Source organism: Miscanthus floridulus, unplaced genomic scaffold, assembly GCF_019320115.1.
Source record: "Miscanthus floridulus cultivar M001 unplaced genomic scaffold, ASM1932011v1 os_1686_1_2, whole genome shotgun sequence".
In the NCBI taxonomy this organism is placed as follows: domain Eukaryota; kingdom Viridiplantae; phylum Streptophyta; class Magnoliopsida; order Poales; family Poaceae; genus Miscanthus; species Miscanthus floridulus.
The window spans coordinates 1-72,089 of NW_027097852.1; the positions used below are offsets into that span (position 1 = coordinate 1).

The 72,089-nt window shown below is 43.3% G+C and overlaps 1 protein-coding gene and 1 pseudogene across 1 annotated transcript; one reads left to right on the top strand and one right to left on the bottom strand.

Annotated features, from left to right (window-relative positions):
- Positions 1-5,460: 5,460 nt before the first annotated feature.
- On the top strand, positions 5,461-14,180 carry LOC136534211 (translation initiation factor eIF2B subunit delta-like). Its single transcript, XM_066526674.1, has 7 exons — positions 5,461-5,853; positions 6,714-6,854; positions 7,117-7,478; positions 11,112-11,856; positions 11,945-12,041; positions 12,128-12,182; positions 13,875-14,180. The coding sequence occupies exons 1-7, from the start codon at positions 5,523-5,525 to the stop codon at positions 13,935-13,937; spliced, it is 1,794 nt and encodes a 597-aa protein (XP_066382771.1). The 5' UTR covers positions 5,461-5,522; the 3' UTR covers positions 13,938-14,180.
- A 45,524-nt stretch (positions 14,181-59,704) lies between these two features.
- Positions 59,705-60,519, bottom strand: LOC136534212 (uncharacterized; annotated as a pseudogene).
- Positions 60,520-72,089: the final 11,570 nt, after the last annotated feature.

The following is a 72,089-nucleotide window of genomic DNA, read 5'->3' on the forward strand; positions in this document are numbered from 1 at the left end:
AATTGGAAGTCTGAGTCAGAGAGTAACATCATGAACTTCTTAGTGAACCAACGCCACAAGAAGGATATACTCTTTCCCTATAACTTCAAGTGAGTGTTAATCATGTCGATCATAGCCTTAATGGCTCATATGTTGATTCTAGTTAATTAATGAGTGTTATGCGTTATATCCTATAAACACATGCAGCAATCACTGGATATTGATGGACATCGATCTGGTGAAAAGTCACTTGATAATCTATGACTCGATGAGAAAACCACAACAAGACTACCAAGATATGATAGATATTATCCAGAGGTAATTTCGGGATCTCTAGCAACTATATATACACACAAACATGATGATTAACTATATCTGATGACGTGGCAAATTTTTTATTGGGCAGTGTTTGGAAAACCTTTATTGAGAAGCAACACATGGAAAAATGCAAAGCGCCACTGAATGTAATCCCATTGAAAGTAAGTCCCCTGAATCGCATCATCTTTATTAATTAAACATATAGCTTTCACCGGATCACCAGATTGGATGACAAATCTTTTTCTCGTAAAGTGGTGTCTGAGGCAGGAACAGGGGAACAACTACTGTGGTTACTATGTTTGCAAGTTTATCAAGGTGCTCTCCCAAAGAACTCCTACAGAGAGACTCAAAGTACGTTAAAAATACACTATATATTCATTTAATTATTATTATTGATTGTGTTACTATGTCTTTATATATATATATGTACATATATTAATTTATTTTCCTTTAATTCAAACCTGTAGACTCGATGGTTGGAGGAAAAGGTCATACGGCAAGACCAAATCAAAGCAATTCAAGAGTCTATAGCCGGATTTTTTAATGAGCAGGTCATCGATTCCAAGGGCGAGTTCTACTTCGACCCAACACTGCCATTGAAGCCAAGCTAGAGGATGAGAAGAAACTTGTTATGTCACAACAACTATAATGCAATCTTTTGTAATATATGCACATGAAATAATATAATGTAAAATACACATATGCATGCATGCATGTAAATATATATATGATGCATGCATATATATATATATATATATATATATATATATTTCTATGCTTGAATTGTGTGATTTAATACGTTCATTGTGCTTGAACCGAAACATACTATATGCGCATATAAATGTATAATTAGCAGCGTACAATACGACTTCGAAAACCTATTTTGAAAAGAAAACAAAAAAATGAAAAGAAAAGAAAAAAGAAAAAAACCTTTAGTCCCGGTTCGTATTACCAACCGGGACTAAAGGTGCCGGCCATCGTGGCATGTCAGGAGGCACCTTTAGTCCCGGTTGGTGTTACCCACCGGGACTAAAGGTCCTCCTTTAGTCCCGGTTCCTGACCCGGGACTAAAGGACCCCCCTTTAGTCCCGGATGCTTGCTCCCGGATGGGGAACCGGGACTAGAGGGGGTTCCCCACCGGGAGTAAAGCTCGGTTCTCTACCAGTGAAAGAGGCGTACGTAAAGTATGTATGCTTTGGTTGAAAAACGTACGGGCACAAGTTTTCAATATTAATTGCATGAACGAACGTACAAAACAAAGGATATGATACAGCCAGAGTCACTTTGCACAAGAAGGGCTATGTGAACGTTCGGATCTGTTGGCCGGATCGGACCTCACATTAGCTAGCTAGCGTCACATGAGCACTCACTGCAGGAGTCATTTTGTAACTGAAAGCAATTGGGGGGTAGTATATATACTCCGTAACTACTAATAAGATGGTTAGCTGATAAATCACCATGCACACGCGCGTGACTTTTACTGACAATAGTTACGCGTGAGGCGTCACCGTACCGTAGACGACGTACGACAAGCTTAGATGAATGGGCCCGGTGTGCCGGCTAAACTAGCCCTAGCTGGGATTGCAAAGGTGCCTGGCTGCCTGCACAACCACAAGAAGAGTTACTGTATTTCATTTTTGAGAGACATTTATATATCTAGCGGGACGTACGTAGCCAAGCATATGCACGGAGGCAGGTTTTTTTTTTTTTTTTTTTTTTTTTTTTTTTTTTTTTTTTTTTTTTTAGGAATGCATGTGCATATTATGGGTAGGGCGAGGTAGCTAGTGGGCCTGCTGCCGGGCCAACATTATCAGGGTGTGTGGCCCAACTTGTCCAGCAGATCAACCACGCACCCATCAGTGCATGCAGCATGCTTCTTACGCCCCCTGCAGGGCCTTGGGTTATTGGGTTATAGTAGTAGCTGTATTTGGATTTTATTATTGTATTGTATATATATAAGATGAAGCATATACTGTATCACTGTATGTGTGTGGCCCTACTAGCACGTGAAGCTACATATGTGTATATTTTCTCCTTGGCAGAGCTTGGACTTCTCCAAATTTAAGCGGTCAAACCATATAAAAAAAATCAGTTTTTGTAGCTTCAGCTTCTAGCTAGGCGAGAAATAGCTTCGGCTCCACCGTTTTTAGTTTCATATATAAGCCATTCTTGCGTGTACACATTTGGCACCGATTTTGATTAAACCTGTAGAGAAATCACAACCAACATCTTGCCAAAAAGAGAGCCATATAATAACCTCCCACTTTGTGTGCACTAGCTGATCTTGGCCCCATATATTATTGGTGACCCTGCGACATGCATATGGTGCAGTTTGCACATACCACGGCCACACGGAGCAGGCATGTAGAAGGAAGGAATAATTGGCCTGCATATGCATGAGTGCACCTATGTATTCGCGGCAAGCCGCCAAACAAAGCTCTCTCTGCATGCATGCAGGTATCATCATGCATGCATGCTACCTGCATGTGCTACTGCATGCAAACGATGCTGCTCAGCCTTGACGTACATGCATGCAACATGCTAGTAGTACACCGATCATTGACTGGCAAGTGCCACTGTTGCCAGTTAGGTTAGTCGGTGTACGTCCTAGTCCTATCTAGCTAGGTATACGTCGTTATTAACAAGCAGGCTAGATTATTGGTTATTATTGGATCTCACCTCGATCGCTGTTAGCGTGACATGCTGAGCACTATCTCTAGATCACTCCGTTAGTCGGTCATTGCATTGTATAACTAACTAAAAGCAAGTGTGGGTACTCCTAAAAACTGCTTTATTAGTTTGTGCTTAACTGCTAGTACGTGATCACCAAGCACGCGTGCTGCCTTTTGCCAACAGTCGCATCGTACGCGTGATGGCCATGATTAGCACACTTCTCCTATATTTTCATGTTGCTGATTTTTTTTCTGTTGTTGTCCAGACATTATGTAATTTTGTCATTGCCTGGAAATGGAAAAAAATAAGTTATCTCTTACGGGTGTTGTCCTTCTAATTATACTAGATGGCTTTGCCTAAAAACATGATTGTTGCTTAAAAATTCAGTCACCTGAAATATATATTGAGTGAAAAATATATACATTGCAGTCACATGATCATCGACATCACTATATATATATAAAGCAGTCACATGATGTCACCAATTCTCTCTCTTTTTTACAAAGCGCTTAGTAGGGATATATATTGAGTGAAAAATATATGCATTGCAATAGCTAGCTAGCTACAGAGTCTTACTATACTCTTATTAGTTGACAAACATCAGTACATCATATCGCGTGCGTGGCAGGTATACAGAGTATATATATGTACGTGCATATATGCATTACGCAGGCACATGTACACATATAACTTAGCTTGCTTCCGGCTGCTTACTCTATACTCCTATGTGTGCACTATTCGTGCCCCCCATTATTGGTCACGTATGTACGTGTGACCCGTCCTGCAGCATTCAGCATGCAGGTGCACCTACTAATAGCAGGCAGTGTGTAACATATGGGGCATATGCATATGGATAATGGATAGAATTGTCCTGCGTGCATCGTACAACACATATGCATTCGCGCCAGGTCGTCGTCGTCCTAAACTGCAGCTGATGATTGACACTACACCTGCAAGGCGCAGGCTATAGCTACGGCCTGAGGCTGTCCGCACAGACCTGCAAGCGCACCTTCAGCACAGCCTACAGCGCGCGCCTGTAAATCGCCCGGAAGCGTAGCGGCCGCACAGCGCTGCGCCAATTCCAGCGTACCGGAAGCACACACGTTATATACTGTAGCGCGCGAGAGAGAGAGAGAGTAGGTGAGAGAGAGAAAGGGGAGTGAGGGAAATAAAATATGGAATAGTGGGTATAGAGTATGGGATAGAGATAACACGAGTACGGGAGAAATGGATATAGAGTAGAGAATCTCGATGACTATGATAGAATATTCCTTTTTAGAGATGAAAATAGAGGTCGACGAGTGCGGATAGCCTGATGCTAGCTACTGTGTGCTCGTGTGTGCCACATCACATGGCTGCGTGCACGTAGGTACAGTGGCATACGCACCGTGAAAAGTACGTAGTACTCCTACGTAAGTGCAGTATGTATAGTGCATGTATTGATGCATGCATGGGCCATGCAGTAATGCACATCAGCAGCAGCATGAGTTTGCATGCTGGCGAAGCGCACACACACATATACATGCATGGGGCTAGCTATATTCGCGTTGCTACGTCTTATTGGCTCGTGCAGGCTGATCTGCAGGTCGATCGTACGAGCGAGCTAACCTCCGTCGTCCTTGCTAGTAGTACTAGTAGTAACTAGCCTTTAGCCCTGCTAGTGCTAGCTAGCCCTGCTAGTGTCGCATGCACCAATGATATGGTGCACGTAGAGCCAGCCAGCCACCCTGCAGTGTAACTGTTCATGCAACGGTGCGCCAAATTATACATGCCAAATGGCACTGTACATTCTTCGGGCAGCATTCACTTCCTGGCTCCATTCAGTTCATGTGCTAGCAGCTCTACAGCTGCTGCTCTCATAATTGGTGTGGAGCTGCTCCCTCCCTCCTAAAAAAAAAAAGAATCTTGTTTTCAGAGGAGTCGAATAATCTTAAGTTCGACCAAACATATATAAGCAAAGGGTGTAAAAGTGAATGATTTTTGAAAAGTTAAGAGGGAATTAAAAAACTAGTTTAGTAGATCAGGAAGAAAAATCGAACATCGCGATAATTGAGGAAGGTAAATTGAAATCCATTTTTTTTTTTTTGCAAAGTGTGCGTGCTGCACACAGATGAACCACAGCAACTTGGTCGGGTAGGCTGTCCTTACGAGAGGAGCACTGTTCCAAAATTTTATGCACGAGGTGTGATGCACATCATCAATCCCATGCCACTACAACTCCAAGTAATGGGCCGGAACTCCGACGCGTGGTTTGGCCCGTCCTCTGCGCTTGCACCAGGAGGTCCAAGGGAATTAATCATCTGAAGGCCTGAGCCCACCACTTGAAGAATCAAAGCAGAAAGCTTTAGGGCCTTCCTTCGGATTATCCGCATCGTCGCACTACTGGGCCTCTTCGAATAATCCAATCCCTCTACCGTGGGCTAACCTACGTCCGCACACGGCCCAGCCCGCGCACGATCCGTCGCCTCCGAGTTTGTCCCTCCGCGTCGCGCCTCTCAAGTCTTCGCGTGCGCGAACTCGCGAATCCCAGCCCTCGCCGCCGCCCCGAACCGATGGACATCCGCCGCGCGCCGCCGTCGGGCGGGGTGGAGCCGCGGTTCCGCCAGGTGGGCTTCGTCACGGCCGCCGAGCCCGCTCGGGGGCCCGTGGCGCCCGCGGCCGCGTCGCCGACCGCGTCCGACGGCCTCTTCCCCGTCATGATCCCGCCCCCGCTCATCCCCGTCCCCGCCCCCGCCCCCGCCCCCGCGTCTGAGTCCCTCATGCCTTCGTCCCCGCCCCCGGCCTCCTCGTATCTCCTCGAGGTGGTCTCCGACCTTGACGACTACGCCGACGACGACGACATCGACGTGTCCTGGGCGCGCCCACCCCCTCCCGCATTGCCAGGTACGTGCTTTCTCAGCTTTACAGTCTACAACTCTATGTGTCTTCTATCGCTCACAGCCATGCGCGACTGCTCCATGACTCTAGTAGCTGAATATACCTAGTAGTCAGAAAATTGGATTCTATCCTATCTAGAGATAGTTGTGAAATTTTGTAATTAGGCATAGCTGTATTGCTGGGAATACCGTCAAGGGTGCAGGCATATCACAAATAAGCACTGATCAAAATCCCCCGTGTAGATGGAGGAGTATAAGGTATATCTGTGCGAGCAGGTAGGTGGTGATGCATCAACCCATTCCACTCCCAAACCAAACAAAAGAGTTAGGAACTGTAAGATGATGGATCATCCCATTCTGCAAACCAAACACTCCAGTAATTTATTATCCAACTGAGAGATTGTTGCTTCATGCTGACCCATAGTTGTTGTTCGCTGTTGACCAGACCAGAAGTATATTAGGCAAACCAGGATCATGTTAAGAATGGACATTAAAGTGATGAAGTCACAAATGCATTCGTTGTTCAGTAGTGAAACTCAATTCCGCGTGACCGCGTGCATGATTCAGCAATGATTCATTTTCTTGAATCATGGTGACTGTATTAGGCTGTTACCAAAATCACTGCTGGTAGCTATAAAGACCATACTGTGAATCATTAGTTATGTTTTAGGTATCCGTATTGTGTCTGTTCATGTGCAATTCAGATTGTGCAAAATGGCTCACATTGTAGGATCACTCGCCTTGGTTTATAACATGTAGTATTTGTTCAGCATGGAAACAGCAACACTATGTCTATCAGCATTCATTTGAAGAATTGCTTTTCTATGGTTATTTATTGCAGAAATTTGCTTCTGTTATTTATTTCAGAGCCAAACAAGAGAGATCTTACTCAAACAAAGAATGAACATGGTCCAACTTCAGTTGCACAGAAACCAAAGCTTTCTAAAGCAGAGAGACGTGCCATTCAGGAGTCTCAGCGTGCTGCCAAAGCTGCTGCCAAGGAGGCAGGTAGTTGATCTGCTTTCATTCTTTACATTGTCTCGATGAATATAAGAACTCCACGTATTTTTAAAAGGGGAGTAAGAACACTCAATCCCCAGACCATCTTATCAAGGAAATCTAAAGTGAAACGAAGTCTTTTACTTGAAAGAAAAGAATGAGTAGTTTCGTTTTAGATGGAAGGGCAGTGTCTGTTTGCATTTGGTATCATTCACAGTGACTCACCTGACCTGTCTGCACACAAACTTTATGTCTTTGTGAAAAATTGCAGGTTTAAAACCAACAGCCATGGCTTCTGATGCTAGCACCAAAATATCAAAGCAACCCAAGACAGCAAAGACATCTCTGAAGAAAGATGCGAACCAAGTTAACCCTCCAGTTGCTTCTGATAAGAAGACTGGTGAACGGCCACCTGACAAAGATAGAAAAAAAGATATACCTCAACCCCGTATGCAATTTGATGATGCACATCGGGTGGTGAAAGCAAAGAAGCGTTCAGTTGTTAGCCAATCAGAAGCTCAAAACAGGGTCAAACTGTTCAGACATTTGCCTCAATATGCACATGGCACTCAACATCCTGACCTTGAGTCAAAATTTCTTCAACCTGATCTAATGCATCCTTCTGTGTACAAGGTAATTATTAGCTACCATGTTGCCAATGTACTGTAAAAGAAACCTACCATTATTCTTATTTTAGAGAGAGAGAGAGAAGGGTGGGGGGGGGGGGGGGGGGGGGGGTTAGCCAAGGTGCTTAGTTCTCTTGAAATAAAATTTAAAATAATGGTTATATCGATCAACCTAAAATCGTGATTTGTTTCATGTTATGTGTTACTGATTCTGTGGGCAGCACAATTCACATAAAATGGATAGGTGTAAATAGAATTTTCTTTTTCTTTTCATGTGTCTTTGTCTCAACATAGCAGGTCTTAAGCCCTGGTAAAGGAGGAGGGTTGTGATAGGCATGGCGAGCCAACATTAAACCTAGCCATTCTAATGGAGATGAAACCCGAAAGAAAACCGTTGGGGCATAACCCTCTTAGCGACGCACCATATCGGAACCCGGGTATTGTGTTAAATGAGCAAGGGCCGGGTCGTCACCCCCGTGACGGGCCGTGTCGCGATCTGGGCACGGTGTCAAGTGAGCAAGGATTGGGTAGTCGCATCCTTAGTGGCGCGCTACATCGGCGCCCGGGTGTAGTGAAAAATGAGTAAGGGTCTTCACATCTGAGTCGACGGGTGCGAAGGGTAAAGGAGCTAGTCGGACCAACTAGGGTCCGTTTAGGTAGTTGGAATGTAGAGTCGCTTACAGGTAAGTTAAGAGAATTAGTTGATACCGCGACTAGGAGGCGTGTAAATATATTATGCGTTCAAGAGACTAAATGGAAGGGTCAGAAGGCGAAGGAGGTGGACAATACAGGTTTCAAGCTTTGGTACACAGGGACAGTCGCGAATAGAAATGGAGTACGAGTTTTGATTGATAAGAGCCTCAAGAATAATGTGGTGGGAGTGAGAAGGCAAGGAGATAGGATTATCTTAGTCAAGCTTGTCATTGGTGATATGGTCTTGAACGTAATTAGTGCGTATGCCCCTAAGTAGGCCTCGACGAGAGTGCTAAGAGACAGTTCTGGGAAGACTTAGATGGCTTGATTAGAGCTGTACCTAGTAGTGAGAAGCTTTTTATAGGAGATCTTAATGGGCATGTAGGTACTACAAGCGCAAGTTTTGAGGCAGTTCATGAAGGTTTTGGGTATGGTAGTACGAAATAGGAGGGGGAGGAAGTTCTGGACTTTGCGGTAGCTTTTGACCTGATGATAGCCAACACTTTCTTTAGAAAGAGAGAATCTCATCTAGTGACCTTTAGTAGTGGACGACACTCTAGCCAGATTGACTTTGTCCTCGCAAGAAAAAAAGACAAACGAGCATGCTTGGATTGCAAGGTGATACCGGGGGAGTGTGTTGTTTCTCAACATAAGCTTTTGGTGGTAGATTTTCGTTTTTATGTACGTGCCCGTAGGGATAAACAAGCTAAGATTGAAAGAACAAAGTGGTGGAAACTGAAAGGGGAGACGTCAGAGGTATTTAGAGAAAGGGTTATCAAATAGGGCTCTTGGAAGGAAGAAGAGGACATAAACAACATGTGGGAGAAGATGGCAACCAACATTCGGAAGGTGGCCTCAGAGGTGTGTGGAGTAACCAAAGAAAGTGGAGGCGAGGCTAAAGATACTTCGTGGTGGAACGAGGAAGTCCAAAGGGCTATTAAGGAGAAGAAAGAATGCTATAGACGCTTGTACCATGACAGGAGTGTGGACAACATAGAGAAGTACAAGGTGGCAAAGAAGACTGCAAAGCGAGCTGTAAGTGTGGCAAAGGGTAGAGCGTACGAGGATCTTTACCAACATTTGGGTACGAAGGAAGTAGAGAAGGACATTTATAGGATGGCTAGGGTTCATGAGAGAAAGACAAGGGACTTTAACCAAGTTAAGTGCATTAAGGATGAAAGGGAGCATCTCTTGGTGAAGGAGGATGAGATCCGACATCGATGGCAAGAGTATTTTGACAAATTGTTCAATTGTGAGAATACAGACACAACCTTTTAGTTGGATGACTCTTTTGATGACACCAATAGGCGCTTTGTGCGGAGAATCCAAGAATCTGAAGTCAGAGAGGCGTTGAAAAGGATGAAAGGAGGTAAAGCGATGGGACCGGATCTAATCGAGGTTTGGAGATGCCTCAGGGACGTAGCTATAGTATGGCTAACCATGCTGTTCAACCATATTTTTCGATCGAACAAGATGCCTGACGAGTGGAGGAGAAGTATATTGGTACCGATCTACAAGAATAAAAGGGATATTCAAAGTTGTACTAACTACCGGGGAATTAAGTTGATGAGCCATACTATGAAGCTATGGGAGAGTTATCGAGTATCGCTTGAGAGCAATAACGCGGGTCTCTATGAACCAATTTGGTTTCATGCCCGGAAGGTCAACGATGGAAACCATTTTCTTAATAACACAAGTTATGGAGCGGTATAGGGAGAAGAAGAAGGACCTACACATGGTTTTTATTGATTTGAAAAAGGCTTATGATAAAATATCAAGGAACGTTATGTGGTGAGCTTTGGACAAACATAAAGTCCAAACGAAGTACGTCGGGCTCATTAAGGACATGTACAACAATGTGGTGACTAGTGTTCGAACAAGTGATGGAGACACAGATGACTTCCCGATTAGGATAGGACTACATCAAGGGTCAGCTTTGAGCCATTATCTGTTTGCCTTAGTGATGGATGAGGTCACAAGGGACATACAAGGGGACATCCCTTGGTGTATGCTTTTTGCGGACGATGTAGTGCTAGTTGATGAAAGTCGGACATGAGTGAATTAGAAACTGGAGTTATGGCGGGAGACTTTGGAGTCCAAAGGTTTTAGACTCAGTAGAACTAAAACTGAGTATATGAGATGTGACTTCGGCACTACTACTCGGGAGGAGGAAGATATTAGTTTGGAAGGTCAAGTAGTGCCTAGGAAGGATACCTTTCGATATTTAGGATCAATGCTACAGAGAGACGGAGATATTGATAAAGATGTTAGCCATAGAATCAAAGTAGGGTGGATGAAGTGGCGCCAAGCATCTGGTGTCCTATGTGACAAAAGCGTACCACAGAAGCTAAAAGGCAAGTTTTATAGGACGACGATTAGACTTGCTATGTTGTATGGTGTAGAATGTTGGCCTACGAAAAGACGACATGTTCAACAGATAAGTATCGCAGAAATGCATATGTTGCGTTGGATTTGCGGTCATACAAGAAGGGATCGAGTTCGGAACGATGATATATGTGATAGATTAGGGGTAGCACCAATTGACGAAAAACTTGTCCAACACCGGTTGAGATGGTTTGGACATATCCAACAGAGACCTCCAGAGACACCGGTGCGTAGTGGAATCCTAAGTCAGGATAGTAACGTGAAGAGAGGCAGAGGAAGACCGAAGTTGATTTGGGTAGAGGCAATAAAAGAAGACTTGAAAGGATGGAATATACCCAAAGACTTAGCCTTAGATAGGAGTGCTTGGAAAACAGCTATTCATGTGCCTGAATCTTGATTGCTTCTGCTGGGTTTCAACTTTAGCCTACCCCAACTTGCTTGGGACTTAACGTCTTTGTTGTTGTTGTTGTTGTGTCTTTGAGTAGAGGGTACTTATCTGGTAAACGGTTTATTGTCATATGGTGAACACCAAGTATCTTATGTCCCCTGTGTTACGTTTCAGGTTGGACTTCAGTATCTGTCTGGTGACATATCGGGTGGCAATGCTCGCTGTATAGCAATGCTTCTTGCATTCAGAGAGGCAATAAATGATTACTCCATGCCTGCTGAAAAAATTCTGAATAGGGATCTTACTGCTAAAATCAGTAGCTACGTGTCATTTCTCATTGAGTGCAGGCCTCTTTCAATCAGCATGGGCAACGCTATTAGATTTTTGAAGAACAGGATTACCAAGCTACCACTTGCATTGTCAGAGTCAGAAGCTAAAGTTAGTCTTCAATCTGACATTGATCGCTTTATAAATGAGAAGATAATAGTTGCAGATAAGGTCATTGTTAGTCATGCTGTCACAAAAATCAGAGATGACGATGTCCTATTGACATTTGGGTCAGCCTCTGTTGTTGAAATGATTTTTGACCATGCTCATGAACTTGGAAGGAAGTTTCGTGTTATGGTGGTAGATTCTCGTCCAAACCATGAGGGACAAAGATTGTTGCGCCGATTAGTTGCAAAGGGTATCAGTTGCACATATACACACATAAATGCTGTATCATACATCATGCATGAGGTTACAAGAGTGTTTTTGGGCGCCTCTTCAGTACTATCAAATGGTACTGTCTACTCCAGAGTTGGGACAGCTTCGGTTGCTATGGTTGCACATGCTTTTGGAGTTCCTGTTCTAGTGTGCTGTGAGGCATACAAGTTTCATGAGAGGGTTCAACTCGATTCTATATGCTTTAATGAACTTGGTATGTTATTGTTGCTCTTCTTACTGTAAGTTATTTGTTTAGTCTCCTGTTAAGGAACCACACAAGACATGATCTGATATCTACTCAGGTGACCCAGATGCTATTTCAAGAGTTCCTAGGGATGAAAGTATGAGCCATCTCAAAAACTGGGCTGAGAACGAAAATCTTCACCTTCTGAATCTTAAGTATGTGCATTGTTTCCTGCAGGTGTTATAGTTCATGATTCCTTTGTTAATTTGCATCTAATCAAATCATTTTCGTGCACCTGCAGGTATGATATCACCCCTTCCGATTATGTTTCAATGCTCATAACAGATTATGGAATGGTAAGACGTGCTTCATCTTCACACTTGACTCTTTGTGCTTATAATTACAAGCAAATCATATTACATTTATTCTAATTGCTTAATGCTTCTAACAGTTAAGTGCTGACATTCTTTTACCATATACTGAACATGTTGTCAACTACAAAGGGGATATTTCCACTTTGATTTTACAGCTTTGAGCTGCCAATTTGTCTATGCTTTTGCAATGAGGAACACAACCCCATAATATCAGTCAAATCACTAATGCCGCATACAATGCTGGGCGCTTACCTGTAGTTGCGTATCTGTTTGCCATGGTGGAGGGCAGGACATGTAAGTCTGGGTGCTTGCATGCAGCCTGAGACGCTCGGGCAGGCCCCGACACTTGCACCGGCTTAAAGCGCCGAGGCGCTTAAAATTAGTGTGAAAAATGTTTAAGGCATAGATGATCTATATTGCAGTTTCAATGCTTAACCTTGCTCTTAGCTATCTAGGCATTATTAAACAAATCTATCATTGTAAGCTAAGGCTGTTTCATAGAAGTTTATTTATTCTCTCACCTTAAGCATCTCTTTAAGTGCACTTGCATTGCACATACCCTAACAGATCTTGCTCGTTCCCGTTATATTGTCAAACTGTTTGTTTTTACTTGCAAATAATTAGTTGTTAGTTGATAGTATTATCTAGTGCTGTACGGTATGTGCATCATATAGATGAACTATGAACCCCACATTAAAAGTTATGACATTATGAAATATATAATCATATGTTTGAGTTTCAGTTAATCTGCTGCATACAAACACATATTCTGCTTGTTGCAACCCTTCTATAGTGTCAGTACGTTTACTTGCTGAGGAAATGTGTTTTCCCCTTACATTTTGAAAATATTGATATAATAAGGCCTGTTTGGATCCATAGAGCTAATAGTTAGTTGCTAATAATTAGCTCCTTTGAACGGGTCCAAGCTGAATACCAACTAACAACTATCTCACTAGTTGAGGCAAACCAGCTAATAGTTATTCCCTCCATCCTAAATTATAAGTCCAACTTTCTTGGAGAGTCAAAGCATCTCAAGTTGACTGAATTTATATAATAAAATAATAACATTTGTGATACCAAATAAGTATCATTAGATTCTTCAATTATATTTTCATAGTATACCTATTTGATGTCATAAATCTGTGTAATCTTCTCTATAATTTTGGTCAAACTTAAGATGCTTTGGCTCTCCAAGTAAGTTGGAATGACTTATAATTTGGAATGGAGGGAGTAGCTAGTTAATATTAGCTATGAGCTATTAGCTAGCTAACTATTAGTAGCTAATGGATCCAAACAGGACCATAGAAGGACTATTGTGCTCAGTGATGTATGGCTTCATACTGCATGAATGATGACAAGACTATATGATGTGGAGAACGATTTGTATCTAGTTACTTTCATTAGTCGGTGTTCCCCCATTATAAAAGCATTAGCAGTCTATTTAGCAAGCACAGGTTGTTTCTCTTTTTTCTGTTCCCTTGTAAAAGGCTGCCTATTTCTTGTGTCTTTGGATGCCTTTTCCCTCATAAGGCCATAACCTTTCTGACTCATTAATTAGGTTTGGATGTCTTATCACAGAGCCAGTTATAAAATATCTTTCATATTTTGCAATATTTCAATTGAACTCTGCCATTTGGTCCATTGAATTGATGACTTTTTTTTTTGCTCTCGCAGCTCCCACCTACTAGTGTACCAGTCATTGTAAGAGAGTACCGCAGGGAGCACGTTTGGATATAGAAGCCACTGTTTTCCTTTCTTGTTTAGTTTGAGGTATGATAATCTGAACAGCTTTTGCTGCCTTAGTGGAATGGTAGTGGGGTGGTGTGAGCATATCTCAGTTTTGCAACCATCAAATTGGTTGTTTTCTCCTGTAATTTCTTTGTAGAGTTGAAGCAATTGACATAAAATTTTGTATTTACCTATACCATTGCTAATGGGAGTATAACCTATGAATCTGCCCATCATAATCGACTTCTGATATCGCTCTTTTGTGTTAGTGATGTTCCTGTTTTGCATGAGAATATTTGACTATTTTCTCTATCATTTGCCCAAAATTTCTCACTGTCACACAAACTATGTTTTTTGTCAATTGATTGATATACAGCTCCAGAGGAATAGTTTTTGTCAGCGATTTACCTCATGTCATCCGGTGATGATTTTATTTCCTTGTAGTTGTAATTTTGTGTAATTCATCACCTTCACAGGTGATTGGTTCCACTGATATGGATCATTTAATCATTGTGGTCAGGTTTCAAGTTCCTGCCAGCAAGGATTGCTGTTTTGACTGTTCATAGGACAGGCCATGGAACACGAGCTCACATGTGCACATATGCTAAATCCAAGGCTGTATATCAACAATTGATGTTTTCAGTTTTTTACAGCCCAAGTGAAAATAGCATTTTTGGTATCCGAAGAATGGCTGATTGGTAGCCATATAATCAGTTATCCTACCTCGAACAAGGTGACCAAACATGAATGTCCATGAATAGTTGGCTTACGTTCATCAGTCCGGCCCTAGTTCCTGTGCATTTTGTCCCCCTGTAGAACCCAACCATTATCATTTTCTTGAAATGTCGTCGTTATGCGTCATCATTTGCAATCTCTGGTCACCTTTTGGTGTTATGGGTACACATGAACATCAATCTCCTGCCACCAGCAATAGATGCTCTGCAGTGCAGCCATGGGCCATTGCCCACCTCGACGTCGATCCATAGTAAGGGAAGGGCCTCCACACGTGATAATATCATGTCTCTGAGTCAGATCTATCTCCCTTAGTCACCTTGGAGCTCATCCTATCATCTGACCGGGTTTCCTTTTGGCTGTTGGTGCTGTGGATCACTGGCAATTGTGCAGTTGCCGTGTTGCTGAAAGTGATATGCATATATGTATACGGTCCTTGTTTAATGGCCAGCACTAATGAGCATCTTTGGTGGGGTTGATGCCATGGCACTCGGCTTTAACTCTGCCTGTTTGTCTTCAGCTTGGCCAGGCCATTGTTGTCGCCACGCTATGGCGATGGGGACCGTCGTCTCCGGCAGCTGGCCGGTGGTCCCTGGAGCCAGTCACTCAGTCAGTGAACTGTCTGTAAACGTGGTGCACAACTGAATCTCTGAGCCTGATATTGTGGCTGTAGCAAGCCACTGTTGGGCGTCCATGTCCTGGAGCGTGGCTTGGCGCGGCCTGGGCCTCTGGCCTTCTGCTCACTTGCTCAGGCAGGATCTTCAGCTGGATCAGCTGGAGTAGACGACGACATATGTAACACCCTAAAATTTGCATGGTGTTAAAATAGGAAAAAAAATGATTTAATTATGTATTTTGTGAGCATTGAAATTTAGAAAAATAATAACTTTGTTAAAATTAAAATCAAATATAGGTCTACATACATGTCTATGCATTCATGCCGCTGCATATTATTTTTGAATTGTATGGTTTGAAATCAAACTTTAAATTGTTTTGAATTTGTATTTCAAAATTGGTTTGGAAACTTAGAAAAGAAAAAGAGAGGATTTTCTCCCTCCCCTTCTCTTTTCGGCCTGTTGGCCTAGGCGTCGGCCCAGCTTCGCCCACGCGGCCTCCGCTTCTCTGCAGCGGCCCAGCAGGCGGCCCAGTAGCGCGCCCGTGCCGTTCCTCTCCCTGCGCCCTGAGTCGCTGACCAACCGTCTCCACTCGTCAGCGCCGTTCTTCAACCTCCCGCGCGTATCCCCGTCAGTCACGACCACCACTGCCCGACTCCACGTCACCCCGGAGTCTGCGACCGCCACGCCTCCTTCTTTGCCATGCGCGCCAAGGCTCCCTACCCCATCAATAGCACCCCTGCGTTGCGCCACCCTCATATAGCCTTAAAGCGTCAGCCGCCGCCCTCGCATTACGCTAGTCACCTCAACCCTAGCACCGCCGCCATCACCGCCCGCCACGCTGCTCTCGTTCGCTTCACGCCACGGTAAGCTACTTAGTCGTGTTCGCCTTGCTCTCCTCTCTCTCCCGGTGTCTTTGGCTCGTGAATCCGTGGTCCGTAGGCCATGTTTCATGTGCGTTGCCCGCCTCCAGCCATGGCGCCGCCGTTGGAGCTCGCCGGCGGCCTCGTTGTCCAGCTCTATCTAGTTTATTTCCAACCGTCCGATCCAAAATCAAGGGCCGAGATTAGAACTTACCCCTTCATCCGTCGTTTTGCAAAAAAGGCCCTTATAATTATTTGGATCTTAACCCGCCGTCCCTGCAATTTTGTTAAAGAACCCCTGTGTTTCTTCGTTTTCATGCCTGCAGTCCCTGTTTCGGTTTAAAACCCGATTTTATTAATTTAAATTCTAAAATCAAGTTTCATCTATTTACAGTTTTGCCACTAATCTTGTTTTAGCCATAAAATCTTTGTTTTAACTCTGATTTGGTTCGTTCAAGTTGCGTTAGGTTTGTAATTGTGTAATCTACATGTTCATACTACTGTTAAGTATATTTTTCAACTTTTAAAATTTGAGGTTAGATTTAATCTATTATTTTGTTAAAGAAAATCTTGTTTAATTCTTAACTTCTCTGTTTTAGCTCCGATTTTTATGATCTTCGTGTCTGTGTGTTCATAGCGAGACGTAGATTCATTTTACAAACTTTTCATCTTGACTTTATGCTGATTGGTGTATTGTTCTAATCTATCGCTTTTGTTTGCTATGCATGATTGCTTCTGGATGCTTGTATGTTGTTGTGATTATCGAGTATAGACGGTGAGCAATTCGTAGGCGAACAAGAGTACTACTTTCACGAGTAGGATCAGCAGGAGCAATTTGTTCAAGGCAAGTATAGCATGGGATTATCCTTGTTTCCTATCAACTTTAATACATTTAATTCATGTTGCATGTGTCACCTTGATAGGGATTCCCTAGAATTGAATTTATACCTTGTCTCCTATGGGATATGCATTGGGTAGCTTTGATAGTGCTCAATTAAACCATGATCTTGTAACTTGACTAATGATATATGCAATAAATATTAAAACATGACTTTTTAGCAACTTAGAAACAAGAGACTGGAGTATTTAGCTACTTTCTAAATGCTTCAGATTCCTCTCCCTAAGGACTTATCTATAAGCGAACATTCGGGACTTACAGTACCGCTGTGAGGGCTACATGGCTCTGGCTTTAGCTTAGTATGAGGACCTTTTCTAGCTCGTTAGAGGTTACCTTTGTTGGCGTAAGAATGGACTTGCCGAATTGGGTATAGGACAGCCTCTACTCTTATGTGTATAGCCGTGATGGAATTGTGCCATTCAACAGTGGGGGTTCATATATCTGTTTACCGAGTGAATCTAATGGGCCTAACTTATTAGACGAACCTTTCAAAGGCTTCATAGTGGCCCCTGCCTAGTTCACCTTGGAAGTGTTTTGGGAGTAATTAACCCGGGCATATGGGTATCCACGACTCACAGTGAAAGTGTACAATCTCTGCAGAGTGTAAAACTGGTACATCAGCCGTGCTCACGGTCACAAGCGACCTTAGACCCTTATAGAATAGATGATCACTAAGAATTATCCGTTTATGCTATTCATTATCCTTGTTTACATTGATCGTGTGTTTTACTTTGGGATTGAAATAACTTGTTGCTACTCTTATGCTAAAATGGTGACAACTAAAAGCTACATGCTGTTAAACCTGTGTCAAGCCTTTTGAGCCTCATGAACCCCATGTTACACTTGTTGAGTACAACACATACTTACGCTTGTTAATTTTCATTATTTGGATAAAAATCCAAGATGGGTAATAGATGGCTATGGTAATGATGACTTTCCTGAGGATTACTAGACTTGTGGTCAACTAGTTGATGTCCCTGTGATATGGAGCTTCCACAAGAGATTTTTCTTTATACTTCCGCTACATTTATGTGAAGATTATGTCTTATTATTCGTGATATAATAAACACTTGTGATGATACTATTTATAATTTATCGGCTTATGTGTGTGACTGATCTCTGGGCGCACATAAGATTTTGCATCCCATTTTATCCTTAAATCGGGTGTGACAGATTGATATTAGAGCTGTGTTGAGCGTAGGACGCAAGCCTAGTTAGCAGTGGTTGTTTTAGCTTCTTTTGCTTCACTCATTTCATGCTTCCCATCTAACCCTTGTTATTTGCTAAATTTTATGCTTCTTTTGGCTCACTCTGTTATGAAAATTATTGCTTCTAATCTGACTAAATCTAATTCTGTAGATGTCTCATGCCAATAAGACCGCTCGCATCAGCACCAGAGGCTACTACTTGCCTTGTGGCTTTTATGAGTCCATGGAGCCACATGAGGAGGAGGAACCCAGAAGCTGATTCACCCGCACCTGCACCTACGCCTGAGCCATTCTAGGAAGAGCCCACAAAAGAAGAATCTGAAGAAATGGAGGTTGTTGTATTGTCTGATAATGATGATGAGGAGGACTCCGTTCAAGAAAATTAGCCTACCCCTGCCATGGGATGGACTACAAAGATCTGATGCAAGCCGGGGTGTGAATCCTCCATCTCACACCATTGACTTATGGGGATTCTTCAGACCTACTACGCTGATTGGGACACAGCTGTGGAGTATGTCTACGAAGAACATACGCACCCTCTGGATAACACTTATTGGAAGACCAGGGTGTGCATCTCCATCCAGGATGGAGATAAGAAAGCATACCAGCTAGACTCGAACTATGCGCATCACGCTCACTGTGCCACCATGGAAGATAGCATAGAAGATGCAGCCACTGTAGCCTGCATGGGTCTTCGTGGTCGTCGCTTTGATGATATGAAGGAAGATCAATATTGCTTCCTCCCTCGCCAACACCCTTGGGATGGGCAATAATTGACCCTGAAGGCATGGATCCCACTACTCAAGTGATGGTGCACTATGCCTACGAATTAGTAGACAAGAATCGATGGCTGGAAGATCAGTTGAAGGCACAGGAGGCGACCCTTAAAAGATACCGACAAGTGATAGACGAGCAAAGAGTGTGCCTCAACCTACCAAAGATCTATGAGGAGCTTCCCCATGAATTTTGCCCATAGGTGTTGGAGTTTCTTTCTATGTAATAAGACGTTAGTAGTACGGGTCAAATTGAGTCAAGTCGAGTCTAGTAGTGTGGTGTGAACTTTGGTGTGCCTAGTTGGATTGTTATTATGTTGATGTGTGAGTTGGATTTTTGTAATGAGTACTGGAACTTTGTGGGCTTGTCTGCAAGTTCCATAGTTAAGAATATTAAGGTTTGAGTCAATAAATAAATAGTTGGGTTTCGTAAATCATGTTCTCTCGGATCTATTTTTCGGAGCAGTCTTCCCTTATCTCAATACCAATCTAAATTTACTTGACAAACAATTATGAAATTTTTATGGGAACAACTAGACTTAAGTATCTTTCTAATTCCTCTGGAATCACCCCTATGCCTGCTCTGGTTTCTGAGATATAGTTGTTTTAAGTTGAAGTTTCTGCGCAGTCTAAAATCTAGGACAGTTTCGGTTGTATCCTATTTTTTTGTAACCTAACGACAGAATCTAAGCATGTGGTCTAAATAAAAGTTGTAGATAATTTCTTAATATTTCCAACCATGTAAAGAACGTATCTTTTGGATATCTGGAACTTGATATAAGACTGTTTTACCGAGCTGCTGATGTTGGATTTCGTCCAGAAAATTTTTAGAATGTATTCTATAACTCTATAAGTGCATATAACTTAGAAATTTCTAAATTTTGAATATTTTATTGGATGTCAGATGCCTAGAAGAGGAATAGGCCGGGGTCATGGAGGTGTTCCCCCGCATCCACCTCCACCTACTATTGAGCAACTTCTAGCAGTGCAGACACAAGCTTATGCAAGCTCTGGTGCAGAATAAACATAATCAACCAATTGGTGGAGCACCGCATGACAAGCGTGGTGAATTCTTGAAGGGCCGCCCCTTGGTGTTTTCTCATGCCACTGATCCAATGGAAGCATATGATTCGCTTCATGCAGTGGAAAAGCAACTCTACATAGCGCAATGCAATGACCAACAGAAGGTGTTATACGCGTCAGGACAACTCTAGGGAGAAGCTCGAGACTGGTGGGAGTCAATCAAATTTGGACATCCCACTAATGCTCCTCCTGTCACCTGGTAGGAATTTAGAGAGAATTTTAGATCCTACCACATACCTGAAGGATTGATAGAGCTCAAGCAGGAGGAATTCAGGGCTCTAAAATATGGATCTATGTCTATGGCTGAGTATCATGACAAATTTACTCAGTTGTCATGTTATGCTCCAAATGATGTCGTTGATGATGCTAATAAGTAATGCCGCTTTCTCAAGGGTTTGTATGATGGTCTGCAACTCCAGCTTATGTCCAATACATACCCCAATTTATAGACACTAGTTAATCACACCATTGTTATTGACAATAAGCGCAAAGAGATGGAGGCTAAGAAGAGGAAGCTTTAGGGACAGGCCTTTAGAAGCAATACTCGTCCTTGCACCAATCCTCACTAAGGCTTCCCGTAGAGGTACCAGGGACCACCCAATTAGTGGAATCGTGGTCAATACCCTCAGCGCAACCCAAACCAGCAACGTCCACCGTATCAGTAGCAGAATGCCAATCAACACCCTCAGCAGTAGAATTGGCCAGTAGACACTATGACAGGGAATGCCTAACAACACTCGCATAAAGACCAGCGCACCTAGCACCCCCGACATATGCTATCATTGTGGAGAAGTTAGGCATTATGCTAATCATTGCCCTAGGAAGCAGAATCAGCTAACACCCTAGGGTCAGCACAGTAATCAGAAGGGAACGCCTCAGAAGCCAGCACCCAACACAGGAAAGGTGAATCATGTGTCTACAGAGATGGCGCTTGTGGAACTAGAAGTCATGCTTGGTACGTTTGATGTTAATTCCACTCCTGCCACTATTCTTTTTTATTCTAGAGCTTCGCATTCTTTCATATCATAAGCATTTGTTAGAACGCATAGCATACCCTTATGTGCCATGCAAAATCCCATATTAGTAAACTCACCAGGAGGTAGTATGCAAGCTTCTTATCATTGTCTTCTGATTAGTCTATCCTTAAGGGGGGTAGAATTTCAAAGTGAGCCCCATTGTGTTGAGAACATCTGGCATTGATGTGATTCTGGGTATGGACTAGATGAAGCAAAACCAGACAGTCATTCAGTGTCAAGAGAAGGTAATTGTTGTGACTGCACCGAATGGGGAAAGAATTAGTGTTGATGTTGTACTACAAACACAGCCGACAACCACATGTGAATTAACTTGATGATCACGTCAACAAAGAGGACCCAGTGGTGGATGAGTTTCAGATATGTTTCCCCGATGACTTGCTAGGTATGCCACCTAACCAGTGACATTGAGTTTATTATTGAATTATTACCTAGAACTGTACCTATAGCTAAGCGTCTATATAGAATGGGGGTTAATGAACTAGAGGAACTTAAGAAACAGATAAAGGAGTTATAGGAGAAAGGTTTCATTCGTCCTAGTTCATCTTGTGGAGCACCGGTTATATTTGTTGACAAGAAGGATGGTACTTAGAGAATATGTGTTGATTATCACTACACCACAACACTAATATAGCGTCATATGTGTGTCATTATAAGTTCACTAATACCATTGAATTGTTGGTCAGGTATAGCTAGCCCACAGATCAAGTGTCGGTAAATGTACCTTTTGCGTTGAACTATCTGTCGGTATAAATATTTGGCTGTATAGTTGAACCGTCGGTCAGAATAGATAAACAAAAAGGACGAACCTTCGGTCGGTATAGACTGGTGCACGCTCTGAAAAAGAAAAAAGGCCCATTCGTGGGAAGATAAAGATGGGCCTTCATGCCAGCAGCCCAACTCAACACCCAACTCCCTCAACCCTAACCCCCACGTCTAGACTCCCCCCTCTCTCTCCCAATCTTCCAAAGCCGCCGCCCTACACTTCTCCTCTTCGTCTCTTCTCTCGCCTCAACACCACCGCCGCTGCCGTCGCTTGTAGATCGAGATTCACCCGGCGCCACCACGAAGGATCAAGATCGATCCAGTGCTGCCGCATAGACCTTGAGATGTTGCCGGTGCCGTCTACCACTCCTCCCTTCCGAAGGCAATGGCTGCTGGATCCTATAGCCGGGCGGGATTCAAGGATGAACCGACAGATCTAGGATGGGCGTCTAGAACCGTGACTTGCCATCTGCTCCTACTGCTTTGGAGGTACGTGAATCATTCGCATTCTGCTCCATCATGGGCTCTTCCTGTAGGATTGGACCATGGAGACAACATTATTCTTTGGGGCTCAGGTGGGTCCACCGCCGTCATGATGGAAGCGCCTGTGGAGCAGTAGCAGCAAGCAGATCTTGGTGCCCTGGCGTTGCGGCTGCAGGCGCGAGTCTATAGGCACGGGTGGCCGGCATATGGAGCCTGGATCTAGCACGCATGGGACTCGCCTGGCTGTCTCCTCTTCGGCATGGTCGGCGCTCTCAAGCTTTGCCGGCTATGATGAATTGTTGGCGTGCTGCTCTGTGGTGAGGCTGAGCGGAAGCTCTATTTAATTCCTACAGTAGTTGTTTTGTATACATGTAATACAGTTAGTGCATGTGCATAGTTGTTTTTAATACATGTAATACAGTTAGCTCTGTTCCTTTAATTCCTACAGCCGAGCCAATGGAAACTATTTTGTTTTCCAATTCTAGGTCTCAACTTACTTGCACTACTTTACTGTGTTTCTGAGTTTTCATTACCTTTTGATAGAGTATTGCATATTTGCATCTGTGAGTTGGTGCTGAATTGTACAGAATTGTGATAGGTTCGGATTTGTGTGGGAACTTTTCTTCGAAGACTTTGAAAGGCCCAATTCCTGTAGAGATTGGTAAACTGACAGCTAAATAAAATGTATGTTTCACTATCTGCTTTCATGTGAATTCATTCTTTTCATTTGCCACTAGGTGTTGACATGATTTTCTTACTTCTGCGGGTGCAGTTATGATATATACTATTTATGGATTTCTTTACTAGATGTATTCATGCATCTTTTTCTACCCTCAGACACCTAGAAAAAAATTGCATACAAACTGTATGCACCGTGGAGCCATGCATACCAACCATCATTACTGCGACGCGTGTCTCTGCACAGCTAGCCCCACAAAACAAGAATAAACCTCCTCGTGTTTCACCTGCTGACCTTGTAATTTTCTTAATATAACCTTGCTTTCAGTTCTTGCAGTTCTATACATTTGTTCAATTTTTGCTGACAAGTGCATAAACCATTTCAGGTTGGAAAGGAGGTCACATTATATGCCTTGTTTTGGCTAGAAGTTGTGGCTAAGGCAACAGTCATTTCAACAAATCCAACCAATATACTAGGAGGCCAGCCTCTTGGAAAGCAGTATTGTGAAGTTGTTGTGAAGGTTGTGATTAAAAGGGATACAGTGCTACCTCGCCCTTATGGTGACATTGAGACTTTGGCTGATGCTAAGTCAATGCCAATTCATTGGCCATAGAACAGAGTAATAAACTAAACTTTCTTTTGTTTCTTTTATTCATATATGTGATAAGTGAACAAAGTTTCTAATTAATGATATTTGTAATAGTTGAACGTCAGCAAGGCATCACATTCATCAAAGTCTACTGCAGGTATGTATTTTTCCTGAATTTTACTTATACCAAGCTGCAATTTGTGATGCTGAACACACCCTGCTATGCATACAACACACTATCAAAAGAATTTGGTACTGCTTGTTCTTATTCATTGCCATCTAAATGTATTTGTTGGGCTGTTTTTTTTTCTTTTGAATTTTACATTCATCAAACTGCTATTTGTGATGCTTCAGTAACCATAAACGTTACCTGTGTCCCAGCCCTGTCTTGAAGGCTGACTCCCCCTTGCTATTCTCCTCTTTCACCCACTGAACTAAGTTAATAACCCTGAATCATCGGAATGAGGAAAAAGGGAACCCATGCCAGCAACTGTGAATCCCTGAAAAGTTTCTTGCTTGTTTTTGTACTGCGATATAAAGTCATGAAGAGTACAACTATTGCATATAAAAGCAATGTAATAAATTACATTATTTACATATATCGGTGATGCCTGCTTTTGTTAAGTTTTAGACGTGTCTCTGGCTTGCAAGGCTGTATGGTAGTTTTGCTTACTACAAAAAATAGCAGTTAGTGCAAGCCTATTTTAATCAGCATGAGAATGATATTATGTTTCTTTCTTTAATCTGAGATTAATTGTTTCATAAATGAGAAATAGTTCTTGCATATATTCTTCAAAACCATGACATGGTGGCATTGGTCCAATGAGTTCTCCCTATCCACATATTGAAAAAAACCCAGTGTTTTTCACTAACATTATGCTTCTTTTTAAGTGTCCTCGACATGTATTTGATTGATTAAAAATAGCAATTTGACCACATCACCATAGGCCTGTACTTGTTACAACTGTTAGATAATGAACAGTGGATTTGCCAAGTCCATCTTAGTGACAGGTAGAAAACTGCTCATGGCTACTCTTAGTAACTTTATCTTCCCTTTTATGATAGACAAAGCAATAGCTCAAAAAATGGTTTTGATTATGCAAAATTTATCTTTGGCTGAACTAACTATCAGCTTCAACTAACTACCATCAATGTCTTTGTTAGTTAGAAACGCCTTGGTGAGATTAACAGTTTACTAGAAGCACAATTGGAACGCTGCATCTGACAGAACAAAGTACTACAGTACAAGTTGGAACTGAAAAATATGATTTGATTTTTCAGGTGGAAGGCCCTAGATGTAACGTGATTATTTTGTGTCAGCAAGCAGATCAAACATTTTGTAAGATGGAGATGAAACATCGATGGATGCTAGTTGCTTTGGAGATATAGCATTTTGTAAAGAACTGCTTGGGGATGGATGCTAGTTGCTTTGGATGATGTAACATTTTGTAAAGAACTCCTTAGGCATGTTAGCTGTGAGGTGTGCAAGCCAGACTTGTGTGTTGTGAAGAATACTATAATTTGGTGTCTCATGTTACTGTTAGGTGTGCAACCCAGCATGACTATTACATGTACCAATTGGCATGAATGAAATCTAAGATATGTCATTGTGACTCGATTTTGTGTCTCATGTTGAATGTGACCTTGTATGTTTCATGAATAAAAGAATACTATAATTTGGTTAATGTGAGATTAATAATGTATTTTTGCGTCATGTGATCTATGCGTTGGATTGTTGGTTGGTATAAATCCCTTTAGCCTTGAACTGTTGGACGGTAAAACTACTATATGCCATCTGCCTGTTGGTTGGTATTGATTCAGCATTTCGTCAGACTATCTGTCGCTAAAAGTATGTCGATCGCTATAACCCTATCCCGACACCACTAGTAAGGAAAATGGACCCTAGGCCCATTTACTTTGGATTTTGGTGTTTGATGACTAATACAGCCAAATTGGACTAATGAATTTGCAAGTGTTTGTTTTGTAGTTCAATAGGGTGCAAGACGTGACTTGGACAAAGGCGACGTGATGATCCGATGATCAACACCATAAGCAAGACCTTAGGAGCACAAGAAAAGACACAAGATATCAAGCAAAGTCCAAGCACGAAGATAGGAACCCAGCCGGTCACAAGATCGTGAAGAAATGAGCACACAGAGAGCACAGGACGCTGCACAGGATGCTGCATAGGATGCTGCACAGGACACTCCGATACATAGGATGCTGCATCGGACACTGCATAGGACGCTGCACAGGACGCTCCGATGCATAGGACGCTGCACCAGGACGCTGCACAGGACGCTGCACTGGACGCTCCGATCAAGCAACAGCAGAGTCAACAGTAGCGACCAGATGTTGCATAGGACGCTGCATCGGACGCTCCGATGCACAGGATGCTGCACCGGACGCTGCATAGGACGCTGAGTGTCAGAGTCCGGTCAACATCAGTAAGGTTCCAGAGAGCCGTTTTTGTGACCGGACGCGTCCGGTTAGTGCTGATAGGACGCTGGTCAGAGTCCGGTGAGTAGCAGAAAAGCGTGATTTCGTCCCTAACGGCTACTTTCTTAGGGGGGCTTATAAATAGACCCCCCAACCGGCCATTTGAGGTGTGTGGAGCTGAGGAAATGTACCAAGGGTGTTGATACACCATTTTAGTGATCTCTACTTGCATAGTGCTTAGTGTTTCATCAGGTGATTAGCGTAGGTCCTTTGCGAAGTGCTTAGGTTGATTAGACCACCGCTTATGGCTTGCTATAGGTTTAGGCCTAGTGTTTAGTGAGGTTTGCATACCTCTTACCACCCAGTGCTTGCAAGCACCATTGTTGTACATTGGAGGGGCTTGAAGTCTTACGAGATCACACCAACCGCGTTTGTGGTGTGGCCGCCACCGTGTATTGGAGGAAACAAGGCCCACGGCGTTTCAGCCGGAAGCTTGATAGTGAAGACGGCGGGGAGCATCCGGGAGAGGCTTGCCGAAAGGCATGTCGGAGACCCACTTGCGTGTGGGGAAGGCCCGAGGCTATCCATAGAGTTACCCGACCGGGAGCTTGGCCCTTGCGAGGGATTCCTTGCAAGGGGCTCCAACGAGGACTAAGGGGAAGCTTGTGCGCTTCTCGATACCTCGGTAAAAATACCAGAGTCATCGACAGGAGTTTGCATATCTCTACCTTGCTCTTTAGCTTCCGCATTTACATTGATTACTTTACTACATTTGTGGTAGAGATAGCAACATACTAGCAAAACCGTAGTTGCACATTTAGATAGTTTATCTTTTGCATAGGTTTGCTAAGGTTAGAAAAAGAGGCCATAGTTTAAAGTTAGAATTTTTAAGTTGCCTAATTCACCCCCCCCCTCTTAGGCGTCACGGTCCCCTTCAATTGGTATCAGAGCCGGTTGGCTCAATTTGGACCTTTGGCTTAACCGCCGTTGAGCCGACGCTATTTAGAGTGGTTGGGATGGATACCGTTAGGCCTCCGCACTTTGACGGCACTAACTTCCCATACTATAAAGCTAGAATGGCTTGTCACCTTGAGGTGGTTGATTTGGGTGTATGGAGTCACTCATGACGGGATGAAACCCATCAAGAATCCCAAAAAACCCACAAAGAGTGATGAAAAAGAATTGCACTTCAATGCTAGAGCTAAAAATTGCTTGTTTGAATCACTTAGTATGGATGTTTTTAACCAAGTATTCACTTTAAATACGGCACACGAAATTTGGTTAAAACTCTAAGAGCTCCATGACGGCACAAGCAATGTCCGTGAGCAAAAACATTGTCTAGCAAAGCAAAACTATGATTCCTTTACTATGAATGATGATGAGCTTGTTCATGATATGTATTCCCGTTTGAATCTAATTATCAATGAGCTCCATTCTATAGGATTATTAAAGCTAGATGATGTGGACATCGTGAGGAAGATCATCTTCGTGCTACCACAAAAGAAATATGCAAGCATCATCACCATCCTTCACAACATGGAGGACTTGAGCAACATGACCCCGAGCATAGTCATTGGTAAGTTAGTGGCATTTGAAATGTCACGTAAGATGGGTCAAGAAGAAGCTTCTTCATCAAGCAAAGGCAAAGCTCTCGCTTGTAGCGAGAAAAAGAAGATGAAGGGCAAGCAAGTTGAGACAAGCTCAAGCTCAAGTTCCTCAAGTGAAGAAGAAGAAGAAGATGAGGACGATGACGATGATGATGAAGATTCAAATGATGATCAATCTTCCTCCTCCACCTCCGATCTTGATGAAGAATCAATCAAAGTAATCAACAAGGTGGAGAAGATGATCCAAAGGCTCAATGTCAAGGGTGTGCCCATCCAAATTCAAGATTTCATTTTCACAAATCAAAGAAATGAGCAAAGAAAGAGAGGATGCTATGGATACGGCGAGTTGGGGCACTTTGTGGAAATTTGTCCAAACAAGTCCACACCCAAGACAAAGAAGAAGGCATGCAAGAACCAAGCCCTCACATCAATAAGATCATGGGATGATTCTTCAAGTGAAGAAGAACCCCATCACAAGAGGCGAGGCCGCAAGCACTCATCATCAAGCTCCTCTTGTGTGTGCCTTATGGCACGAGGTAATGAAAGCTCTTCCTCTAGTGAGAGTGATAGTGATGATGATATGCCTTCTTATCATGAACTTGTGCAAGAAAATCTTAAATTTGCTAAAGCTTGCACTAGTCAACAAAAGAAGCTCAAAAGTTTAAAAGAAAAGCTAGATAGTTCACAAAAAGCATACAAAACCTTGCTTGAACAATATGAGAACTTTGCTAATCTCAATGTTGAACTATCTACTAAAATTGAGAAACTTGAGACTAGTGCAACAACAAATGCATGCACAATCAATGATGAGCAACTCTTAAAGAAAAAATGAAAAATTAAAAGAAAAGTTAGCTAGCTCACAAGAAGCATATAATAGTTTGCATGCTAAAATGGAAACCATGTGCAAACATTGTGATGAGCTAACTAATAAAGTTGCTAATCTTGAAGCCGTTAGCACAACCCCCACCAAGGCATCTAAAAGGAAAAGTTCTATCTTTAACATGTCTAAAAAGGATGCCTCTACTTCTTACAATGATTTATGTTTAGACTCACCTTTGTGCAACCAAGTTTGTGTTGAGAAAGTTGTTGTAGATACATGCACACAAGAGGTTGCAAAGGAGAATGAGCAACTCAAGCAAGAAGTAGCTCGCCTCACCAAAGACTTGACTCAAGTGAAAGGCAAGGCGAAGCAAACCCAACTTCATCAAGATAACACTGTCAAGGGAGTGAAGAAGCTTGATGAAGGACAAACCGTGGATTTGTTACGTGTGCCACAAGGAAGGTCACAAGTCCTATGAGTGCAAGGTGAAGAATGGGGGAGGAGCAAAGAAGAAGGAGAAAAAGCAAACAAGCAAGCTCTCCAACACCTACACCAACAAGATGGACAAGAAGGCCTCCACACCTTATCTCTTGAAGAAGAAGAAAAATGACAAGGTGATGGCCATCAAGGTGAACAAGCAAGCCAACAATGGGGTCAAACGCTTTTGGGTGCCAAAGGAAATCATTTCAAACATGAAGAGCACCAAGAAGGTTTGGATCCCGAAAGGGAAGTAAGAAGTCCGTCGGATGTCGGGGAATTTGGAAACTTGGCAAAGTATGGGTGCATTTCATGGGGTGCATCATGATAGACAAAGTCATTGCCAAGTAGGTTAGTGAATACTATGGACCCAAATTCCCCTTCCCATGTTAGGTAACTAGATGTCATTACTTTCAATTAGTATTCATTTCAATTGGTATTGTTTTTCAATTGTTATACTCTTAAAGCATCTAGTTATCTTTCATGCCTATGTTTGCATTTACATGTTTAAATCTTTTGTCATGCATTCAATAGGTATATCATATGGTAGGCTTGCTCTGTTTCTTTATCAACCCTTGGAGCAAACCTACATGGTTTAAAATTGTTTAGGAGCACGGCACATAGCTTGTTTTACAATTTTTTATCTAATATGTGCCAAAGTCTAAATTGTAGATAATCTCTCCCAAATACCATCTTTCAAGTGGTATTTTGATTACTTTAAATCAATGTGCACAAATTTTACAAGTATTCAACACTTATGTGCACAAACTTAGGGGGAGCTTATTCTACAACTTTGATGCTTTGAGACTAACACTTTTTCAAATGGTATCAATTTTTCAAACCTATCACATGTGTTAATAGTCTCATTGTAAGGAAATTAGAGTCCCCAGAGTTAAGCATCATTCTTCAATTGGCATAATCATGTTGATTTCATTTCATATTTATATGCTTTCTCCATGCATTATATAGATTAAACTCTCTTGTACAATAAATTGCTAATTATGCATATACTTTACTTTCTACCATATGTATGCATATATTTAGGGGGAGCTTAGTCTATATAATGTGAGAGTCAAATTTTGTGATCCATTTCACTCTACATACAAAGAATCACAAAGTTTGACCCTACCTTATGCTACTAATGTCTTCCTTTTCGGTGTTTGATTCCAAAGGGGGAGAATTTAGAGAACCAAAAGCAAGCATTATTTATTGGACCTATTGGTCTACAAGTGGTAATGGTTCAAGAAAGGGAGGATAGTGGATTATGGATTAGTCTAAGTAATGGGGAGAACTTGTAGGAAACAAGGCTTAAATCCATAATGCCACATGGGGACATTTGCAAGGGCAAGATAAGGTTGCATATAGTATCTTATATATAGTATCTTTTAGCATCACATAACCTTGTCCCTTGCATTGCATCCTAGCAAGTAAATAGTTTTCTAATTTCAATTTTTTTTATTTTTTGCTTGCTTTGGTCGTGTTGTCATCAATCACCAAAAATGGAGAGATTGTAAGGAAAATGGACCCTAGGCCCATTTACTTTGGATTTTGGTGTTTGATGACTAACACAACCAAATTGGATTAATGAATTTATAAGTGTTTGTTTTGTAGTTCAATAGGGTGCAAGACGTGACTTGGACAAAGGCGATGTGATGATCCAATGATCAACACCATAAGCAAGACCTTAGGAGCACAAGAAAAGACACAAGATATCAAGCAAAGTCCAAGCACGAAGATAGGAACTAAGCCGGACGCAAGATCGCGAAGAAACGAGCTCACAGAGAGCACATGACGCTGCATATGACGCTGCACAGGATGCTCCGATGCACAGGACGCTGCACCGGACACTGCACAGGATGCTCCAATGCACAGGACGCTGCACCGGACGCTCCGATCAAGCAATAGCAGAGTCAACAGCAGCGACCGAATGCTGCACAGGACGCTGCACCGAACGCTCCGATGCACAGGATGCTGCACCGGACGCTGCATAGGACGCTGAGTGTCAGAGTCCGGTCAACACCAATAAGGTTCGAGAGAGCTGTTTTCGTGATCGGACGCGTCTGGTCAGTGCTGATAGGACGCTGGTCAGAGTCTGGTCAGTAGCAGAAAAACGGGATTTCAGTCCCCAATGGCTAGTTTCTCAGTGGGGCTTATAAATAGACCCCCAGCCGGCCATTTGAGGTGTGTGGAGCTGACGAAACATACCAAGGGTGTTGATACACCATTTTAGTGATCTCCACTTGAATAATGCTTAGTGTTTCATCAGGTGATTAACGTAGGTGCTTTACGAAGTGCTTAGGTTGATTAGACCACCGCTTATGCGCTTACTCTAGGTTTAGGCCTAGTGTTTAGTGAGGTTTGCATACCTCTTACCACCCGGTGCTTGCAAGCACCATTGTTGTACATTGGAGGGGCTTGAAGTCTTGCGAGGATCACACCAACCACGTTTGTGGTGTGGCCGCCACCGTGTATTGGAAAGAACAAGGCCCGCGGCATTTTGGCTGGAAGCTTGATAGTGAAGACGATGGGGAGCATCTGGGAGAGGCTTGCCAGAAGGCACGTCAGGAGACCCACTTGCGCGTGGGGAAGGCCCGAGGCTATCCACGGAGTTACCCGACTGGGAGCTTAGCCCTTGCGAGGGATTCCTTACGAGGGGCTCCAACGAGGACTAGGGGGAAGCTTGCGCGCTTCTCGATACCTCGGTAAAAATACCGGAGTTGTCGACAGGAGTTTACATATCTCTACCTTGCTCTTTAGCTTCCGCATTTACATTGATTACTTTACTACATTTGCGGTAGAGATAGCAACACACTAGCAAAACCGTAGTTGCACATTTAGATAGTTTATCTTTTGCATAGGTTTGCTAAGGTTAGAAAAAGAGGTCATAGTTTAAAGTTAGAATTTTTAAGTTGCCTAATTCACCCCCCCCTCTTAGGTGTCATGGTCCCCTTCAGCCACTTTCAGCGGCAGCAGTTAAGTGTCGGCATAGATCTATACCGATCGATAGTGCGTCGCTGTATCCACCTATAGCGACCAATGGTGCATCACCATTCTGGGGCTGTGGTGTAGTGTATCAGTCACTAAATGAGGTTACAATCAAGAACAAGTATCCGCTACCTAAAATTGATGACCTGTTTGATCAGTTGAGAGGTCCTTGTGTTTTCTCTAAGATTGACCTGCGTTCTAGGTTATCATCAGTTGAATATTCATGCAACTGACATACCCAAGATAACTTTTACTATGAGGTATGGTTTATATGAGTACACCGTTATATCCTTTGGTTTGATCAATGCGCCTGCATACTTTATGTACTTGATGAATAAGGTGTTCATGGAGTTTTTGGATAAGTTTGTGGTGGTATTTATCGATGATATATTGGTATTCTCCAAAATGGAAGAAGAGCACGCTGAACATCTAAGGTTGGTCTTGTAAAAGTTTAGGGAATACAAGTTGTATGCTAAGCGAAGCAAGTGTGAGTTTTGGTTGAAGAAAGTTTCTTTCCTAGGCTATATTGTCTCTAATGGTGGAATAGCAGTAGATCCAAGTAAGGTGAGAGATGTGTTGAATTAGAAACCACCAACCGATATGGGAGAGATTTGTAGTTTCTTGGGATTGGCTGGATACTACAGGAGGTTCATAGAGGGGTTTTCTAAACTTGCCAAGCCTATGACAGCTCTATTGGAGAAGAATGCTAAGTTTGTGTGGTCTGAAAAGTGTCAGGCTAGCTTTGAGGAATTGAAGAAGAGGTTGACTATAGCCTCAGTATTGGTTTTGCCAGATCTGTGCAAGAATTTTTCTATCTATTGTGATGCATCTCGTCAAGGTCTTAGATGTGTTTGTAGCATCTGGTTTTAAGAACAAAACCAGATACGCACCATATGTGAGCCCAGGAAATCAAATCTCACATATAGCTACAAATAAGGGTAATATCAAAAGACAATGCTCAATATATAACATACTTAGTATAAAGGATATAACCTTAGACAACAAATAGTGGAAAGATAACTCTGATCTTAGGGTGAAGACTCCAATCCACAGGGACAACTGACTGGTTGATCACAAGCCTAATTCCTCCTAAACTCTAGCAATCTAGTACCCATCTAGGATTTTTTTCTCAATATGTGAAAAATAAAGCAAGCGTAAGTACTTGTCGTACTCAACAAATATAATATGGGGTTCATGAGCCTCACAAGGCTAACTTTGGTTTAACTGCAATTAGCTTTTATTGAGTCATGGTTTTAGCAATAGGGTGGCAACAAAGTTATCATAAGCCCATAAACACATGGTTAGGTAAACATGAATAATAAATAGCATAAATAGTATTCATTAGTGAGCATCTTTATCATCAATATCATCAGTGTTCATCATCATTAACCATTAATGATCATCTATTCCGTGAATGTTCTAAGGCCGCTCGTGACCGTGAGCACAACTGATATACCAGTTTTACACTCTGTAGAGGTTGTACACTTTCACTTTGAGTCATGATTTACCCTTTCACCCGAGGTAGCTAATCTCTTGACCCACTTCCAAGGAAGGTCGGCAGGGTTCACTATGAAGCCTTTCAAAGGTTCGTCTAACAAGTTAGGGCTATTAGATTCACTCGGCAAATAGATATAGAGCCCCCTTCCTGATGGTACAATGACGCGCAACCTATACACAAGGGGACAGAGGCCACACTATACCCGATTCGTCAAGCCATTCTTACGCCAATAAAGATAATCACTAATAAGCTAGAAAAGGTCCTCATACTGAGCTAAAGCTAGAGCCATATAGCCCTCACAGTTGTACTGTAAATCTCGAATGATCACTTACAGATAAGTCCTTAGGGAGAGGAATCCAGAGCACCATAAAACAGCCTAATGCTCTAGCCCCCTGATTCCATGTTGCTAAAAAGCATCTTTTAATGTTTATTGCATATACCATTAGTCAAGTTACAAGATCATGGTTTCAGTTGAGCACTAGCATCATACTAACCAATGCAATACCTCATAGGTGACAAGGAATCTAAGATATCAAATAGCTAGGAAAATTACTACGGTTGCCAAGGTAGACACATGCATATGATTAACATGATATTAAGGTGAATAGGACAACAAGGAAGATCCTATGCTATACTTGCCTTATACGCTTCCTCAAACTTTCTCATACTTTGCTCTAGGTCATCATCTTCTGATCTTCAGCGCTCACAACCGGTTCTCGTTCTACTCATAGCAAGCACCACGCATAGGCAAACATACAAACAATAATAAAAGCAATTGAGAATAGTACACCACATAACAAAACAACATACTAAAAGAGAGCTAATTCTATGGTCACGAGATCACAAGAGACCAAAAACGGAGCTGCGGTTCAAAAGAAACGACTATCGGGAGTTTTATACTCCCTCCGTTCCTTAATATAAGCCATATAGTTTTTAGCACCAATATTAACACATGGCTTGAGGAAGGATATGAGACCGAGAAAAAAAGGAAAATCAGGCCATCTTCTCTCTCCCAATCAGATTACTTCCTAAATCTAAGAGATTGGTTGGGGCATATGCTATGTACGGTGGGAAGGTTTCCAAACTAATCGGCGTGGGAGCTGATACGTACCTATATTTTGAAATTTTCTTTATAAATCTATATGGCTTATATTAAGGAATGGAGGGAGTTTTATAAAAGGAGAAGGACAACTAGAAGCTTGATATATTTTAATTGAGCAAAACCATGTGAAACATATTAATCCACATTACACAAAATCACATTTTATTTTGAAAGCTAAGTTAAACTAGCCATATTTTACTAACATATATTATCGTATAATTCAAGTTAGATTTTATCTTTGCCAAAATAAAAGAGAGCACCTACTCGAACTGCATGTGGCGTGGATTCGAGCTAAACAAATTATTATACTATAAAAACACATTGGTGATTGTAATTAATTAAACCATATAAATATTTGCATATAAAATGTCGAAGTGTGACACCTATATTGTTTTTAAATTAGAAAACTTGTTGCCTATACATTTAATCAAATTAATTAATATTTATCTATCAACAGTGAAACATGTGGCATGATCAACTTCGCTGCTAAATTATCGATTACATCGACATGAGGTTAACGCAACAAGAACAAACTAAATCGGAGCTAAACGATAAAAATATCAAGAGTTTAAGGTTTAGAAAGGATTATTTGGCAAGAATGATATTTTTGGTACTTCGCGTTCAAACGATAGATTAAAGATAAAGATGATTATCATCATGGGCAAAGGAATCAATGCATGGAGCGGCTGACCTTCAACTATTCATCAGGGTGCTCGTTTGCATGCTGCACGATGTAGGTTGCTAGTAGCAAGGACAGGGCGATCGATTTGCAGCTGCATGAGATGTAGTGAAGTTGATTGACAAAAGGAAGGAGCACGATTAAGCATAAAAATAAATAGATCGAAGGGATATAGGAGATGGATTGGTCACCTACTTTGCTAGCTACGTAGCGCTTAATCGCTGACTTGTACGTGCATGTGCAAAACGGCGACAACTTGGTGGTCTTCCTCGCATGCATGAAGGCTTGCTCTCGATCCGTTGCTCACATGCACGATGGCCTTCTTTGGTGTGAGGCCGCGTTGTGGCAGCTCGCTCCTCACGGCGTGGCTAGGACGTTCGAGAAGTTATGAGGCGATAGGGGCATGCGGCAGAGCTCTGATGGATGGGCAGAAACGCAAAGCTGAGATCGGTGATGGCGGCGACCAGCGAGGCGAAAAATCTAATTTACTAAATGAGAGATTTCTCAAACTGGGGGCTCCCCTTTTCGATAATTTTGGTGTGCTTTGCCCAAGGAGTTGGTACATATATATAGCGAGAAGAACTCTCCATCTCCACGTCAATTAGCGATATGGTACTGATTAATGTTGTATCCTCCACATTTACTAATGGACCTATATAATCATTAAAGCCCTTTAGTAAATAAATGCATGGACCTTTGAGATTTATTAGGATTATTGCACATGGGCTTTGAGCGTCCGGAAAAATGATAGACTTATTATTTTCGGAATTAATTAATTTCGTGGATAAGATAATTCTAGAAAAGTCTAGAATTATTATTTAAGCCACGAAAAATACTCTGAAAGCTCTAAAAATTCAGGAAAATTTTCCAAAGACATTTTGGAACATGATACCCAAATAAAGTATTTGGAGCTCATGAAAAGATAATTTGGAGCATCTAAAAATTAAATTATTCTCACAAACAAGTAGGAACAAGTTCTAGAAAAAACCTAGAAAAATTCTCGAAAAGTTTGTAGAGATTGATTGATGGACGAGAAACTAAAAGGGGTGATTTGCGTTACAAAGAAAAGATTTTAGGAAGCTCCCAATGAAAACTTGAGCTGAGAAACAAAGAATTTGACTGTAGAAAATGATAAAGGCGTGCCAGAGAAGAAAAATCAGCCTACTAACGCATTTTAAAGACTTTGCTCACTCTCAACACACAGTGAAGCAACATGCAAACATCACATCTTCCAAACGCCCATCAAAATTAGAAAACTTTGAAAATTTATATTTTTTCTATAACTAAATTTGCGCTAGCTCAAACTAAACTTGGTAAATTTTATCCAAATATTAAAATAATTCATTTTATTTATTGTTTTCTATGCACAACCCAAAATTAGAAAATTTGGGGTGTGACGATGTTCTTATGCAAGAAGAAAGAGTAGTGGCATATGCATCCCGACAATTGAGAAAGCATGAGCTAAACTATCCTACTCATGATTTGGAATTAGCAGCAGTGGTTCATGCTCTGAAAATATGGAGTCACTATCTTATCGGACATAAGAGTGACATCTATACTGATCATAAGAGTCTGAAGTATATTTTCACTTAGACGGGTCTGAATATGAGACAACGTTGATGGTTAGAGTTGATTAAAGATTATAATCTGGAGGTACACTATCATCCTGGAAAGGCGAATGTTGTTGCCGATTCTCTTAGCAGGAAGAGTTACGCCAAGGAGCTGCAAGTGGCAGCTATGTCAAGTGAGTTATGTGCTGAATTTGAGCAATTGAACTTGGGCTTTGTCACTAATGCAGTGGAGTTGATGATAGAACCCACACTAGGAGTAAGAAATACGCAAGGGTCAGTTATATGATAAGAGGTTAAAGGAAATTCACGGAGAACATAGTGATTGATAAGGCACCAGGTTTCAGTATGGATGATAATGGAACTCTATGGTTTGAGAAAAGACTATGTGTGCCTAAGAATAAGGTTATACGGGATACAATTCTATGTGAGGCACATGAGTCTGCTTACTCTATACATCCTGGGAGTACCAAGATGTATTTGGATCTGAAAAAGAAGTATTAGTGGTATGGACTTAAGAGGGATGTGGCTGAATATGTTACTTTATGTGATACATGTCAGAGAGTCAAAGCTAAACATCAAAGACCTATAGGATTATTACAACCAATGAAGATACCTAAGTGGAAGTGGGAGAAAGTTGAAATGGATTTTATTGTTGGGTTACCACGCACTCAGAGAGGTTATGATTCAATATGGGTGATAGTGGATCGGTTAACTAAAGTTGTGTTTACACCAAAATTTGGGAGAAGAATAGTAGGAACTCAAAGGCTTCCAAGATTGTGTCAATCAAGGAATCGATTGTATAAGGATCGATATCAGTTGATTTAGACGTGACACTGTAATCGTCTCTCTTGAATGACGTCGGCAGATAACGATGATGAGCTACGGTTAGCATCGGGAAACTACTATATTGGACTCTATAAGAAGGAAAAGATTAGGGTCCAAGTTATCTTAAGATAGGAATGTTTTCTTCTATACCAAAGATTATAATGAGTCGTACTCGAGTAGGATTCATATTTAGGCTCTAGGTATAAATATTGGACCTCGGCTATTTTAAAGGACACACAATCAATCAAATACAAGTTACTTACTTTTTTGGCTCTGGCCACCCCTTAGGACTAGGAGTAGAGTAGATCTCGGTGAGTTCTTCAGTGAGTAGGGCTACATCGGTCCAGCCGACCTCCGGCTTGTCTGTAAGTATCGTCATGGCTTATACTTCTATTCATACGACTATATCGATCCGGTCAACCTCCACTACGACTCTGGTATAAGCTAGTTGTCAACTCTTGTCTAGTTCAAGTATGGCTGTATCGATCCGGTCAATCTCCACTTCTCGAACTATATTAAGGTCAAGTTATCAGCTCTATCTAAGGGTGGCGTCCTTCGGGTAGATTCATTAAGTTACTGATCTTGCTGATGTTTTCATTGTTATTAGTTTACAACAACATCAATTTGCCCGGTCGAGATCGAATTAGATCGGCCTCACATCCTTTAGATCCGTCGTTCGTTTTGTTACAACACGATATTTCTTACTCTGAATGACGGTTTATGTTTCATTGGTTGTTTTTACTTCGATCTTGATCATGCATAATACGCAGGTTAAGGCATGAATAATCTTGAAGAGGTTTGCTGGCTAGTTGAATCTGGTTTATGGTTCACCATTATGGCTGTAAGGATCCGGTCGATCCCCATTGATGGCACTGTAGATTGAAAGATGCTAGTTGGTAGATTTGTTCCTGGTTAGGCGTGACCTTAGCTATTTACTATGTCTGCATCGGCAAAATAGCCGATCGCCTGTGTGGTAACGCCTACGGTGTGTGTCCATGATTCTGTTAAGCGTGAATGGATCTGTGTACTTTAAGGGTTTGATTCGTTGTCTTTTTCATGGCTGCATCGATCCGGTCGAACCACACTATTAGAGATAGCAGGTCAAGTTTGTGGAGTCCATAGGTTTGTTCATTTGAAATAGTCGATTGTTCAGACGCTGCAGTCCTTTTAACCTGAATCAGTTATTTTAGCCAGTTCATTTGAGCCTTCACGTATAGCATGTCTTTAGGAAAGCCTATCGAAGTATGGACATTTTTGCAGATTCTTTGGTTTTAGTTTCTTACTATCATCATAGCTGCCATCGATCCAGGTCGAACCTCACTATTAGTGGTAACAGATTAGATTCAAAGTGTTTATAGATCCGTTCATATTAGATAGTAGATTCGTTCGAGAGCTATATCTTCTTTCTGATTAGATTCATTGGCTTAATGCTTTACACTGGTAATATCCACCTAGCTGATATTCGTATTTACGTATACAGTGTACTATACCTATCAACTTAAAATCAATCGCTATTCATAAGTTTTATAGTTCGTAACAGCCGATTTCTGTGCGGATTGGCTATTTATTCATTTTTCCCGTATGGCTACTTCCGAAGCGGCACACTTGAAACTATCTAGGCACAGACCGACATGTTCCACCTTAAATTACTGATAAACTTTCTCTCCTTATCAATTGTAGGGTCAAATTGACTGGCATGTCTTGGGAGGAGTACGTAGGATCAACCATCCCTGTGTTGAAGCTAGGTGGATCTCCAGCTCCATCGAGCAGACCCTTCTGGCTTGCTCGTGTGCCTGGCACAAGTGACACGTTTTTGTGCCGACAAGTTGCTCACTTTATACCGAAGTTGGCCCAATTATATATGGATAGGATAGTGTGTCAACATGGAGTTCCCAAGAAAATTATGTCTGATCGAGGTACTCAATTTACGTCACATTTTTGGCAGCAAGTACATAGTTCATTGGGAACAAAGTTGAAGTTTTAGTACAGCATATCATCCTCAGACAGATGGACAAACTGAGAGAAATAATCAGATTTTAGAGGACATGTTGAGAGCTTGTGCATCACAGTACGGTATAAGTTGGGACAAGAGTTTGCCTTATGTAGAGTTCTCGTATGATAATAGTTATCAGAAGAGTCTCAATATGGCACCTTTTGAAGCTTTGTATGGACGAAAGTGTAGAACCCCATTGTTTTGGAATCAAATGGGAGAAACTCAAGTGTTCGAACCGGATGTTTTAAGAGACGTAGAAGAGCAAGTAAGGATGATTACAGATAACTTGAGGGTGGCACAATCTAGATAGAAGAGTTATACTGACACTCAGAGAAAAGAATTGGTTTTCGAAATAGGGGATTATGTTTACCTGAAGGTGTCACCTATGAGAAGTGTGAGAATGTTTAACATGAAAGAAAGTTAGCACTAAGGTATATTGGGCCTTTTAAGATTTTGGAGAGACGTGGAGAAGTAGCTTATTAGCTTGGCCAGGCCATTGTTGTCACCACGCTATGGCGATGGGGACCATCGTCTCCGGCAGCGGCCGGTGGTCCCTAGAGCCAGTCACTCAGTTAGTGAACTATCTATAAAATTGGTGCACAACTGAATCTCTGAGCCTGATATTGTGGCTGAAGCAAGCCACTATTGGGCATCCATGTCCTAGAGCGTGGCTTGGCGCGGCCTGGGCCTCTAGCCTTCTGCTCACTTGCTCAGGCAGGATCTTCAGCTGGATTAGCTGGAGTAGATGACGACATGTGTAACACCCTAAAATTTGCATGGTGTGAAAATAGGAGAAAATGATTTAATTATGCATTTTGTGATCACTAAAATTTAGAAAAATAATAACTTTATTAAAATTAAAATCAAATATAGGTCTACATACATGTTTATGCATTCATGCTGCTGCATATTATTTTTGAATTATGTGGTTTGAAATCAAACTTCAAATTGATTTGAATTTGTATTTCAAAATTGGTTTGTAAAATTAGAAAATAAAAGGAGAAAGGAATTTTCTCCCTCCCCTTCTCTTTTTGGTATGTTGGCCCAGGTGCCGGCCCAGCTTCGCCCGTGCGGCCTCCGCTTCTCCACAGCGGCCCAGCAGCGCGCTCAGCGCCGTTTCTCCCCCACGCCATGAATCGCTGACCAACCGGCCCCACTCATCAGCGCCGTTCTTCAACCTCCCGCGTGTATCCGCTGTCGATCACGACCATCGCTGCCAGACTCCACGCCACCCCGGAGTCTATGACAGCCACACCTCCTTCTTTGCCATGCGCGCCAAGGCTCCCCGCCCCATAAATAGTGCCCTTGTGTTGTGCCGCCCTCATCTAGCCTTAAAGCGTCAGCCGTCGCCCTTGCATTGTGCCAGTCGCCGCAACCCTAGCACCGCCAGCCATCATTGCCCGCCTCGCTGAGCACCACGCCGCTCTCATTCGCTTCACGCCGTGGTAAGCTACTTAGTCGTGTTCGCCTTGCTCTCCTCTCTCTCCTGGTGTTTTCGGCTCATGAATTTATGGTCCAAAGGTCATGATTCATGCGTGCCACCTGCCTCTAGCCATGGCACCATCGTTGGAGCTCACCGCCGGCCTCACCGTCTGCTCTCCCTGTTTTATTTCCAACCGTTCGATCCAAAATCATGGGCCGAGATTAGAACTTACCCCTTCACCTATTGTTTTGAAAAAAGGCCCTTATAATTATTTGGATCTTAACCCGCCATCCCAACAATTTTGTTAAAGAGCCCCTGTGTTTCTTTGTTTTCATGCCGCAGTCCCTGTTTCGGTATAAAACCCAATTTTATTAATTTAAATTCTAAAATCAAGTTTGATCTATTTACATTTTTGCCACTAATCTTGTTTTAGCCATAAAATCTTTGTTTTAACTCCGATTTGGTCCGTTCAAGTTGCGTTAGGTTCGTAATTGCATAATCTACATGTTCATACTAGTGTTAAGTATATTTTCAATTTTTAAAATTTGAGGTTAGATTTAATCTATTATTTTGTTAAAGGAAATTTTGTTTAATTCATAACTCCTCTGTTTTAGCTCTGATTTTTGTGATCTTTACGTCTGTGTGTTCATAGCGAGACGTGGATTCGTTTTACAAACTTTTCATCTTGACTTTATGCTAATTGGTGTACTATTCTAATCTATAGCTTTTATTTGCTATGCATGATTGCTTCTAGATGCTTGTATGTTGCTGTGATTATCGAGTATAGACGGTGAGCAATTCATGGGCGAACAAGAGTACTACTTTGACGATGTAACCCTCTAAAATTTGAATTTTTGGAAATAGAGCTAAAATAATTTATTTATGATTTTTTGTGCTCATAAAATATAGGAAAATAAATTTTTTTCATTTAATTAAAATTCATCATAAGGTTTAGCAACATGTTTGTGCATACATGCCCTTGCATTTGATGTATTTGATTGAGTGGTTTTGATTGAAAATTCAGAATGGTTTAAATTGCTTTTTCAAATGAAATTAAAAATGGCTTTGAAGTAAAAGAAAAGAAAGAAAAGAGAATTAGAAAATAAAAGAATTTAAAAAGTTGTAAAATTTATTTTTGAAAACTTATCAAAATTTCTCATTTATGTTTGAATTGAAAAGTGTATTTGAAATCCTATTCAAATTTGATTTGGTTTACATTTGAATCGGTTTTGAAAATGAAAATAGAAAAGAAAATTTGGGAAAGTATTTTTCATTACTCTCCCCTCCTATTCGACCCAAAGCCTGCTGTCGGCTTGCTTCTTCTCTCTAGTTGAGCCGGCCCAGCTCTCCATTTCCTTCTCCCTCCCGGCCCACTGCTCCTTCTCATCCCTCTCTTTTTCTTCCGTTGGCCCAGCTCGGGTTCACTTCTTGTGGCTTGTTCTAGCTCCATCTGCATGGTTCGTTTCCCGCGTCGGCCTAGTCCTGCAGAGGCCTAGCTTCTCAGCCCAGCAGCCGCACCGCACATCTCTCCTCCCCTCCCTCTCACTGACCACGTTGGCGCACCTGGTAGCTATCTTCTTCCTCATGACGTCTCCAAACCAGACTCCACCACCGTCGCCCGACTCCACTATGGCCACGCCGCTGTTGCCTTGCACCCAATGAGTGTCGACCCTAAATAGCGAGCCCCATGTCATGCCGCCTATCCCCGTGCCCTATCTCACACCGCCTCACCTCGAGCAAGCCTAGCGCCACCGCCTGGATTCCATCAGGAGGAGCCGACGTCGCCGAGCCGATTGGACGCCCCTCCATCACGGTAAGAAGATCCTCAAGCTTCAAGAGTACTCCTAGAGCACGCTGAGACCCTTTTCTTCCCCTTTTTCCCTCTAAGCTGTCTTGTGCCACGTAGTAGTTGCTCTACCGCTACCCTAGCTTGCTGGTCGCCGTCTCTGTCCGCCAATAGATGCAATAGAGCGTAGATTTGAGTTCGCAGTGGTCTTATCTGTCTTCCGGTGCCCTTGCTTCCTGCTATCGTGTCCCGTAGGCTCCTATTCAAAAACGTCGGCGACCTCCTCTATCACCCAGCCATGACATCGCTGCCTGAAAACCGCATGTCGGCGACCCCATCTTCCCCTTTCACTCGCGACTATCCATCTGGAGATCTATGGCTCTGATTAAAAGGTACCAGGTTCATAGGAAATTTTGCTAAAGAGCCCCTCTAGTTTTTTGTATTCAAACCCGTGGTCCAAAGTGTATTTTTAGGATGCGTTTTCTTCTTTGGAAAGCGTAGTTTCCTCGGTTTATATCTAAAATACGTTAACTTATTTATAGATTTGTCACTGATTTTGTTTTAGCCATAACTTCTCTATTTTAACTCCGATTTGATCCGTTCAACTTGCGTTAGGTTCGTAATTTCATAATCTACTTATTCATACTACTTTTAGATATGTTTTCAACTTTTAAAATTTGAGGTTAGTTTTAATCTATTATTTTAATAAAGGAAATCTTGTTTATTTCATATCTTCTGCGTTTTAACTCTGTTTTGACCCATTCAAGTTGCGTTAGATTCATAGCGACGAGATCTATGCATTAGTAACAATGTTTATCATGTCACTATTTCTAGAATTTTATGGTTTAAACTCTAATTTGATTAATAATTATACAATTAGATTTATAAATAAAATATGATTAATTCTATTTTTGTCTTCTAAATTCAAATGTGAATTTTGACTTAATACAAATTAGGTATTTCTCTAAAATATTTTATACACCCTTCTTTATAGATAAAATTAATAAAGCTCTTGGTTCACTTTTATAAAGAAAATCTTTCGGTAGTTGTATCTTTTTTGTTATAGCTCCGATTAGTGTGCTTTTCGCTTCTTTGTGTTCGTAGCAAGATATAGATTTGTTTTACAAACTTTTCATCTTGATTTTGTATTTGGTGTACTGTTCTAATTTAGATCTATTATTTGCTTCGTGTATGATTGTGTGGATGCTTGTGTGGTGCTTTATGATTTTGTCCAGTCGGTAAGATATACGTGGTGATCAAGAAGAAGTAGAAGAAGAACGTTGAAGATTAAAGCTTACCAAAAGATAGGTGTTTAAGGCAAGTATAACATGGGACCATTCTCGTTGCCTATTCACTGCTAATCACTTAATTCATACTGCATGTGTCTACCTTGACTACCACTATGGATTTCCTAGTATTTTGTTACCATGTACCTTGATTCCTATTGGTTATTGCATTGGGTAGTATGATACTAGTGCTCAACTACAACCATGATCTTGTAACTTGACTAATGGAATATGCAATAAACATTAAAAGATGCTTTTTAGCAACATGGAACAAGGGGGCTAGAGCATTGGGCTATTTTTATGGTGCTCTAGATTTCTCTCCCTAAGGACTTATTTGTAAGTGATTTATCCGGGACTTATAGTACAACTATGAGGGCTATATGGCTCTAGCTTTAGCTCAGTATGAGGACCTTTTCTAGCTTGTTAGTGGTTACCTTTATTAACGTAAGAATGACTTGGGGTATAGTGCGGCCTCTGTCCCCTTGAGTATAGGCTACGTGTCATTGTGCCATCGGGAAGGGGGGCTCTATATCTGTTTGCCGAGTGAATCAAATGGCCCTAACTTGTTAGATGAACCATTGAAAGGCTTCATAGTGAACCCTATCGACCTTCCTTTGTAGTGGGTCAAGAGGTTGGCCACCTCGGGCGAAAGGGTAAATCACGACTTACAGTGAAAGTGTACAACCTTTGCAGAGTGTAAAATTAGTATATCAGCCGTGCTCACGGTGACGAGCGGCCTTGGAACATTTATGGAATAGATTATCACTAATGGTTAATGATGATGAAAACATATGATACTAATAATAAAGATGCTCACTAATAATTACTGTTTATGCTATTCATTATTTATGTTTACCTGATCATGTGTTTATGGGCTTGTGATAAACTTGTTGCCATCCAATTGCTAAAAGATGACTCATTAAAAGTGAATCGTAGTTAAACCAGTGTCAACCTTTTGAGCCTCAAGAACTCCATGTTATATTTATTGAGTACGACATGTACTTACGCTTGCTTTACTTTTCAAATATTTGGATGAAAATCCCAGATGGGTACAAGATTGCTAGAGTTTGGAGAAATTAGGCTTGTGATCAACCAGTCAGTTGTCTCTGTGGATTTGGAGTCTTCATCTGAAGATCAGAGTTGTCTTTCCATTGTCTATACTCTGAGGTTATATTCTTAATACTAATACATTTTGTATTTAAGCATTATCTATTAATATTACCCTTATTTGTAGCTATATGTGATATTTGACTTCCTAGGCTCATATATAGTGTGTATCTGGTTTTGTCCTTAAAATCGGGTGCTACAGACAAGCAGGATTAGTAGGAGCATTTTGTTCAAGGCAAGTATAGCATGGGATTATTCTTGTTTCCTATCAACTTTAACACATTTAATTCATGTTGCATGTGTCACCTTGATAGGGATTCCCTAGAATTGAATTTATACCTTGTCTCCTATGGGATATCCATTGGGTAGCTTTGCTAGTGCTCAATTAAACTATCGATAGAATATCGTCGGTAGTCCTCCTAGGGGTATCCCACAAAGGTAAATTGATCGACAGAGAAGCGTGTGATCAAGAACAAGAAGGCAATAGAGACACATGAGTTAGACAGGTTCATGTCGTCAGTATGACGTAATACCCTACTCTTATGGTCTATTGGTTTGTATTAGCTATCATATGATATCACGTGACTGCAGATGTATGTATCTTGATGTATCTTGTCTGCTAGGGGACCCCTGCCTCTCCTTATATCCTCTAGAGGGTAGGGTTATAAGGAAAATATCCTATTTGGTACTATACATTATCTTGCGGTGCACATCGAGCAGCACCGTGCACACCTTAATCTTGTGGGCTAGGCACCTCTGATAGTGTGGCCCATGTCTTGTCTTGAGGATATCGGGGGCCATACCCCCATAGCTAGTCCCCAAGCCTGATAGTAGGTGAGGTAGTCACATGGTGCTAGGGTCAAAAAGTAGAAGACCAGCCGAGCAGGCAACCAGTCCCCAGGTGTAGCCTTGAGATGAGAAAAGTGCACATTCACCGTAAGGTGAAGTGTGCCTACTTAGTCCCTGAGCCTACTAGGAAGATGAAGAATGAATCTTGTAGCAGGGTCAAAGAAAAAGAAGTCTGAAAAGCTTTGTCGATGTCATCCGACATGTGCATATCAAGACCCCAGATGTGCTACCCAAGATCAGCACCCTGATCCAAACAACATGGAGCAGTTTGATAGCACACCGATGAGACGTAGCAAGATTCGACCACCAAGGGCGATGTTCGAGCGTCGAGGACTCCCTAGTGTAGCTAGTGATGTTCGAGCACCGAGGAGTCCTCGGTGTAGCTGGCGATGTCCGAGCACCGAGGAGTCCCTAGCATAGGTGGCGATGTTCGAGCACCGAGGAGTCCCTGGCGTAAGCGGCGATGTCCGAGCACCAAGGAGTTCCTGGCGTAGTTGGCGATGTTCGAGCAGAAGTTCCCGGTGTAGCTGGCGATGTCCGAGCACCAAGGAGTCCTCGGTGCCCCTGGCGACGTCCGAGTAGTGAGGAGTTCCCGGCGTAGCTGGCGATGTTCGAGCACCGAGGAGTCCCCAGCGTAGGCGATGATTTCCAAGCACCGAGGAGTCCTCGGTGCCGCTGGCGACATCCGAGCAGCGAGGAGTTCTCGATGCAGCTGGTGATGTTCGAGAACCGAGGAGTCCTCGACGTAGCTAGCGATGTCCGAGTAGCGAGGAGTTCCCGGCATAGCTAGAGATGTCCGGGCACCGAGAGTTCCCATCGTAGCTGGCGATGTCCGAGCACCGAGGAGTACTTGACGTCGCTAGCGACGTCCGAGCAGCGAGGAGTTCCCGATGCAGCTAGTGATGTCCGAGCAGTGAGGAGTTCCTGGCGTAGCTGGCGATGTCCGGGCACCAAGGAGTTCCCGGCATAGCTAGCGATGTCCGAGCACCGAGGAGTCCCCAGCGTAGGCGACGATGTCCGAGCACCGAGGAGTTCTCGATGTAGCTAGCGATGTTTGAGCAGCGAGGAGTTCCTAGCGTAGCTGGCGATGTTCGACACCTGAGGAGTCCTCAACGCTACGGTCGACGTTTGAGTAGCAAGGAGTTCCAATGTAGCTGGCGATGTCCGAGCACCGAGGAGTCCCAAGCATAGCTGGCGATGTCCGCAAGGTGAAGTAGGGTGAAGTGTGCCCACTTAGTCCTCGAGCATGAAGAATCCTGAGGGCCGAGGAGTAACCGACAGTAGCTGGTGATGAAGCACGAGCGACGAACAGTCTAGTCAACTTGTCGACGGTGAAGTGAACATTGAGTAGAAGCGACCGACAAATAGTCCGATCAACTGGTCAGCGACGAAGTCCATGAACCTAGCGGTCCGACTAGTTGATCGGTGGAGAAACCTAAGTACTAGGTGGTACGATCAACTGGACAATGATCTAAGCACCGATGGGTATCCTACGATGGTAGATTTGTCGTAGTGGTGAGCGAGATCAGGAGGATGGTAAGACAAGCACCAAGACACAAGATTTAGATAGGTTCGGCCATCAGTATGACATAATACCTACATCATGTGTTCTGATGTATTGTATTGAGATGTCGAGTAGGGGACCCCTGCCTCTCCTTATATACTCTAGAGGGGTAGGGTTACAGGGAAAGTATCCTATTTGGTACTATACAATAGCTTGTACTGCACGCCGAGCAGCGTCATGCACGTCTTGATCTTGTGGGCTGGGCCACCTCAGATGGTGCGGCCCATGTCTTGTCTTGTGGATATCGGGGGCCATACCCCCATAGCTAGTCCCCGAGCCTGATAGTAGGTAACGTAGTCACATGGTGCAAGGGTTAGAAAGTAGAAGACCAGCCGACTAGGCAGCCAATCCCTGGGCATAGCCTCGAGATGAGAAAAGCGCACATTCACCACAAGGTGAAGTGTGCCCACTTAGTCCCCTGAGCCTGCTGGAAGATGAAGAATGAATCTTGTAGCAGGGTTAAAGAAAAAGAGGTCTAAAAGCTTTGTCGACGTCATCCGACATACGCGTATCAAGACCTCAGATGTGTGGCCCAATATCAGCACCCTAATCCGAACAGCATGGAGCAGCTTGATAGCACACTGATGAGACGTAGCAAGATCTGACCACCAAGAGCGATGTCTGAGCGCCGTGGAGTCCTCGGTGTAGCTGGCGATGTTCGAGCACCGAGGATTCCCCAGCATAGCTGGCGATGTCGGAGCACCGAGGAGTCCCCGATGTAGGCAGTGATGTTCGAGCACCGAGGAGTCCCTAGCGTAGGCGGCGATGTCCGAGCACCGAGGAGTCCCCGACATAGCTGGCGATGTCGAAGCACTAAGGAGTCCCCGGCATAGGCGGTGATGTCCAAGCATCGAGGAGTCCCCGACATAGGTGCGATGTCCGAGCACCGAGGAGTCCCCGGCGTAGGCAGAGATATCGGAGCACCAAGGAGTCCCCAGCGTAGCTGGCGATGTTGGAGCACCAAGGAGTCCCCAGCGTAGCTGGCGATGTCAGAGCACCGAGGAGTCCCCGGCGTAGACAGCGATGTCCGAGCACCGAGGAGTCCCGGCATAAGCGGCGATGTCCAAGCACCGAGGAGTCCTGCGACATAGGCGGCGATGTTCGAGCTACGAGGAGTCCCCGGCATAGGCAGCAATCTCCGAGCACCAAGGAGTCCTCGATGTAGCTGGCAATGTCAGGAGCACCGAGGATTCCCTGGCATAGGCAGTGATGTTCGAGCACCGAGGAGTTCTCAGCGTAGCTGGTGATGTCCGATCACCAAGGAGTCCTTGGCGCCATTGGCAACGTTTGGGCACTGAGGAGTCCCTGGCATAGCTGGCGATGTCCGCAAGGTGAAGTGGGGTGAAGTGTGCTGACTTAGTCCTCACGCATGAAGAATCTGAGGGCCGAGGAGTAACCGACATAGCTGGCGATGAAGCACGAGCGACAAACAGTCTGGTCAACTGGTCGGCGGTGAAGTGAACATTGAGTAGAAGCAACCAGCGAACAGTCCGATCAATAGGTTGGAGATGAAGTCTATGGACCTAGCAGTCCGACTAGTTGATCGGTGGAGAAGCCCGAGCACCAGGTGGTTCGATGATCCTGTAATACAAATATGTAGAACAAGTAGTACATGATGTACAAATATATGAACTCTGAAGAAAAATCAGCAATGGCGATGAAATAGCATAAGTAGCTCGAAGATTAGTTGGTGTGAAGATGTATTTAATATAAACTGCTCGAATAGTTAGTGTGTAGCTGAGTCTCTAGCCCTAGCTAGCCTGTTAACCATAACGCAGAGTGCGGAGCCCGTGCACGTGTAGGAGGAACAGGCGTCGCTAAGGAGCCACTGTCGACCACCCATAACGTAGAGGGCAGACGCTCGTGCATGTGTAGGGAGGAGCCGGAGACAGGGCCGTCTCTAGAGGCATCTGAGAATCAATAGGATAGTTTGAGGGTTTAGAAAATCATTTTGAGAGCAAACATGGAGAAAACAGCTCGGAGAAACATTATGGCGATTAACGAAGATTGGAGAATATTTAGAAAAATATTAAAGTGTGACTTAGCTTTAGACAGAACGTCTGGTCGGTGGTGTATGGCGCTATCTGGTTGGTGAGAGGATGGACATCTTCAACCTAGCCAGCGAATCTACCCTCAGGGCATGTGGGTAAGCGGCGTCAGCGTTGGTGAACCCGAAGGGTAGGGCCGTAACCCCTAGAGTTTCCTGAGTAGCCTCCGATAGATCTGATCGATGGATGCGATCAGATCGTTGTTGTTGATCCACCTCCTCTGGTAGCAAGGAAGCGAGCGATGAGTTGTTGATGAAGGTTACCTCAAAGGCAATTCTGAGATCAGATCTGCAGTTGCAGGTGTTTGGGTGATCGGCACAGAATCGATCTGCATAGGCTCGAGGAGCTCTCCGACACCGTCAGCGTTGATGATCCATGAGATTGATCCGACCGTGAAGATCTAGCCGGGTTACGGGAGGGACGAAGAGCCTACAGAAAAAGCCATCTTGTTCGACAAGGAAACAACACGCAAGCCCCTACCTGGCGCGCCAACTGTCAAAAAAAGATGTTTGGTAGTCCACCGAGGGGTATCCCACGATGGTAGATTTGTCGTAGAGGTGGGCGAGATTAGGAGTGAGATGGTAATACAAGCACCAAGACATAAGATTTAGATAGGTTCGGCCGTCAGTATGATGTACTACCTACATCCTATGTTCTGATGTATTGCATTGAGATGTCAAGTAGGGGACCCCTGCCTCTCCTTATATACTCTGGAGGGGTAGGGTTACAAAGAAAGTATCATATTTGGTAATATACAATAGCTTGCGGTGCACACCGAGCAGCGCTGTGCACGCCTTGATCTTGTGGGCTAGGCCACCTCTGATGGTGCAGCCATGTCTTGTCTTATGGATACCGGGGGCCATACCCACACATAAACCATGATCTTGTAACTTGACTAATGGTATATGCAATAAACATTAAAATATGATTTTTTAGCAACTTAAAAATAGGGGGCCGGAGTATTTAGCTACTTTTCTAAATGCTTCAGATTCCTCTCCCTAATGACTTATCTGTAAGCGAACATTTGGGACTTACAGTATAGCTATGAAAGAAAAATTTACAGCACACATCTCGAAGGAAGACTGTGTTAGTTTCTTCAATCTCTATGCCTCACTGTCTTCATATTTGTTGAAGTCCAAATTCGAAAGGCAAACACAGAATAAATACGCTACAGCAAGAGACAAAGAAATAAATAATAAAGATTTAAAGAACATACAGAAGTACATCGAGGACAACCCAGGATTAACCATGGAAGAGGCCGTGACCATCTATTATGATGTACAAGGGATGGCAACACCGGTAATGAAGTATGAAAGGGGCAATCTTTTGGTTCCCAATGAGGAGTATAAAAATCTGACAACATATATGCGCTAGTTGCATGAATATTACATGACTCAAGCAACAGAGATGGACGACTTTGGTTTTGAGGTTATTATCCGTTCGCCACATCTTTTCCATTATCCTGAAGAAGAGAAGTTCCATATCGAGTGGGAGTGCTTGTTTCAGTTATACCAGAAATGCTCTCTCGATGTTCAAATGTTGACGTTGTGGACTATGTAAGTACCCTACATTCACAATATTACAATTAACTACTCTCTCGAGACAAATTGTTAACTTTTGAGCACTTCCCATGATTTTATGTAGGTGTATAGCAAAATTTTGCATTCTAAAAAGCAAATGAGATTACATAGGCTTCTTGGACCCCTTGCGAGTCAATGAAAGGACATGTCTAGGCCTCTATGGATGTGACGTGGAAGACCTAAAATAGAGATTGATTGCTGTTTTCGACTGAATTCACGATGAAGAAGAAAACCCACATACTTCTAGCCTACAACTATGAGTATGTGTTCTTGGCTTTTAATTTTATGCTTCTTTTTCGTTAAGATTATTCGATAATTAGGATTCTGTGATTGTAGCAACCATTTCGTCTTCATTTGTGTCAATCTTGCCAAAAATCTGATCGAGGTGTGGGACTCGAAGAAAAAACCATTTCATCATCTAGATGCACTGGTGGCAGTGCTGAATTAGTAAGCGATCCTAATAACATATTATTTTCTAATCACACATACCGCTTTCTAATGTTTCTCCCTTTAATGTTGCTTAGTGTCCGAAGAAGACATATCAGTGGGACGCTGGTTCCATTCAAGGTTGTCGAAATGGAGGGGAAGTACCTGTCACAGCCGGCGGGAAACAATGAATGCGGGTTTTATGTAATGTGGGCAATGCTTCGCTACATTGGCGGGAAATCAGAAGAAGCCGATAAGTTGGTGTGTATAATCCCCATTTCATTTATGTCTGTTAATAATTCAACAAAATGATTTAATGTTCCTCTTTGGATATCATCTTTTTTGAATGACAACGCAAGAAATATAACCACCAAAGGCTGTTAGACATAGAGATCGTCGCACTATAATCGGAGCTCGCAAAATTCATCTTAGCCGAGGTATTGGAAAAAGATGGAGTATTTTTCATTGCGCAATCCGTGAGGTACAAAGACCAGTATGGCCCAGAGTGGCTCACGAGATTATTGTAAGAAGTCTGAGAAGCATGTGTGAAGTCTGAAAGCATCTAGGCCCCTAGTTGGATTTCGGTGATTAATGTCAATACAAGATTACTATGACTAACGTGTGTTTTGCAGAGACAATTAAGTTAGGTCATGGTAATAGAGATCGATTGAGCAATCAAGGTTGTCATGCCCCTACGATGGAAATCGTTTCGGTTTTCAAAGGATGGACGACAAGGTTAAGGATAACTAGTTCTAAGTGTCGATTGAAGTTGGAGAGACACTTAGAGTAGTTTAGGACTTTGTTTTTCCTTTGGCCGTACTATGAAGGGGGGTATGAACGGGTAGCTTGACCTAGTTGAGTCTAGTGAGTTAGGTGTGGTGCACACTTGTTAAAACTAGCTCTAGGTAGCTCCTATGAATGCCTAAGATCTTTTGGAGCAAACTTCATTCACATATGTTCGGAAGTTAGGAAGTGAATGGAGGGTCAAACACTGACCGGACGCTGGCTCCGGTGCGACCGGACGCTGGCCGCAGGGTCCGGTCAGTTCATTTGACCATGAAGATCAAGTCTGGTGTGACCGGACGCTGGAAGGTCATGTGACCAGGACGCTGAGGGCCAGCGTCCGGTCGACTCCAGTAAGGGTCAAGACTTGGGAAAGAGTGACCGGACGCGTCCGGTCAGTGTGACCGGACCCTGTGTATCCAGCGTCCGGTCGTTTACAGTAAGCATCCAAGAGCGACCGGACTGCGTCCGGTCGGTACTGACCAGACCCTGACAGCGTCCGGTCATCACTTGAAAACTGATTCGCGGGTTGAACTGACCGGAGCGTCCGGTCATCACGACCGGAGCGTCCGGTCATCCCAGCAGAAGCTCATAACGGTTCGTTTTTCAGGCTGGCTTATAAATAGAAGCTCCACTCGTGAGTGAAGCATCTTTTGCTCATTCCAACAGCTGAGAAACACGTTTGTGAGTGCCAAGAAGAGCAAGGTCCTAGTGAGGTGTTTGTGATTCGAGAATCCAAGAGAGTAGCCTCACTAGCAAATCAAGAGTAGCAAAGTGTGCATCCATCTTCTCATTAGGCTTCGCGTGGTCAAGTGAGAGTTTCGTGCTTGTTACTCTTGGTGATCGCCATCACCTAGACGGCTTGGTGGTGATTGGGAGTTTGGTGTTCACCCGACGGAGCTTGTGGGTGACCCAACTCAAGTTGTGAGCGGTTTTGGGTGATTCGCCGCGACGGAGTGTCGAAGAATCAACCCATAGAGAGCACTTGATCCTTGCGCGGCATCAAGGGGGAGCTACACCCTTGCGCGGGTGCTCCAACGAGGACTAGTGGGGAGTGGCGACTCTCCGATACCTCGGCAAAACATCGCCGCGTTCCTTTCTCTCTCTATTTACTTTGAGCACTTACTTTGAGCATTTACTTTGAGCAATTCAATACTTGTTTTTATTTCCATAAGAATTGCTTGCTAGAGTAAGTTTGGAACTTAGGTTGAGAGGTTGTTGTGCATTAGTTTGATATAAACACTTTTCTAGGCACAAGGGGTTAATTGGGCTATCCGTAGGATTTGATTATTGCAAGAAATTTTAGAATTAGCCCAATTCACCCCCCCCTCTTGGGCATCTTGATCCTTTCAAAGTCCAAGAACATTTCTTTTTTATTTTGAGGGATGGAGATGTGGATAAGAACATTTGAATTGTAACCGTAACATTTGTAATGTTTAATATTGATGTACCTATCGTCTACGTAGTGTATATAAAGCGAAACCCGATTCTATAAAAAAATATAAATTAAAATCAATTATAAAACAATAAAATGCGAATGGGCCATCACTGCCGATTAGCAACGAACCGACAGTGTTGTCTTGCAAAACACTATCAGTTATCAATAAACTGACAGTGTTGTCTTACAAAATACTACCAGCTTAAGCCATGAACCGACAATGTTGTCTTGTTCAACACTGCCAGCTTGAGCCATCAACCGACAGTGTTGTCTAGATCAACACTGCCGGCTTGAGCCATGAACCAACAGTGTAGGCTTGCTCAACACTGTTGGCTTGAGCCAAGAACCGACACTCTTGAAGTAACCATCACTATTGGTTGGGACTACAAAACGGCAATGTTGTTCAACTAGACACTGTTGGGTGGAGCCAGAAACCGACACTGTTTCCTACAGATCAGTGTCGGTTTTTAAGAACCGACAGTAATGTCAACCCCTCATCACTGCCGATATGCCACTGTTGGTTCAAAATCCGGCAGTGAAGGGGGTTTTTGAACCGACAGTGATGTCCAGATCTGGGGTAGTGTATGACATCCAGGTGCTCAGATTGATGATACAAAAGGAGTTGGATCAATTAGATGCAACTCTGTACATATATGTCCGTGGATCAAATGCCCTCGTGATGCGACGGCGGTGCTAGATGCAAGTTCGGTGATATTTACTCTTGTGCAGATACGTCTTGACCTTGCTGTCCCGATCAAGATCTGTCGGCCTTCCAGCACATGCCCGCCGCCGCGCCCAAAGTGTTGCTGCGAGTTGCATTTGGGCACTGGGGCTTGATCGTCGTAGGTTGATGAATGACGCTACTGCCGTCTCCACGAGAAGCCGAGTTGCCACGGATGGCACTAATCTTGAGATCCCATCTAGCCCACCATGGATCAAGTGCACACCCCTACCTGGCGCGTCAACTATCCATAGAATATCGTCGGTAGTCCGCCGAGGGGTATCCCACGAAGGTAGATTGATCGGTAGAGAAGCATGTGATTAAGAACAAGAAGGCAACAGAGACACATGAGTTAGATAGGTTTAGGCCGTCAGTATGACGTAATACCCAATTCCTATGGTCTGTTGGTTTGTATTAGCTATCGTATGATATCGCGTGACTGTAGATGTATGTATCTTGATGTATCTTGTCTGCTAGGGGACCTCTACCTCTTCTTATATACTCTGGAGGGGAAGGGTTACAAGAAAAGTATCATATTTGGTACTATACAATATCTTGCGGTGCATAGCGCCGTGCACGCTTTGATCTTATGGGCTGGGCCGCCTCTGATGGTGCGGCCCATATCTTGTCTTGAGGATACCGGGGGCCATACCCCCACATAAACCATGATCTTATAACTTGACTAATGGTATATGCAATAAACATTAAAACATGACTTTTAGCAACTTAAAAACAAGGGGCTGGAGTATTTAGCTACTTTTCTAAATGCTTCAGATTCCTCTCTCTAAGGACTTATCTGTAAGCAAACATTTGGGACTTACAGTACAGCTGTGAGGGCTATATGGCTCTAGCTTTAGCTCAGTATGAGGATCTTTTCTAGCTTGTTAGAGGTTACCTTTATTGGCGTAAGAATGGCTTGCCGAATCGGGTATAGGATAACCTCTATTTTTATGTGTATAGCCGTGATGAAATTATGCCATTCGACAGAGGGTTCCTATATCTGTTTGTCGAGTGAATCTAATGGCCCTAACTTGGTAGACGAACATTTGAAAGGCTTCATAGTGACCCCTACCTGCTCACCTTGAAAGTGTTTTCGGACTAATTAACCCCGACATATGGGTATCACGACTCACTTTGAAAGTGTATAACCTCCGCAGAGTGTAAAACTGGTATATCAGGCCTCGCTCATGTTCACGAGCGGCCTTGGACCCTTATGGAATAGATGATCACTAAGAATTATCTGTTTATGCTATTCATTATTCTTGTTTACATTGATCGTGTGTTTTACTTTGAGATTGAAACAACTTGTTGCTACTCTTATGCTAAAATGGTGACAACTAAAAGCTGAATGTTGTTAAACATGTGTCAAGCCTTTTAAGCCTCATGAACCCCATGTTACACTTGTTGAGTACGATACGTACTTACGCTTGTTAATTTTCATTATTTGAATAAAAATTCTGGATGGGTAACAGATGGCTATGGTAATGACGACTTTCCTGAGGATTACTAGACTTGTGGTCAACTAGTTGACGTCCCTGTGATATGGAGCTTCCGTGAGAGATTTTTCTTTATACTTCCGCTATATTTATGTGAAGATGGTGTCTTATTATTCGTGATGTAATAAGCACTTGTGATGATACTATTTATAATTTATCAGTTTATGTGTGTGACTAATCTCTGAACGCACATAAGAATTTGTATCATATTTTATCCTTAAAATCGGGTGTGACAATATGGTTGTTCTCCGGCTGGGGAGCTCTCAACCGCTTGCCCAATAAAGTATTGATGAATTTTCATCTCGTGTCAACTTGGCAACCATCGTTGTCAATTTGGGGTCTGGTTAGCGTCCATCTCTGCCCAAGCTGTTGGGAGCAAGAACTGCTGCCATGGCAGCCTCATAGTGTTAATATAATCTGACGAGAGGAAAGAACTGGACGAAACTGGACAAGTGGTCGATTGTAGTCTGGTGTTGCAGCTGTAGCTGTAACAGCAACACTGCATTTTCACATGTGTTTTGTCCATGGAATCTCCAGTGATGGACCCTGAAATTTTGCTGTTTCTTCCCCAAGAACCCCAAATTCGCGCATAATTGGTCAGCTGGCTGTAAAAATTTTAACTGGTTAGTATTTACACAGGCAAAAGGATCTACCGAAAGTTTGTTGGGACCTGAAATGAGATGACAACGGGAGGCCCCTTTGGGATTCGGATGTTCAACATGGAAATGCTTTCCCCCAGCCCTCTTTTGAAGGAAAGCTATGCGTCTGCATCGTCTCTGCTTTTCTGGTGCTGCCTGTCTAGGTCACAGCGTCAGTTTAGAGGACAGGCAGGACCACATCACTATGCTTCTCTTGGCTGGAAGCTGGGGTAGTTCATGGCATAATAAGTTCATAACAAACACAATGTACTGTGGAGTTCGTGGTTGGGCAGCTGTGCCACCAAGCAGCAGTGACTCGTCAACAAGAGGACAATCCTTGGGGAATGAGCCAAATTTGCTACTGGAGACTAAACTTTTTATTTATTTTCCTTGCTTTGAACCCAACATTGATTCTAATCAAGGAAATAGAAAATTGCAAAAACACACCTGCAAAACCAGAGGGGTTCCAAAGAGCCATCTGCACTTTTATTTCTCACCGTCTAAAGGTTTGTATGGCACAACTTCTCTCGCTTCAACTCCTTTTGGACGTCGACAAAGCCATATCGGCTCTAGCTTCTCAAAACCGGAGCCAGAACCGGAGCCCCTAGGACTAGGAGCCTTGTCAAAGAGGCCCTAACATTGCAAGGTTTATGTGTTTTCAAATACCTCCTGCACCTATATTGACTAATTGATGTATAGCCTTGTAAGTCGTTTTAGGGTTAGGCCCGTCCCCATCGAGGCCACCTTTTCACCCAAGTTTGGGTTCCATTGCTGCCTTGCATGGCTCTCCAGGGAAGGTTTAGGGTCCCTTTGGTTGGGTTTTTCAACATGCTTTGACTTAAAAAAGCCAAAAACCAATCAAACGGCCCAAACTAATCCATTGGCTTCCACCCAAAGCAGCTTTAACATAGTGTATTTCTCACAGCAGGTTCCAAGTTGCTTTCACAGGGATGTGGGCGTGAGGATTTCGTGAAAGTTACCTACCCGCCGCAGATTATGAAGAATACTGGTTCATTCTATGCCTGAATTGACTTCGACTTCTCTCTTCCACCTACTCCATTACCACTAACGCCGGCGTGTTCTTGTACTTGCGACCGGCGCACGCTACTTCCCCCCACCCTATCCTCTCGTCCCCGGCCGCTAGAGCTCCACCCGGTGGCCACCTTTCTCCTATCGCGCCTTCGCGAGCGACCTCGCCCGAGCCGTCTAGGGTTGGAGGTCAGCAGCCAGGAAGGCCTCGCTAATGGTTGTAGGGGCCATGGGTGGGGCCCGTACTCTCCTCTTTGGCCGTGACAGGGTCAGAAGCGCGACTATGGCTTCCTCTCCATTGCCGGTCCTCCACGGATTCACGAGCACCAGCACGTCGACGGCCTAGTCATGCTAGCCGGAGCCCCCTCCCTGGCGGGCATGGCCCTTACCCCGGCTCCGGTGAGCACAGGCCCTGCCCCTACCCGGGCGACAGTCGTGGCACCAGCATCAGCTCAGGCGACGAGTGTGTCTCCATGGCCCCCTCTGCTTTGTGGACTAAAAATAGAGATATGGATTTGGTGTGGTTGGTTGACATGTGGGGTCAGATGACATTTGAGCGCCGGTGACAGTAGTTTTTCCACGAAGCCATAGCTGTTCAACCAAATAACTTTCAGCTTTCTCACATCCCATAACTCACAATAGTTTTTTTCAAAAGCCACAATTTAACCAAACACACCCTTAGTATTTGTTATGGAGAACATAGCGTTTTTTTCTATTTTATTTACTCTGGTTCGATCTTGCTTTGAATTTTCACTAGATGATTAATGCTACCGATTAACCTGATCTAATGCATTTTCTATGGATCCGATCCGATGCTTGTTTAGTTAGGCATGTTTCTGAATTTCCTCCAAACATCTCTGATTTTTGCAGGATTGAACCTGTGAAGAGCTGCATTTTTGGCGGAGAATTTGTTGTGTCCAAGTCTACGAACATGCTCTAAAATTATGAAGGGCTTGTTTGACTGCATTTATATCCAATTCATTGTAATATATATGAATTAAGGTGAATATGAGTATAGCCAAACAAAGTCGAACGTGGTTTGCCGTACTATATAGTACCTTTTAACTGAAAAAAAAAGCTTTGCCGCTAAAACAACCAAGCACCTAGCCCTGGTAACCCTGTGGCGGGACAACCTTATCTTTGTCTTTTAGCGCAGAAGGTCGAAACGTGGACGTACGGATGCCTTTCAGGCCCAGAAAATAAAGAAAAAGAAAGGACGACGGCCGGGCATGATAACCTTGCAGTACAGCACACGCCATATGCATGTCGAAAGACGGTGTCGTGTACCCTATAATTTACCGTCCATCCTCTGCCTCTCGCTGCCGCCTTATCCATGCATGCATGCATGCCGCTCGAACTATGTGTGGTCATTCTTGTTTCCGAAATACAGTAGGGCCATATTCTCTAGAAAAAGGGGAAAAAATAAAAGAATTAGCTAGGGTACCATGTGGTACTCTCAGACACGTGACAGAGATGCTCCATATATATATATATATATATATATATGAACTTATTAATCCATCAAAATAGGTGCTCTCAGACATGTGACCGCTTGTCTAGCTAATCACCATCAAGTTGAAGAGTACTACTACATCTGGTACATATCTGTATCGTCCTCTCTCTAGCTCACAAGTGTACGTACGTACCTGAATATACCTGATCAAACAAAGGTGACGTGAGAACGAACAAGAAGAACATGGCATGGGACCCGGCCGGCCTTTGATCGATGAAATAAGAGAAAATTCCTTCATTGCCATCAAAAGCTATACTTATCCCTTCGTTGCCATTCAAATCTATAAGTTCCCTTCATTGCCATTGATTTATAATTTTTGTTCCCTTGTATGCCATTTGCCGTTACTTTTTTGTTGATTCATCGTGCACACCGTTAAAATTTTGCCATGGTGGTGTACAGGTGGTGTCTAGCTCCAACCAACGGTCGGCCGGTGCCAGCGATGGCGATAGGTGCCAGCTCACCTGGACAAAGGACTCCTTCGTCGCAGACGACAGGTTGGAGTTGGACACCGACGACACCTCTCGGGAGCCGACGAACTCGCCGTTCCTCGCCCGGCGAAGCGCTGCGCGCTGAAGCTGAACAGCAGTGCCACAAACCCTGAGTCAGTGCAGAACATGTCCGGGCAATCCTCCCCGCCGTCGGCCCCGTCCAGCGCCTATACGCAACGCCGAGCACGCCGAAGTGGAGCCTCGGTGGCGACCTCAGCAGGCGGAGTGAGACCCGGGCGTCGGGCCCCGCCGATGCGTCGTACGCGAGGAGGCCCGCCACGGGCGCGGCCGGCGCATACCGACGCGGCATGCGAACGCGGCCGTGGAGTTTCCTACGAAGTGCTCGAAGACGATGGTGAGGCGGCGTGCGAACAGGGCCGGCACGACACGCGGCGGGATGGTGAATCCCGTGGCGTTGATGCTGTCAGCCCAGAGCGCGTTGCTGCGCACGCGCATCGCCCAGGCCCGGACGCCGCCCGCGCCGGAGAGGTTGACCGGGAGGGGCAGGTCGACCAGCTGGCTCGTGTTGGTGGTGGTGTCGCGGAGCAGCTCGGACGTGCGGGCGTGGACCGCGGCCTCGATGGCCGAGATGTTTTCGGTGCGGCCCTGCGGTTGCGCCTGGCAGGGGTGAAAGAAGCTAGCGGCGAGGACGAGAGCATGCACGAGCAGCGGCGGCAGTGGCACGGATACCTTGGCCATTGACGCCTTGTCTTCGTTGGTGGGCTAGCTCTGCGGCGGCGGCGTGTGGCAGCGGCAGCAGCAGGAAGCCGCCATCGCGACGGAGAGGAATGGAACGGTGGTGGTTGGAGAGGCCAAGCTGGGCACAGAGGCTAAGCCCCCTTTGGCACGGCTCGTCAAGCAGCTTCTTGAGCGGCTTTTGATGAAGCCATGCCAAACAGTGGCTCCTCGAGATGGCTCGCGACCAGAAGCCGGCAGAAGCCCCGCAAAACGCGGTGAGTGGAGCACCGGCGGCGGCGTGACGCGCCTGATGCGCCGGTGGAGACCACGGCGGCGGGCGGGGCGTTGCATCGGTGGTGTCCGCCGGCGGGAGGTGGGGGTGCGGGGCCGAAGGTGGAGGGCAGAGGACCGGAGGTGGGGGCGCGGGTGATGGCCTGGACGCCGCCTGAGAGAGAGAGAGAGAGAGAGAGAGAGAGAGAGAGAGAGAGAGAGAGAGAGAGAAGGAAAGAGAGCCGATCGGATAAGGAGAGAGGAGGGGAAAAGAAAAGAAGGGGAGAAGGAAAGAGAAATAAAAAAGGAAAGAAAAAGAAAAGGAAAATGAAGAGAAAAGAAAAAGAAAAGAGAAAAAAAGAAATTTTAACGGTGTGCACGATGAATCAACAAAAAAGTAACGGCAATAGCACACAAGGGAACAAAAATTATAAATCAATGACAATAAAGGAAACTTATAGATTTGAATGGCAATGAAGGGATTAGTATAGCTTTTGATGGCAATGAAGGAATTTTCTCATCAAATAAAGGAGGCAAAGAGGAGCAGTGCTTTTCACAGCTTTGTTGGTTTATCTACCCCAAGAAGGGGGCCGTTCGTCGCTGTGAAAGGGTTCCCTATTATGTGCCGACACCATGGCGCACGCTCGCACGTGCTCCCTGCTAGCTGCCCGGCCCTGCGGCTGGCCAATCACAACTGCACACACACAGGCCCTGCTTGGACGGGCATGATATGATCACATGAACACATTTGGACTTGCGACGTGACGCCAAAGGAGAAAGAAACATGAAACCTAGCTTTCCAAAGACATGCTGTTGGTGGTATAGAATAACCTTATTAGCTTGCTGTGTTGACATATAATTAATTTTATTACTACTAGACACCAAGAATTATCCCAACTTCCAGCTCTTGTGATATTTCCATGCTAGCTCTACAATAATGCGTGTCCTGTTCTCGGAAAGGAGAGAATCGACAACGAGAGCATGCACTACCGGTTGGAGTGAGCAACCAGCTCTGTATCGATCGATCGCTATCACACAATAACCAAGTTGCTCTTGAGCTCAGCCCACTAGCCTCCTTGTCACTGTCCCAGATCTGGATATCACTACCGATTTAAAAACCCACTTCACTGTCGAATTTTGAACCGACAGTGGCATACCGGCGGTGAAAGGGGTTGACATCACTGCCAGGTCCTTAAAAACTGACACTGATCTATAGAAAACAGTGTCGGTTCCTGACTCCATCCGGCAGTGTCCAGTTAAACAACACTGCCGGTTTGTAGTGCCAACCGACAGTGACGGTTGCTTCAAGAGTGTCGGTTCTTGGCTCAAGCCAGCAGTGTTGAGCAAGCCTACACTGTCGATTCATGGATCAAACCGGCAGTGTTGTAGTAAATATCAGTGTCGGTTCATGGATCAAACCGGTAGTGTTCTCGTAACTATCAGTATCGGTTTATGGTTCAAGCCGGCAGTGTTGAGCAAGCCAACACTATCGGTTCATGGATCAAACCGGCAGTGTTATAGTAAATATCAATGTCGTTTCATGGATCAAACCAGCAGTGTTCTCGTAACTATCAGTGTCGATTCATGATTCAAGCCGGTAGTGTTGAGCAAGCCAACACTGTCGGTTTCCTTCTAACCAGCAGTGATGGTTACGACAACACTGCCGGTTTATTGCTAACCGGCGGTGATGGCCCGTTCGTATTATATTATTTTATAATTTATTTTAATTTATATTTTTTCGTGGAATCGTGTTTCACTTTATATACGCTACGTAGACGACAGGTCCATCAATATTAAACATTACAAATGTTACGATTACAATTCAAATGTTCTTATCCACATCTTGATCCCTCAAAATAAAAAAGAAATGTTCTTGGACTTCACACATGCTTCTCGGACTTCCTACAATAATCTGGTAAGCCGCTCTGGGCCATACTGGTCCTTATACTTCATGGATTGTGCAATGGAAAATACTCCATCTTTTTCCAATACCTCGGCTAAGATGAATTTTGCCAGCTCTGATTGTAGTGCGACGATCTCCATGTCTAGCAGCCTTTCGTGCTTAAATTTCTTACTCTGTCGTTCAAAAAAGATGATATCCAAAGAGGAATAGTAAATCATTTTGTTGAATTATTAACAGACATAAATGAAATGTAGATTATACACACCAACTTATCGGCTTCTTCCGATTTCCCGCCGATGTAGCGAAGCATTGCCCACATTACATAAAACCCGCATTCATTGTTTTCCGCTGGCTGTGATAGGTACTTCCCCTCCATTTCGACAACCTTAAATGGGACCGGCGTCCCACCGATATATCTTCTTCGGACACTGAGCAACATTAAAAGGAGAAACATTAGAAATCAGTATGTGTGATTAGAAAATAATAGTTATTAGGATCGCTTACTAATTCAGCACTGCCACCAGTGCATCCAGATGATGAAATGGTTTTTTCTTCGAGTCCCACACCTCGAGCAGATTTTTGACAAGATTAATACAAATGAAGACGAAATGATTGCTGCAATCATAGAATCCTAATTATCGAATAATCTTAACAAAAAAAGAAGCATAAAATTAAAAGCCGAGAACATATACTTGCAGTTGTAGGCTAGAAGTATGTGGGTTTTCTTCTTCATCGTGAATTCGTCGAAAACAGTAATCAATCTCTGTTTCAGGTCTTCCACGTCACGTCCATAGAGGCCTAGACATGTCCTCTCATTGACTCGCATGGGGTTCAAGAAGCCTATGTAATTCCATTTGCTTTTTAGAATGCAAAATTTTGCTATACACCTACATAAAATCATAAAAGTGCTCAAAAGTTAATAATTTGTATCTCGAGAGAGTAGTTAATTGTAATATTGTGCGTGTAGGGTACTTACATAGTCCACAACGTCAACATTTAAACATCGAGAGAGCGTTTCTGGTATAGCTGGAACAAGCGCTTCAGAATATTGGAAAACATGTGGCGAACGGATAATAACCTCAAAACCAAAGTCGTCCTGTCTCTGTTGCTTGAGCCATGTAATATTCATGTAACTGGCGCATATATGTTGTTAGATTTTTATACTGATGATCGGGAACCAAAAGATTGCCCCTTCCATACTTCATTGCCGATGTTCCCGTCCCTTGTACATCATAATAGATGTTCGCGACCTCTTCGATGGTTAAATCAGGGTTGTCTTCGACTAACTTCATAATATTCCTTAAATCTTTATTGTGTATTTCTTCGTCTCTTGTTGTAGCGTATTTATTCTGTGTTTGCCTTTCGAATTCGGACTTCAACAAAAATAGAGGCAGCGAGGCACATAGATTGAAGAAACTAACACAATCTTCCTTCGAGATTGTGCTGTAAATTTGTCTTTCATCAAGGTGGTAACGCTGCCACTGAACGGCCTTTTTCTTTTATGTTGGTCCACTTTGGGAGCATTAGCGACCGAATCCAAGGACCTTTTCCTGCGACTGCGAGGATGTTCTTGATCTTATTTTGGGCTGAGGTGGAGGAGGAGGATGATGATGAGAATTATGTTTTCTCGGCGCTGATGAAGATGGAGGAGGAGTCTCTTTTCTCGGGGCTGATGAAGATGTAGTCGGATGAGGAGGAATATAAGAAGACCTCTGTCTTCTCAGGGGTGATGGCTGTGGATGAGGAGAGGAGTGATCTCTATTGGAAGATGGTGAGTGATCATCGTGGGTGGGCGAAGACTCGCCGTCGTCCTCATCATTAGAGGACAATTGATGGTCAAGCTTAATGAAGAGCTTGCGCCTAGGCGACTTGAGAACCCTTATTTTGACCAAGTTTCGGTCTGTCTTCCACTATGGGGTACTTAATGGGTATCTTGTTATACTTCTTATCAAGTATTCTATCATTGGTGACATGAGCGTACCCTAGTGGAATTAGGCGGCCATTAATTGTCCCATCTCCCAGTAGGCCAGGCCTGGCCGAGCGCCACCTTGTCCTTTGTCCATTCCTGACAGATGTACAATCTGACATTGATGGGTTCAGTGATGTTGTCCACCGGATGAGGCACATTTGCCTCTTCTTCATCGAGCGAGGTTGATCCGCAGCTGCTGTGACCCCTAAACTGTGGGCTAAAGGCACTAGGAGTAGGGTTTTATGGTACTACTGACCCCTTGGACAGCAAAATTTGCTCGACTCGTGCTTCAACGGTCAGCCTCAATCCGTGCTTCCATTCTATCTTTCATCTCTTTTAGTCTCCTCAAATACTCTGCCTCATGTTCTGCTCTACCCCTCGAGAGGCTCCGGTAAGTGTTAGATTCTTAGGGGAATGCTAGTTTCCAAGGAACAACATCAGTTTCCTCTAGTGCGACTAGGGTGCTCCTTGGTTCCAAGTGCTTGGGTGAGCATGTCTTTCTCCCTATTAGAAGTGTGAGTCCCTTGCCTCACCTCCTCAGTTACCTAGGAGATCCTCTGGATGAGTTCACTCATGGGTTGATTTGAGGAGCTAAAGCTCTCGTCCTCGGTGTGCCGTACATTTCTCCCCATACAGTATAATACTGATCTAGGCTCCCAATCGACGGTCTCAACCTGAACGCCTTCCTCAGCAAGGCGATCCATCTTTTGAAGTTCTGCTTTAAATTCTGGCATCTTTTTGGCGTAGCCATGAGAGCCGAGATAATGAGGATTCGTCACTTTCTGTGAATTCTCCTTATTCTTCTTGCTCAGTTCTAAGTACTCCTCGGATAACTTGTATTCCTTGAAAGCCTGCCAGAAGTCCTTCTGCTTGCTATACTGTCCACCACCTGAAATCTGGCTCTTTATTTTGGAGGACAAAATTCTTGTACAATGTCCCCTTGAAATTCTTGAAGCATGTCCCCATGATTTCTTTCACTTTTTTCTTGACTAACTCCCTGTCATATTCAGTTGGGAAAGTGAAATACTCTGGGATCTTGACATCCCATATGTAATCCTTCTCGCTTTCGGGGAACCCTCCACCGGTCATCATCTTTCCCAATCCACTTCCTGTACTTAATCGGGATGAAGTCCCTAACAAGTAACCCGAGGATAGTCTTGTATTTGGTCAAAGCTATAGACGGTGAGAGTGGATCCCCGAATTCATCGAACTCAGTAATGTGCTAGTGTGCATTCCTACTAACAGGAATCTTTGACATGCCTCGCTTGGATCTGGCCTTCCTGCTACCCGAACCCTCTGGCTCCTCGACCGTCGGAGGCTCCCGCTAGAGACACCAAGTAAGCTATGACCCTCTCAATTGATTAGCGTGTGTGGATACATAGTGACATGATACCAAAGTTACCTGACCATCTTGGTCATTTTGACCCATATCGAGTAGGCCGGACGGGTCCATGGCTGCTCATTCTCACCGACCTGATTGACACCGTCACCGTTTGTCGGATCATGCGGCTCTCCTGTCCCAGCGATATCAGCCGCTTCTTGTTGCCGATCAGTTCTTCGACAATGGGGTAACATGCGACTGATGAGTCATGGCTGTGACACGATCGTGATTAGTTTTGGCCACGGACAACTACTAATAGCATATGTTCATATATATATATATAATATATTTAATGCAAAGTCTAATAATAAGTCCACATACAACAAAGTCAAATAATAGCATATGTTCACCTAGAACAAATTCATTGTTTGATTGACCACATACAACAAAGTCCACCTATTGTTCTATGAAACTAAGCCTACATCAACTTCTAAATAAGAAAAGCGATGACCATAGCCATAAATAAAAGCATGACATATTTCCAAGACCAAGGAGCAATTCTCCTAATCTCCACATCTCCGGCGGGTGGCTTCTCTTCGATCTCCAATGCCGACGAATGGCCATGGTTTGCATTCATTGGACCATGGTAGGCCGGTTGCCCATGGTTTGCAAGGATAGGCCGGATGACTATAGTAGGCCCTCAAAGTTTCAGCTTCTGTGTTGTATTTTTTGTGCAAATTACCAGGGTAGCGATTGACTTGAGCATAGCAATCTTCCCAGGTTCGATAAATCCTAGGCATGTGACCAACATGCACTACATACCATGCCATGGTTGCCTATACATTTAAGTAAATTAGGCATGTGGTAAGTGGTAATGGTAACTCACTAAACAAGACTTATTATTCAAGTTGTATGGCCAAACTAAATCTATTTAATGTTCCTTATCCTTGACATTCCAAACTAAATCTATTTAAGCAAGAGCAGAAATTCTTATCTAACTCTTACACAAATAGAACACTCTCTACCGTCATAAATAAGATGTCCATAGTCATTAACATGTACCTTTGACTGCTAGTTTCCATTGCTTGCAATAATTACAAAGTACAGAGATATCATAACCTTATGCAACTACTATTCGAGACAGATATGCTCATATCATTGTCACATATTTAATCTAACTATGTCAAGAGGTGTTGATGATCAATGTTTAAATACTTAGACTACACACAGCGCAAAAGGTCACTTAGCTGTGACTCGAGGGAATAACTTGTTGCGACAACATGCAAATAACACCAATGGTTCTTAAACAGTTTAGGGCCATGATTACTAGGTCCTCTCTAAATTAGTAGGTAGCATAATCTCTTCAGGGAAAAACTAACTAGTTTATGTAATAGCATGTACATATAAGGATAGCTAAACCAAGAAGTAACAACATGTAACTCAATCGAATAGGAATCGGCTGCTATTGGGAAGACAACAACCGTGTGGCATTTCATCTAACACTTAGCGGGTAGTGAACCATGCACTCACCGTGGAGGTGTGAAAGCAGCTGTCCGCGCGCGCTCCTAAAGGCCTCGGCGGTGCTCTGACATCGAGCGGTGGATGGCGTGGGGAGTGCTCCGGCGTGGGGCGGTGCACGGACGTCGGTGTCGAAGAAGAGGAGCACAGGGCTAGGAACGGCGGCGCGGGGGGCGGTGGACGGTTGCTCCGACATGGGGCGGTGCACGGGCCTCGGCATCAAAGAAGAGGAGCGTGGGGCGGTGGACTGGTGCTCCGGCGTGGGGTGGTGCACGGGCGTCAGCGTCGAAGAAGAGGAGCGCGGGGGACGGTTGGCGCATGGTTGAATTTTGGATAATTTCAACCCACGGTGGCCTTTTATACCAGACCTCATCACTGTCGGTTCTATTTAGAAACCGGTAGTGATGGTGGTACATCACAGCCGGTTGTAAGTAGGAACCGACAGTGATGGTGGTACATCACTACCAGGCCATTCTTTAAACCAGCAGTGATTTCCATGTAGCGGTTACAGCATAAGTAACTTATCTTTTCCACTTCTTTCGAATACCTCCTACTGGCTCAATGGTTAAGACCCCGCAACTTAGCCCCCGATACCCGTGTTCAAATCCTGGGCGGCCCAATTTTTTTGGTTTAATTTTATAATTTATTAAGCGGTCTAGAGGTCAAAAAAAAAAATAAACATTGGCACACATCATATACTAGCGCAGCGGTTAAGTGTCTGAACTCTGTAGCCCGAGATCCGAGCTCAAACCCAAGGGCTGGCACAATTATTTTTTAATTTTTTATATATCACTGTCGGTTTTCAAAATAAACCGATAGTGATAACAAGCATCACTGTCGGTTGCTTCTCATCACTATCGGTTTTTTCAAAACCGACAGTGATGTTTATATATATTAAAAAAATCTTTTATATACTGAATAAATAGAAGCATATGTATTCCTATGTCGAAATGGCTTGAAATTTTTTTGGCAAGCTTGTACACCCAAATTGAGATCTCATACAGGATCTTAGGTTTTTCTAATCATTTTTTTATTAATTATATTTTTCCATGTGCTGAATGAGACAAAAGAGGGTGAATTTCATCTTGGACCCAATAGATTTTTTCATCCACCTCTACAAAATTCTTATCCCTAGGACACATTAGATCCTGTGTAAAAGTTTGGCACCATTCCGGATCTTTTCATGGGTAGACTCAGTTCAACCTATAATTAAACGGTCTCGTCGCGCGGAAATTCAATTAAACCTCAGAAGTAGCAAACCGTCTCCAGAAAAATCCCAAACTTGGTGTTTCCTTCACACGTGGTACATGCAAGCCTGAGAATAATTTTAAGACCAATACAATATCGGAATGCATATGAACCACAGAAAGCTTGATAACCTATGTGTATAGTCATGGTTCGATGAAAGGGCACATGTACCCCTATGAAGCATGTATACTCCGCCTATCTCGAAATGGCTTGAAAATTTTTTTGACAAGCTTGTACACCCAAATTAGAATCCCACACAAGATCTTAGGTTTTTCTAATTATTTTTTTATTAATTATATTTTTCTGTGTGCTGAATGAGACAAAAGAGGGTGAATTTCGTCTTGGACCCAGTAGATTTTTTCATCCACCTTCACAAAATTCTTATCCCTAGGGCAATCCTGTGTAAAAGTTTGGCACCATTTCAGATCTTTTTGTGGGTAGATCTTTTTGTGGGTAGACTCAGTTCAACCTATAATTAAACGGTCTCGTCATGCAGAAATTCAATTAAACCTCAGAAAGTAGCAAACCATCTTCAAAAAATTCCAAACTTAGTGTTTCCTTCACATGTGGCACGTGCAAGCCTGAGAATAATTTTGAGACCAATACGACACCGGAATATATATTTTTAATTGTCCAACAAATATTACACGAATTACATGCATGACAATAATTAAACACACAAAGCTGTACATATTAAAATTAGAACCCAATTAAACTACGACCTTAAAAACCTAGCTAAATAAATATTAATTACTATCAGAATCACTGTCGGGATCGATCGGGCCACGCACACTAACATGCCTCTGTAGCCATATATGGTAATTGATGTCACGGATTATGTATCCGCTTGTATCGATGAAGTCCAATACCCATATGAGTGCACTCTCTCGTACCTCACAATACCGAAAGAATAGCCGGCCATAGATGTAACCTACTGAACGACCACTACCCCTGTTAGTAATCCTTATGCAGTACTGGCATCCTTCTATAGTGAACTGGCCGAGGTTTCCATTATAGAAGTCTCAATCGTACCCGAGTTGATCCGTAGCTTGGTCTAGAACGGCCCATAAGCCACATGCAGCATAGGTAAGGTCCTATAGCGCAATCTGCATGTGGTGAAAAAAAATTAGAGAATGTTATTACAATAATAAACAACAAATAACCATGACTCAGGTATAAGTGACCATTTTACCACATCCACATGGTTGTAGCTTGCAAACCATTCGCTTGCTTGCGGGACGGGGATATCACCAGCATTCAAAGCAAGTGCTTGAAGTGCGAGAAATCAGGCACATCATAGCAAATACGTCGAAGAGCCTCTAAATAGATGTGCATGACACTTAATTGGGCGCTTATCACGTCCGAGTTCTATATTATCGTCCCGTGGATATGGTTCCGATGATTTGAACCCCTCACAGGGATGAAAAAACTGAGTTTACACGTCCATAACCGAACACTTGCATTAGATGTCGTGTTCTCGACGATGTCCGAGATAAAGAACCAGCTAAGTGTTGTTCACAGCCAATCTATTGGGGATATAGTCTGCGACATATATGCATGCAACAATGATATTAAACTAATTGCACTTATTTATTAGCATAAAAAAACAAAAGATGTTGGAAAATATTTCATACAATAGCTGAAACAGAGAACCATGGAATGGCCACATTAGGAGCGAATGGCTTATCGCCAGGGTGGAAACCTGGTTCTTATGGTGGGGGAGGTCCGTTGTTCATACCACCTGATCGATAAAATACAAAAAAATATGAACATAAAATATATGCACAAAAAAATTCTTCCAAGTAAAATGTGACAACATAATTAAATATAGATCGAATGCAAGGAATAAGAATATATATAAATGTAGAATGCAAAGAAACATGAATATAAATATAGATCAAATGAATATAGATACAATATTAGAGAAGACAACATATCAATACTATTGAAAAATATAGGAGCCATGACCAAATCACATAGAGAGAGTGGATGTCTTGAGAAGTGAGAGTGAAACGTGAGAAATGAGACTGAGAGAGTTCGTGGATAGGTGGGATCGATGTATGTGGCAGGCAGTTTATTTTATATAGGGGGGCATGGACATCACTGTCGGTTTTTAAATAGAACCAACAGTGAAGGTGGCTATCACTGTCGGTTTCTAAATAGAACTGACAGTGAAGGTGGCTATCACTGTCGGTTTCTAAATAGAACTGACAGTGAAGGTGCATATATGTAAAGAATATATTTATTTAGATACCACAGTGGGAAAGTTTTAACAAGAACGATATATTTATTTAGATAGTAATGAAATACATCAAAAAATTATAAAAAATTAGAAATAAGTTACATATACGATAACAAAGACCTTACACTAAAATTTCATATACGATAACAAAGACCTATTTGCGTACTGGTCAATGTTACCATCAATGTGTATCAACACATTATAATTTAACCACCTCAGTAGCATTCTTCTAGCTCCAACTAGGGTCAAACAACAACACTGAGGTGGTCTACGAGCTATACCGGTTGGAGATGATAAGGTGGCATCGATGAATCCATGCCTCTACTGTACATGGCCTTTTTCTCGGTACAGTCCAGAGCATATCAGATTCAGCTCGGCACCGCACCGATGAACCAATGCTGCTCCAGGACAGGATATTGCTGAGAGCACACCAGGTTTCTCTGGATATACAGTCCAGAGCGCACCATAGCGGATGGCTCTGTGAACCTCGTGGCACCTCTAATCTTTGACGTTGCTCTATCTTCAGTAGCATTCTTCTAGTACCTCATGTGTGCACCATTTCGGTGGACTACGATGCATAACGATATATGTGGTTTGTTGTGAGAGGAAAACATTGTATCATGGCTGATAAGGCCTAGCTAAAACCAACATGCATGGAGAGGCTAGCTCCTAGTCGAGGGCCATTTTATAGGGGCTAGCAGTCGTGGTACATTTTTATTTCTGAACTAAAGTTATCGGGGTTGGTGGGAGCAGTGTTCCAATTGTTGTGGTCATAGGAGCACTGTTGGCATGTGAGGAGCATCTACACATCACTGTCGGTATTAGTTTAAAAACTAATGGTGATAGAAGCTATCACTGTCGGTTTTAAACCGACTGTGATAGAAGCTATCACTGTCGGTTTTAAAACCAAAACCGGCAGTGAAGGGCCCTACCGCCATCTTTTAGTAAAAAAATACTGTAGGTTTGGAGCCTGTCATCGCAGCCTTTTTGTAAAAAAATATAAAAAGTTTGGCTCGCCTGATATTCGAGCGTGGGTCACGGGGTCGAGAGTGCGCGGCCTACCATCACAGCTTTTTTGTAAAAAATATTAAAAGTTTGAACCGCTGAGTTAGGATAGGGA

Excerpts from the sequence above, each read along its gene's own strand:
- LOC136534211 (XM_066526674.1), top strand. The coding sequence starts at position 5,523 with ATGGACATCCGCCGCGCGCCGCCGTCGGGCGGGGTGGAGCCGCGGTTC. Across the intron at positions 5,854-6,713 it reads ACCCCCTCCCGCATTGCCAG|AGCCAAACAAGAGAGATCTT; the intron begins GTACGTGCTTTC and ends TATTTATTTCAG. Across the intron at positions 11,857-11,944 it reads TATATGCTTTAATGAACTTG|GTGACCCAGATGCTATTTCA; the intron begins GTATGTTATTGT and ends ATATCTACTCAG.